Below are 62419 nucleotides of genomic sequence, written 5' to 3'. Positions count from 1 at the left end.
TCATACTAATGATCGATGCACCTTCACTTTTTCGGACAAGAATTTTCCCGTTGCTCACTCAGACAAATTTGAACCCTCGATCTTTCGCAAGCTCCGTGCACTCTGAAAGCAGCATTTTTTGAGCTCTTGTCAGGTTCTCAGTTATGTAGATTTTTTCTATTTGCAGTGCGCGCTTTTTCGCCAGCCACATGTCCCGCTTGGCTTGGTCCACAAATCGAACAATGATAGGCGAAATCTTATCTTTTTGTGCCTTGAGTCGATGCAGCCCTTCTATCCTCTGTCGCTCCAGTGTCTGTATCTTCAACTCTGCACTGAGGTCAGTCAGAACTTGGTAAAGGTCCTGATTAGGGGCTTCAGCTATCCCGTGTATTTCTACATTTCTGCGCCTTGTGTACTGCTCAGCGCTTTCAACACAATCTTTCAGCCTGGCAAGCTCAGAGTCCTTTTCAGTCAGTTCTTCAGTTGTTTTTAGTTTAGCTATCTCGTTTTCATGACTGGTAATCTTTGACAAGAGTTCGTCGTACTTGGAAGCAAGCATTTCCATTGCTTTTTCTACTGCGTGTGTGGTAGCGCTCTGTTTGTCAACCTTGTTTTCAAGCGTTTCCAGGCGGCACAAAATTTTTGCAAGCTGGCTGAAGCCCTCAATCAGAGTGTTCATAGCGGTTGTCTTGGCAGACGTGGGCCTACTATGCTTTGTCTCATCATTTTCGCTACTTGATGTATCATCGGTACTTTCTGTTCCCCTGCAGTCGACACACTTCCAGACCGATAATTCGCTTGAACCTAAGTTCTTAAGAGCTGATTTAGTTGTTCCTGAGCATTCACTGTGGAAAGACTTCACAGTTAGTGCATGTCAAACACCTAGTTTTTTTCCAAAACCCTTCGAACAAGAGAAACACTGCTGAGGAGCCATTGCTGACTACAAAGAAGGTGCAGCCAGTGGAGCGTAGAACAGAAAAACGTATCGCTTACCTAAAAGTAACAGGACAAGAATTAGCACAGCATTCGATGCTCCACCGGACTGCGGAGTGTCGCCTTTCGCAGCTTCCTGTTGTAGTGCTTAAATCCCGTGGTTCATGACGTCAGTTGCACTGTAGACGGTGGCGGCGAAGTTATCAGTTGTCGCTTTGGTGCTTCTAGCTTCCCCGCTCCGGCCGTGCATCAGGATCATCGGACCAGTAAGGGACACGTCGGCGCCTAAAAGTAACAGGACAAGAATTAGCACAGCATTTGATGCTCCACCGGACTGTGGAGTGTCGCCTTTCGCAGCTTCCTGTTGCAGTGCTTAAATCCCGTGGTTCATGACGTCAGTTGCACTGTAGGCGGTGACGGCGAAGTTATCAGTTGTCGCTTTGGTGCTTCTATCTTGCTTCCCCGCTCCGGCCGTGCATCAGGATCATCGGACCAGTAAGGGACACGTCGGCGCCTAAAAGTAACAGGACAAGAATTAGCACAGCATTCGATGCTCCACCGGACTGTGGAATGTCGCCTTTCGCAGCTTTTGTAGTGCTTAAATCCCGTGGTTCATGACGTGAGTTGCACTGTAGGCGGTGACGGCGAAGTTATCAGTTGTCGCTTTGGTGCTTCTATCTTGCTTCCCCGCTCCGGCCGTGCATCAGGATCATCGGACCAGTAAGGGACACGTCGGCGCCTAAAAGTAACAGGACAAGAATTAGCACAGCATTCGATGCTCCACCGGACTGCGGAGTGTCGCCTTTCGCAGCTTCCTGTTGTAGTGCTTAAATCCCATGGTTCATGACGTCAGTTGCACTGTAGACGGTGGCGGCGAAGTTATCAGTTGTCGCTTTGGTGCTTCTATCTTGCTTCCCCGCTCCGGCCGTGCATCAGGATCATCGGACCAGTAAGGGACACGTCGGCGCCTAAAAGTAACAGGACAAGAATTAGCACAGCATTCGATGCTCTACCGGACTGTGGAGTGTCGCCTTTCGCAGATTTTGTGGTGCTTAAATCCCGTGGTTCGTGACGTCAGTTGCACTGTAGGCGGTGACGTCGAAGTTATCAGTTGTTGCTTTGGTGCTTATATCTCGCTTCCCCGCTCCGGCCGTGCATCAGGATCATCAGACCAGTAAGGGACACGTCGGCGCTTAAAAGTAACAAGACAAGAATTAGCACAGCATTCGATGCTCCACCGGACTACGGAGTTTCGCTTTTCGCAGCTTCCTTTTGTAGTGCTTAAATCCCGTGGTTCATGACGTGAGTTGCACTGTAGGCGGTGACGGCGAAGTTATCAGTCGGTCGCTTTGGTGCTTATATCTTGCTTCCCCGCTCCGGCCGTGCATCAGGATCATCGGACCAGTAAGGGACACGTCGGCGACTAAAAGTAACAGGACAAGAATTAGCACAGCATTCGATGCTCCACCGGTCTGCGGAGTGTCGTCTTTCGCAGCTTCCTGTTGTAGTGCTTAAAACCCGGCCGTTGTTCATGACGTCAGTTGCACTGTAGGCGGTGACGGCGAAGTTATCAGTCGGTCGCTTTGGTGCTTCTATCTTTCTTCCCCGCTCCGGCCGTGCATCAGGATCATCGGACCAGTAAGGGACACGTCGGCGCCTAAAAGTAACAGGACAAGAATTAGCACAGCATTCGATGCTCCACCGGACTGCGGAGTGTCGCCTTTCGCAGCTTCCTGTTGTAGTGCTTAAATCCCATGGTTCATGACGTCAGTTGCACTGTAGACGGTGGCGGCGAAGTTATCAGTTGTCGCTTTGGTGCTTCTATCTTGCTTCCCCGCTCCGGCCGTGCATCAGGATCATCGGACCAGTAAGGGACACGTCGGCGCCTAAAAGTAACAGGACAAGAATTAGCACAGCATTCGATGCTCTACCGGACTGTGGAGTGTCGCCTTTCGCAGCTTTTGTGGTGCTTAAATCCCGTGGTTCGTGGCGTCAGTTGCACTGTAGGCGGTGACGTCGAAGTTATCAGTTGTTGCTTTGGTGCTTATATCTCGCTTCCCCGCTCCGGCCGTGCATCAGGATCATCAGACCAGTAAGGGACACGTCGGCGCTTAAAAGTAACAAGACAAGAAATAGCACAGCATTCGATGCTCCACCGGACTACGGAGTTTCGCTTTTCGCAGCTTCCTTTTGTAGTGCTTAAATCCCGTGGTTCCTGACGTGAGGTGCACTGTAGGCGGTGACGGCGAAGTTATCAGTCGGTCGCTTTGGTGCTTATATCTTGCTTCCCCGCTCCGGCCGTGCATCAGGATCATCGGACCAGTAAGGGACACGTCGGCGCCTAAAAGTAACAGGACAATAATTAGCACAGCATACGATGTTCCACCGGACTTCCAAAGGAAAGCTATACAGGTTTCACAGAAACTTCGTAGTTTGCAACTGCAAAGAAAAATTCGTCCTGGTCCAGGATTCAAACACAGGACTGTATGGTTGCGCTTGGGTGGATGCCAATGAGTCATCATCATCAGGCTGACTACACTCACCGCAGGGTAAAGGCCTCTCCCATGTCTCTCCAATTAACTCTGTCCTTTGCCAGCTGCGCCCACCTACCCTATGCCTGCGAACTTCTTAATTTCATCCGCCCACGTAACCTTCTGTCGCCCCCTAGCTGCTACGCTTGCCTTCTCTTGGAATCCACTATGTTACCCTTAAGGACCAGTGGTTATCTTGCCTTTGCAGTACATTCCCTGCCCAGGCCCATTTCTTCCTCTTGATTTCGACTAGGATGTCATTAACCCACGTTTGTTCCCTCACCCACTCTGCCCGCTTCCGGTCTCTTAATGTTACACCTATAATTTTTCTTTCCGTGGCTTGCGGCAATGTCCTCAACTTAAGCTGAACCCTTTTCGTCAGCCTCCACGTTTCTGCCCCGTAGGTGAGTACTGGTAAGATACAGCTGTTGTATACTTTTCTCTTGAGGGATATTGGTAAACTGCCATTCATGATCTGAGAGAACCTGCCATATGCGCTCCACTCCATTCTTATTTTCCTCTCATGATCCGGATCAGCTGTCACTACCTGCCCTAAGTAGATCTTTTTTACGCATCCAGCACCTCGCTTCCAATTATGAACTGCTGTTCCCTTGCAAGACTGTTGAACATTACTTTGGTTTTCTGCATGTTAATTTTAGGACCCACCGTACTGCTCTGCCCGCCTGAATCATTGATCACGGTTTGCAATTCATCCCCTGAGTGACTCAGCAAGGCAATGTCATCGAATGGCAGAATCAGAATCATGTTTATACAAGACGGAAATACAGCCTGGATAAATGTATACAGGAGGAGGATCTGTAGTCAGCGACTGTACTGGGACCTCCTATATTGTTAATCAAAATGCTAATATAAATGCAAACATAGCAGTAGTAATAAGTTAATGGAACAATCGTGCCGTTACATATTTCCGCGGCGACACGTATTATATACAGGGGTGAGTAGGCGTTTACAACAACCAAGCAGAATAAAGAAAATAGAAGTTATGCAGTGGTTATAGTTATACAGTTATTCAGTACTACTTATACATTACAAAATTACTAAAACGAAAAACTGAACAGTAAATTGGCGATAGGGAAAATAGTGCACATATTAAAAGCATGCGGTGTATATCTGATGTAATACCTTATAATTCTAAAATGCGGTAGCTTGTATAACAGTTATTGTGAAGTATTAACGCTTTTAGTTCATTTTTGAATTTACATACCTGTTTAGTGTTTTTTAATTGCACCGGTAAGGTATTCCATGAGGAGAATGATGAAAAATAAACTATTTGCTTTCCATACTTGGTGCATACTTGAGGCAGAATTAGGTTCCTGTGAATCGCAAATCTCGTGGTGTTGGTGAGCTCTGGCCTTGGGATGTATTTAAATGAAATATGTTCATTGATTACTTTGTATATGAAGATACCAAGGTTAAGTTGGGTTGAGTTACAGAGAGAATTTGCAGTGAATTGAGTAAAGATTGAGCATTAGAATCGAAGGGGCTGTATGTTAGTATTTGGACTGCTTGATTTTGAACTACTTGTAACAATGTCAAATCATCATTGTAGGTGTTATGCCAGCATGTTATACAGTAAGAGAGGTGGGAGTATATGAATGAGTTATACAGGGTTAAACGTACAGACTGATTAAAGTAAGCTCGAGTTCTGATGATAATTCTTAAGCCATATGCTATCTTCAATTTAATGCCAGAAATATTGGAATGAAATTTTAGATGGCGATCTAATTCTAATCCTAAAACAATGATGATTCGCTCACTGGAATGACGTGTGGGCCTAGGCAAATGGGAACATAGGTAGTTTGTCGTTAAGGGGATGTCAACAATACAAACTTAGTTTTATCAGCGTTTATATTTAACGTATGTTTAGAACACCAAGAGTATATATTAGCTAAATCTTCGTTAAGTTTGGACGTAAGCGCGGTTATGCTACTATCGGAGCTATAGTGGTATCGTCGGCGTATAGTATACACTGGGAAGAAATGGATTGGGGTAAACTGTTAGTATATATTAGAAATAAAATCGGGCCGAGGATTGATCCTTGTGGTACGCCCATGTTAGAAACCTGAACTTCAGAATGAACACCAGATACACAGACAATCTGACGTCTACTACGTAAATAATTTTAATTAGTAACAAAGGAGGACCAGTTATACCGATTTCTTCTCACATTGAGAATTGGAGTGCCATCTACAATAGCATTGTACGAACAACCACGTGCCGCGTGCCAATGATGGCGTCATGATCCGATATGGTGGACAGAGGTGGAACTATGTATGTCGGGGGACGAAATGGCGGCATAGTTTCGGTTTCTCGAATCCAAGACGGCGGTTATTAAAATTGGTTGTGCAATCCCATCCCTTTCCTCCCTACCATAGTAGGGGGCAAAGGAATGGGATAGTGGCGCTGTGACGCCCGCGCCCTCCTTGAGGCGATGGGGAGGGTGCACCGTGGGAAAGCAAACCAAAAGGGGATGCCGCGCGGCAAAGTCAAGGTGTCGCAGAGTTTCGCGCACAAGCTCCCGCAGCGCCTCGTCCCCTGGGGCTGCCACGGACGCGCAGTAGTGAGTAACCGCTACATTTGCCTGACGGCCGTATTAGCCACTCCGTTCCTGCAATGTTCGAACGTTCCATGCTCGTGGCTTCCTTGGCGAAGGCAGCGACGGTTTTCGGAGGGTCGCGAAAGAGGCCAGCAGACAGCTGCTGCTTCACACCACGCATAAGGCGCCGTACTTTCGTTGCCTCGGGCATGGCTAGGGTCGGCCCAATTTAAGAGACGCGTCATGTCCTCTATAAGCATGGCCACGCTCTCGTATGACTGCTAGGACCTGGAGCGAAGGGCAATTTCAACGTTTTCCTTTCGCTTGCCCGAGCTGAATGTGGCGAGCAACTTGCAGCGAAGAGCTGCCCAGTTGGAGAAGGACGCCTCGTGGTTCTCAAACCACATTTTCGCCGAGTCTTCCAATGCGAAATACACATTCAGCTTCCGCTCGTCGTTCCATTGGTTTAATGCGGCCAGACGGTCAAAACTGGCCAACCAATCTTCTACATCCTCGAAACTGTCGCCGTGGAAGGATGGTGGCGACCGAGGTGCGAGAAGGACGAACGGCGGGGCAGTGTACTGGTCTGCCTGGCTGCCAGTGGTGGACGTCATAGCTCGCACATGCCTTGTCAATGGCTCAAACTCTGGTTGCAGGCCTCGCAGGCGACGGCTCGCTTTGTGGACGGGTGTGGCATCCGCACGTCGGGGAGAAGCGTCAAGCATATCGCCGGGGTCAGCGTACATGGGATGGTACCCAGCACGGCTCCACCAAATGTCACCGACAAACACAGCAGGAAGCGGGAAGCACAGCCGCTTACTGGGGCGAGGAGCGCCGAACAGTCGCACTCATTAGAGACAAAGACGACGCTCGGCCACGCACTAAGATATAAGGTTCGGCCACTAGGTGGCGCCGGCAGAGTGTCAGGCTGCAGCCATGATGTTTAATGATGAGGGCGTCCAGCATAGAATACAGGAGTTCATGCTAGAAGTAGTGGATGAGTACAAGCATCTTGGGGTGTGGATAAATAACTGTGCTGAGTATCTGACAGGGCGTGAAAAATATGTAATGAATAAAGCAAGTAGGAATGCAGCTGCCATGAAAAATAGGGCACTGTGGAATTACAATAGGTATGAAGTGGTAAGAAGGGGTGATGGTTCCTAGCCTGACTTTCGGCAATGCGGTCCTGTGCATGAGACCAGATGTTCAAGCAAGGTTAGAAATCGCACAACGCGGCGTAGGGAGGCTACCTTTGGGAGCACATGGCAATACACCAAATCAGGGGGTACAGTGTGATATGGGATGGGCATCGTTCGAGAGCAGAGAAGCTAGCAGTGAGCATTTGAGGAGCGATTTAGAAAAATGTCGTAAAAGCGGTGGGCTAGGAAAGTTTTCAGATACCTGTACATAAGGAATGTTAACACGAAATGGAGCAAGCGAGCTAGAAAACTTACAAGCAAACATCTTGACAGCAGTGGGAGGGCAAATCAGCAATTATCTGTTAAGAAAAAGGTTAAAGAAACAGAGCTCTGTGGAAAACAAGGATGCTGACGAAATCGGCACTGGGAACATGCAGGATCTTTAGACAGGAAATTGCAAAAGAAAATATCTATGATAATTGTAGGGGAAGCTGTGTTGTTTGAGGCCAGGACAGGAGTTTTGCGGACTAAGACATATAGAGTTAGGTACCACGAGATAGACACGTTGTGCGTTGCGTGCGGAGAGGAGGAGGAAACGGCTGAACACTTGATACTTTTCTATAAAGGGATTCACCCTACTGTGGAAAGCAGCGGGGATGATTTATCAAAAGTATAGGGTTTTAAGGACAGTTAAGGGAAAGTAGATTTCAAGCGGGTAGAAGTAACCAAGCGAAGGTTATATGATTGGTGGCTAAAAGCAAACAGGAGTAAAATTTCACAAGTCATGGCTGGGTGGCTCGAGCCACCACCTGATTTAAAGGGATCAGCCTTATCCAACCATCCAGTGGCAATATTCGCTGCAGCTAACGGGCTCACTCTGGTCGACAGCATCGGTGAGCGCAGCAAGAGCAGCTACCTCTTTGCTCGACATGATGAAAGTGATCGGCACAGGACACAGACGAGCGAGCCGGCTCCTCGAAACTTACGTTTTTGGGTGGCTGCTGATCCACGTGATCATGACGCGATTCTTATCAGGTGCCAGTTTGCTGGCTGGCAGCGGGTCCGCCAAGAGATTGGTGAATCGAAGAGGTTCACTATTACGGCGCTCAGAACATGCGCGAAGTTACAAGCCACACATGCTACCTACTTATTATCATCCAAGGAAGGTAAGCAAGTGCGCAGGCTTACGTCATCCAGCCGAGGAGCAGATGGCCAGCGCCGAAGATAGCAACGTACGCCGCCGCTCGGTTAGGGTTCGGCCGTTCGACTGCAAGCACGTTCCGGCCGCCGGCGTGGTTGCAAAGGCGGTGCAACCTCTCAGAAGTTTAGAGCCCAGAGGGTATCCTTCTAAGCCCTGTAGCTTCTGAAGCACTCTTTCACGGATTCCTGCCCATCGGAGGGGGCAGCTAGGACCAGACATCTTCATACCTTCAAGCGATTTGGAACGCTCGGGATGTGCTACGAGGCACACGATGTGGCTCGGAAGCACACCACCCCCGGGGCTCTAATTTTTTTTAACAAAAGATGAACACAGCGCTCATGTGTCACTTGTCGCTTGTGCGTCATCACCGTCCTCGTCCGGTTGTGGCTTAAACATTCTTGTCATGTCATACCAACCCGCCGCGGTGGCTCAGTGGTTAGGGCGCTCGGCTACTGATCCGGAGTTACCGGGTTCGAACCCGACCGCGGCGGCTGCGTTTTTGTGGAGGCAAAACGCTAAGGCGCCCGTGTGCTGTGCGATGTCAGTGCACGTTAAAGATCCTCAGTTGGTCGAAATTATTTCGGAGCCCTCCACTACGGCACCTCTCTCTTCCTTTCTTCTTTCACTCTCTCCTTTATCGCTTTCCTTGCGGCGCGGTTCAGGTGTCCGCCGATATATGAGACAGATACTGCGCCATTTCCTTTCCCCGAAAACCAATTATTATTTTTATTATGTCATACCAACACGCCCAAACTGCAACGTTATCAGTACGTTCACATGCGCTCAACGAAGATTGCTGTGCAAGCAACATCATTCAATCTGAGGGCACTCAGATTGAACGCGGTTGGTCTTCGCTCCACCAAACCGCGCGATGGCACACGACCCTCAAAGCCACTCAAATGACGGGACCACCGGTGTCGCAGCCGCCAGTAGTTGGCAGTGTTGCTGCCAGATTACGCGTGGTGACCGGGACCGCACTGACTGACGACTGCGAGAGCGCCGTGACCGCGTCAAATAGATGAGTTTTTTCCTTTAATATTTTGAGAGATTAGATTTAGGCTAGAGTTTAGATGTAGGCTAGTTGGGTGAAGTGCTTGAGAAAGAGCAGGTCAGTGACCTAACGACCGTGTCTATTCTGGCCGGCAGCTATATATTTGCAGCGCTCATTTCTGAGTTAACTAGTTTAGATAGGCATATACTTAATCCTTTTCTAGGTGATCCGCTTTTGCGGTAGACAGAATTTTATTTCAGCACGTGCTTCTGTTTTTTTTTAGCCTGTACATATTCTAGCATTTTGTGGTTGTAATAATCGAGTGCTGCTAAGATGGTCAAGCAACTGAAGGTTAAATGCAAGCTAACCCAAAGGAATGATGTCATAAGAGGAAGCAAAGTCCAGAAGTTAGGAGGGAGGCAGTGGTGACTCATACATGAGGAGGTGCAAAGGATCTATAAGGGAGCGCGTAAACGGTGATAAGCGGGTAGCATTCGAGGTATTCTCAGAAGATAATCGACGCAGTATTGCGAGAGACAAAAAGCGAACTTCCTTAGAGCGTTGCAGAGTGCAATTTGGTAGTGGTGTGGCGAAGCTAAATAACGTCCTCAATGGTGACGCCCCACAAGCAGTGGAACGATTAGCGGAGGGAGTTGACGGTATAAGGGCGATATATCGCCCTTATGGACCTCCTTCACCCCGCGACGTCACGAAGATGCGGTGGCGCTGATGTCAGCAGCGACTTTCGCATGGTAGGCAAAACAGCTACCGCCAGCCGATGCCTACCGCAGCTGCTGCAGCTACCGGCGGCTGCATCATGCCTGAGCACTGCAGAAGCAGCATGTATTGATCAGCTGCGTCACTGTGCGATCCACGTAGTAGCATAAAAGGAAATTTAAATTAGCCCCGATAGGCTCCTCGCGATAAATACCGCCTTAGTAAACTGGCTAACGGGGAATGGGCCGCGGTACTAAAGCGCGAAGTCTGGGATTCGATCGGCACTGCCACTCAATGTACTTAACAGCATGTAAGCTACTGCGTTCATTCACCTGAACATCAGCATAGCACGCTTATAACTGCGCAAGAAAAAAAGCACGTATGTAGCTGCGCACGCATTTATCACCTGAGCCGGTGTGCACGGGGCCCCCGCCGGCAGGTTCACTCGCCCCCAAGGAATGCGTTCTTTTGTTAATAGCACAGCATGTTTTAATGGCACGTTTTATGGCATTTGATATTTACTTGAAAGTGTTTCTTAACATGACCGACGTAATTATTTGATTCGAGTAGAAAGAAATCTGGCAAGTTCATGCGCGGCCACGTTGGCATGCTTAGAATAGCGTACCTTAAGTGTGCTAAAAGCCACATGCTTTTTCATTGCATCATGCATGTGCCATGTTTCATGATGCAGTCCATGACCGCGAAGGTTGTTTGGAAAGAAGCAGCCGCAGGCGTGATACTAACAGACGTGTCGAGATTGAGAGGGGGCGCGGCAATGAAAAGTGTTTTCGTTATTTATGCACACGATATGAAACTAAATTTGGTGCAAATATGAAATTGCTACGCTAGTTTCAGTAATGTCTTTTATTTTTAGCTATACCTGGTGCAGTTCATGGGCAATTATAATTAACACCCTCGTCAAGTCACCTCAAGGTCTTAAATAATTGAGTAGAAAGTGCGCAATTTTTTTATGCCAGCATGTTCACAAAGCCCTGTTCTGCATATGACGCTATTACTTCTTTTTTTAGATGGTCATGTACTTATGCATGCATAGTTACGTGAAAACGTTTCTTACAAGAATAACGAACATAATACTGCACGTGTAGGGAAAAAAATCGAGAGATGAATTACACTCCCCAACGTCTCAGGAATCGTTTGCGACAAATAGAATCATTCTATTTTCATGCGTTACGAAATTACGAAGGTGTGAGTGATGTCAATCGCAGAAAATGTGAAAGGTCAGAAAACGAACCTTAACGTTTACTTCCTCGTTTTTGGCCTCTTCGCTTGCGCTTTGGTCAAAGAAATGCGGCCCTGAACTCAAAGAAAGCCTCAAAGAAATTACCTCACAATTTTCGACGACCGCGCATCTCGAAAACGTACTTTATAAATTTCTACTGAATATTAAGCTATAATTTTTCGTCACGAAACAGAACACCCCAGGGCTAAGAAAGAAAATATTTCCTGAAATCAAATTTTCACCAAATCGACCAGTTTAACAAGGGGAGAAGTCGGCCTGCCTGGTGCGTGATCCTGCGGATAAAAACAGCGCTTAAGCGGGACAGCTAGAGGAGAATGGGGACACGACGCTGTCCCCACTTTTCGCACAGCACGACACCTACGTATGTCAGCAGACGGTGAGCGCACGTCTGCTCCGCCGAAAGAACGCCAGCACATCCTCTCACTACTGTCCCGAAGTAAAATTATTCTGGCTAGAGCAGAGTGTCAAAAATTTCCTATTTTATTCAATGCCTAGCGTAGAAATCAACGCCAGAACGCTTTCTGTTTACTACTAACCATATATACAATACACAGTGGCGATCAATTTCTCTGAATACGCCGCACGTGGCCAACGCGAGCTGGTGTACTTCAAGAAATTACTAAGCTGTAAACATCAACCATTGCTGTGATTCGCAGAAACTGAAAACGCGCCTACAAGCCTTGAAAACCCGCGCTCAACGCCTTTCCGCAACGACAATCCCTGGCCTTTTGCCTACCACGAGCCCGCTAGCGACCGCAGCGCCACCTCGTTTGTTTACAAACATGCAGGAGGTCTATACCGCAAGTCCAGGGGCCCTATTCTCGACATTTCGCCATTTTGTTCAAATTGTGACGTTGGCGTGACGTAACCATCAAGGCGGTGCCAGGTTACGTACCCACAGAATCTGATTACGTGAAGAGAGAGAAAAAAAGTAAAAACTGATCTAGAAATAAATACCGTCGTCTGCTACTATTGGCGCCAAGTACGGAACAGAACGCCGCTTCGGGAGCTTGCGCTGAGCCTCTGCGTTGCAATCTTCGGTGCATACGCGTCGAGGGGCAGTGCGAAGGAGTGAAATATGTTGCGGCCTCTTGAGTATCATGTCGGATGTCCGGCAGCAGCTAAGGGCAGACTTAGGCTACTCAGTGCGAAAGACTCGCACGTCGGTTGTCAAAGCATTCATCGAGTTCGATGCGGCGGTGCGAGCGAGGGCGCAGCCTAGACGACTTTTCAGTCGAGGTGAACTGATGGCGTACCCGCGAGTCACGAGCGGCGCCACACGCGTGCGTACTGTTGCCCAGAGAAGCTGGCGAACATCAGGAACGGGGCCAGGGTATTTGTAATGGCGTACGTGCCGAATGGGAGCGGAAAGTGAAAGCTTTGGCCGGCATGATGCCTTTGTGGCATTGCTCCTTATAACGATCGACGACAGCTTCGCACATTTGCTTACCAGCTACAGTTGAATGCAGGAACTGAGACTAAGGCAGTTTTCTGAGGGAAAAGTCATCTCGTCCAGGCCAGGAAAGGAAGCAACGAGAGCTATATTTTTAGAGTGGTGCCGCCAGTGCTGAAAAGGCGCCCGAAACGGCGCCTAAATACGCGCAGGCCAGCAGTCCCTGTCTGAGGACAACGCTCGCATACTTAGCGTTGTAAACTCTGCGGAAACCCACTGTTTCCTAGGCGCCGCGTCAGCTACCGTCAGGTCAGCAAAGGTGCTAAAGCTTTTAATCGCTACGTAACGGCTTTAACAGAGAGCGGGGTGCAGCGGAGTTGTATCTGTGTGCGCTTGGAAGGCCTCCAAGATGTGTTTAGTGCTGAAATGCATGCTTGGCAAGGCAAGCCGATGTGCACATTTTAGGCAACGCGTTGCACCAGACTCTGTTGTTAGTCATGTTTGCATGCACCCGCGCACGAAACGAAACTGCAAAGCGCGGAATATCGGAGTAAATCTCGTCAAGGAGAACACACCGAGTGCGCATCCCTTATTATCAACTTAAATGTGCAAAGCCGGGGAAAAAAGATTCTTTTCTGGCATTAATAACAAACCACATAAAACAAAGCGAAAACTTCCCCCCCCCCCACACACACACACACAACATAATTTGAATAGAGCGTACCCTCACAAAATTCAGTGATGTACTCATATTTTGCTTCGCAAGCCTGAACGCATGCACTTTTGTGATGTAAGTGGCACATATATTACTTCATAAAAATTACAAATGTCAGCAATTTTGCTTGTTTTTCCCTTCCTAGAAAGGCATAAATTTTTTCTACTTGTTCAAGTGAATGCGTAACACTCACGACCACCACACAGAAGCAGCTACACTATATGTGCGATGCAAGTAAGCACAACATTCTGTGAGGTGGGGCAAAATTATTTTCTTGAGCACTTACAGGCCGCCTCACCTCCCTTGCTGTCCACACAAGCAACACGAGTCAGGCAGCGTCTTGAAGTTTCTTCGTTGTAGAATAACAGTTAGGCACCTACCATAAAATAAAGCAGCTCCTTTAGATGCCTGATCAAGTACAGTACAGCAAGCTTCCAAGTAAGAGAGAAAGATATATGCCAGAAAAGGTGGAGAGGTCGGATAAGGAAAAGTTCCTTCACCTGTTATTCCACAAAGGGGCAGGGGAGGAACATAGAGGTAGAGAGTAAATATCGGTGACGACACCATATTACAGTAAGACACATGCAATGTGCAAGATATTTGCTTTATTTGCTTTGTTTTATGGGGTTTATGATCCCAAAGCGAGTCAAGCTATGAGAGATGCTGTAGTAGAGAGCTCTCGATAATTTCGACCCCCTCGGGTTCTTTGCCGTGAACTGTCATTGCACAGTACACGGGCCTCTACTGCTGCGGCCGGGATTGAACCTGCGTCTTTCGGGTCAGCAGCCAACCACCATAACCACTGAGCCACCGCGGCAGCTTTATTTGTATGATTCAAGAAACTTAAATTAATGTTCATGTATGCACACTCATTGCCTAGTACATGTCACACAAAGCCCGAACATGTGTTTTGGGGCCAAGCATTCCGGTTGGTCTTGCACGCAGTATTTAAAGAGACAACTAAGTGGCACCATGAGCCGAAGAGCTGAAGGAGAACAAAAACATGACAGTAAACTTAGGAGCACTAGAGACAAGGAGGAAATTAATTTATTTCCATACTCTGAAGGCCCGGAAGTATACAAAGAAGAGTGGGGGAACACATAAAATTGGTAACTGCTTTTTTGAATTTAATACAGCCAAATATTGCAGCAATAGAGGTAGGAACATGGCAGGAAAAACAAAAGCGTAAGATTAGACAGAAAATAGGCAAGACATTCAATGTTGATGTCGCCCTCAGGACAACATATGGGAGGCACCAATACAGACAGCGGTAGTGTTCTGGTTAGGGTACTATTAAGATAAAAGTCTCCAGGATGCACAAAAAGCAATCTAGCCAGCGACGGTAGCCACTGGCTTCCGGTAGGTTTTTTAATGTGTGCACCACATAGGATGTATTCGTGATAATTAATAAACCAGAGGAGATTGTTCAACACGAAATAAATTATCCTCACAGCACCATACAATACACAGCTAAAAGGAGAAGTCAGCAGTAGGAATTGCAACGATACGGTGCATGTAGACCCCTACGTGAAGACTTCACGCCACAGGGTTCACTTTTTAGCTGTGTAGTGGAGTATTCAAGGCACCCATCATGCTATAAACTTCTGCGAGGTGAGGAAAACCCTTATTTTAGCCTTTCAAGGCCCTTTAAGCTTCAAGAATACTGAGTTTTGCACTTCGGGGATCAAAAGCAGACCATGTGGCCTGAAGACTTGACTACAACCCTGCAATTCATTACAATTGAAGACAGCTGGCGCACCATTAAAAACCAAAACAGAAATGCCAAATACAAAGCAGAACAAGCATTCCAATTTTTGATCTAGGCATTGTTTACAAACATACATACTGGAGCAGTTGCTATGCTGTTGTATTCTGCCAGAAAAATATGTGCTGCAACCATAAAAAGCACCCTATTTAGAGGACGATGGATGCTAAATGGGATTGAAATGAATAAATCAGTGACAAGTAAAGCAAACCACGAGAAAAATTATTTTGCAATGTACGCAGTTGTGTACAAAGTGCCCTAAAGGGTTGAATGCAATTTTCTCATGCATTTAGTCATTTGCATCTTTTTTTTGCCGAACATCAGCACAGCCACGCATGCATAGATAATTTTACACAGAGGTGGGATTAGACATTGGTGGCACTGACACAGTTAATCGCAAGGGAAGGCCTGAGTACTGGGTAAAGTAGACAATAAACTGGTGATCAGGATAGATGTAAGTGAAACTGGTGTATTTTGTTGACTAAACAAATCAACTGTAATACAAAGGCAGAGAAAACTGCAATATGTTAGTGGAAATTGAGTGCACTGGAAGATATATTGCACAAAATTTGAGCCTCCTGAAATATTAGCTTGTTTTAAAAAAATAATTGCTTTGCTTCCAATTTTTTTTTGAAGCTCAAGCAAAATTTCGGAGCAAGTCAGCTGTAGAACAAACTTCCTTTCTGCAAAGTATCACAACAAACACATTTGTTTTTGATACAAAAGAAAATTTCATGACTGCTGCAGGACATGTGATGGCAATGACAGTAATGAGCCGATTGCTGCTGCCACACAGCAAAAGTGGTAAAATCCCGCACACATCAGGGTCACAGAGGCAGATTTCTCTGGTAACAAGACAAGTTGCAATGTGTGAAAGAAGTGTGATGCGGTATATGTGCACATTGATAATGCCCATTTCACGAAGTGCCAAATCCAGTAGATTCCTGTGTTGAATCAAAAAATAGCAATGCGTCCATTGATGCCCCAGTTTTACCAAAGAAACATAGGTTGAACAGATTGTCTGGAATTTTTGTCAGATTCGCCTAACAGCATTAGCAGCAGCCAAGAAGCATAGTGCCAGCAACAAGGTTGGTAAAAGCAGGGCCTTACACAGCAAAACTGGTCGAACTAGCAGACAGCTTCCTTGTCTTTCATTCATACAAGCTTGGCAGATGGCAAACATGAAAGAGTTGCCTCACTTTTTGCTCAGAGGAAAACTAGTGGATTGCTGTATCACTACACATAGCATTTAAAAGCAACAGTAGAAAACAGGCACAGAGGCAAAGAAATGTCAGGAGACAAAGCTTGCTTTGCTCTGTGAGCACACACAGATGACACATTAGGGACCTCCTATCGGACGAACAGTTGCCTACAAAATCAGACTGCGCCCTGAGCAAGATGTGATAAATGACTGCATACACATCTCTATGTTTCGTGCATGTCAAGAAATTTCAGTGAAGCAGTAATCACGTCATGGAGCACAAACTTTTAACAGAAATCAAAGAGAAGTACTGGTTCAAAGCTCTGCTGGCAGGAGAAAAACATTTTGGTGACTTCCTCTGTTTCACTGCACTAAAGCACCAACATGCACATTCTGCATAAAGAGAGCACACAGCATTGCAGTACATTAAGAATTAGCAACTGTTCAGTAGCGTTAAAGCATGTGTATAAGCACACATCCGGCCAATTTGCAGATGGTAGGATTAAAGTTTCTTCTACGCTTCCTGTCACGTGAAGAACTGCAGCATTAGAGAAAAGCCTAGTCTACACATCAAACACACCTGTTATTACACACTCTAGTGAGAAACTGAAAGGAAAATTTGGTCCTGTTTAAAGAGCAGCACAAAAATCACAGACTTGAACAGCTTTCTTGCTGTGTGCAATGAAACTTGAAGCACAAAAAATGTTTACATAGACTGATCATAGCATGACTACAGGTGAAAACTATGCCAGTGAGTCCTGCAGCTAAGTGCGGATGCATGCAATGTGTCGCACAGTGCAAGTTGTGATTGCCTTTGAAAAGAATCCTGTTCCATATGTACAGCACTTGACACCTGTGAAGACATCCAATACAACCCTTCCAAAGAATGATTCTTTGCTTGAGAAGCACTCTAGCTGAGAGGTGAACGATGTTGAACCTTGCAGCAGCATTCCTCAGCACATGACTTCCTAGGATAGCAGTGATGCATCGAAGAGGCACAATATACACATGTCACCTGGAAGGCAATCAACACTGTCTTTAGTGCGTGAGCTTGAGTGCAATGCAAGTTTCATACACACAAGAGAAAAGACTTTCAAATACGAGACATCACAGGGCTGTAATTATCAAACTAAAGTTTCATGTATGACTGTAACTACTACTCACATAAACTGCTTTTGTAACAGTTATATTTTATTGGTCATCTCTATCAAAATGATGGAGGAAGTAAAACAAAACTGTGAAAACAGCTTGACTACAGCCAGACTGATGGGTATAAATAATTATTACATATTTATTTTTATTGTGTTGCAGTGAAGGCAACTGCTACACGGCACATTGTAGGGGAAGTCCAAGGTTAACTTTACCTCAAAATATTGAACTGCATTAAAATCTCACTACACGAATGCTTTTGCAACTGCATTTATCAAAATGCAGATGCCAAGCCATTGCATTTGTGTGCAATGAAAGAAAACCATAGACATGCAGACGCCCTACGAGTCACCCACATCCGCATATTGTAGTAATCTGAAAGCTCGTTGTGCGTTTTACTTTACAGAGAAGACTATTTTGAAATGCTGTTTTTATTTGCGCAAGGCTTCCTCGCTTAATAGGCTACAAATAAATGTGCCACGAGATTCACAGCTCTTTGCATGTGACCAAAAAAGGGTAGGAACATAAGGGACTTGTTATTACACACCCGAAGAAAGCCACCAGCCATCAATATGAACTTTGCATGCAGCCATCTGAAGAAAGTCAAAAGCAATTTTTCGTTGCTGTTTCCCTTACCTCATCGATACTCGAGACGATGTACCTGGCACATGTACGCTGCCTTGCTGACACCGCTGTCTTCAGAAACTGCCCTTATACACACAGACACTGATGCACACAAATTGAGCACACAGGTGATGCACTGATGAGGGCAATTTCCTGATGAGCGCAGTCCCGCCGACAACCCGAGCACATTCTGGAAGCATGTTGCTCAGCCGGCAGACAACCATTTGTGCCACCCTCTCATCACTCACGCAGTTGAATATCAGGTCAGCGACAGCGTGTAAATAGAGGCAAACACTAAACTAATTGGTGTCCAGACGTTCACAGCTACCGATCGCGCCTTGAAACACAGGATCAGAGTAACGGCCGGAGCATCTACAATACCATGTTTAAGGGAGACCAGTGTGCTCACGAGCTGCCCCTTGCCGCAAATCTTCTTGCACAGCCACCACACCATATATCGCTGGCCAGGCAGTCACACTCCCGAACCGGGCAGTCCTTCGAAAACACTGAGGCGCACTCACGAATGCTTCGCTTCTCGCAGCCTGTGACAACAAACGGCAGCTACGGACGCCGCCATATCCGTGCTGTAGCAACCGCGACCGCGCGGACCGATAATTTCTTATCATGAGAGAAGCGTTTGAAACGGGAGCGCAGCTAGAGTCCTCACGCGGGTGTAAAATTACGCTCTGATAATTAAGGCTCTAAAAGGCTGCTTAATTAAGAGGTACCATTATAACGCCGTTTCAATGCTTCTACATTCAAAACAACCATGTTTCGGAACAGTTTATTACTTCAAATAAGCGCCTACCAAACTACGGTGAGCTAACAGCCGTATAAATCAGTTTGGTCATAATTCGACTATGTCCACCATAATTCGACCATCTTGCGGCCGTCTCAAATTATGGCGGCCAAATGGGGCATTTTTCAGCAATGGCAGCATTTCCTTTGCGTCACTAAACGTCATTTTGACCTCACTGAATTATGCTTGCGTATCACGTGAATCACGTGACATTCCTCCAGCCAATCACATTCTAGGAAGCAACCCTCACAGTACGAACTTTTTTTTCTCAAAATTGCTAAAACGAGCCAAGTGTTTTCTTCCATGCCAGCTGTAGCTTCGTTTTTCCTCCACAGACATTTAAATTTGCCAACCCGGCACAAAATATAACTGTGCTAAAAATCAGTCTTCAAGTACACGTCATTTTGACGTCACGGCAGAAAGCTATTTCGAAGCCTGATAGTTTCGCGCCACAAATTTAAAACTCGTGACTTGCACGTGATCGCTCAATAAGCCAATCAGAGAGACAATATGGCGGCGAACGGCGGCCATGCGTGTCGAGAATAGGGCCCCAGGTCGGGGTGTGCACAGTGCCGGAGGTACAAGGGCGAAACCGAGAGGTTGCCAAGGACGCTGTAGCGGGAACCATTTTTGGTGATATTTGTACGTCGACTGTACCTCGCTCGTTCGCTTCATAAATATGGTTCAGGTATCTCCGAAAAGCTAGTTTTCTCTGCTTTCAAAAGATGCATTTGTTTTAACGGTAGCTGCAAATTTGTTTCAACTGTAAAAGAAAACGCAAAGATGAAAACTGGCAGTTGAGCTCAACTTGTCTCAGGAAATGCAAAATTGTGAAAAACCTCTTGCACCTAGAGAATATCTTTCGAGATACTTTGAGATGTAATGCTAGTGCGCATATTTAAGCATTTAGAAGTACGTGTATAGATTAGTTTATTAGCCACGCTTGTTTGAAAAGCATAGAAAACAGAACTATATAATCTGCAATAACTTTTGGGATATGAATTGCACTGCAGCGACTACTTGTACAGTTTGAGATCGTCTAATCGCTCATCTACTCTGAAAATTTCATTTATCTGCCTTGTTTAGTTTAAAAGTTATTCCTGATCAAAGTTAGCGTTTTTTCGAAATATTTAAAAACGGAATGCAATACTGTTCAGTTAACCAGCACTTCACAATTCTGAGATTTTGCGTGAAGAAACTTAGTACTGCGCTCTACGCGGCTAAGCATCGCCTTTACTCTACGGCTTTTGGGGAACGTGTACTGTCTAGTTGAAAAAATGTTGATTTTAGCTACCTTTTTCGTTGTGCTTATGAAGGGCACAAGCTCTCGGAACGTTCCGCAGCTTCTATTTTTCAGGTAAATATACTCTTAAAATATCGGGCTCTTATTCTTTTATTCAACTTGTAAAAATTATCTACTACAAAGTCCACAAATTACAAACAATAATAGCAATAACGCAGCGACATGCGATAAATGTAAGTAGCGCCATCTACATTAGCGCACATGTACTAAATGGTCACAGTTCAGAAAAATGACAAGTGTGGCGCTGCCAAGCACCTAAAATCAGGAGGTGTTCACGAGAGGGAATCATTTCTCTACGATATTTGCACGTTCCCTTCCATTTTGCCCTCTGTAGCTTCCGAGCAGATTTACACCATATTGCTTTGCTGGATTGCTTTTTGCGAAAGCAACACTACGCGAGTCGCCTAGCCATTTCGCAGAGCTGAGGAAAGGAGGTACTGCGCATGCGCGAGGAGCAGTGACGTCACACGGCGCCCGCCGTCGTCGCTGCGGCGGTGACTCAGAGGTGCCGCCGCCGCGCTCGCCAGTTGCGCATGCGCAGTAGCGGCGCATAGCTAGCGTGCCGGGTCCACCGCCGCTGCCGCGCGCTCTCCATCGCCTCTCCCGCCTCTCCCTGACGCTACGAAAAGCATTCTAGGCGTCGTCTTATTTTTCGAGGACAGCTTTGGCATTGCTGAAGAAGGAAGGAGACAGGCTTTTGCCTCGTGCCGCCGGTTGTTCGTTGTTCCGGCTAGCGCTGTGGAGGGGAAGTTGGAGAGCGCTCGATTCGCCTGCACTCGCTGTACCATTTCGGTGCCCCTGAGTGTGTAGCGCTAGTTCCGGCAGTTTGAGCCACGGTGTAAGAGTAGGCTATGTCTTTCACCGTGGTTTGAGCGCAGTTTGGCACTGTCTGCTTCCAAAACGGATGGTCGAGTGCAGGCCTGGTCGTCTGCTAGCCTTGGTGACGCCAGTGAATTGCAGCCAGCTGTTTCTGTTTACACCCCACATCAGCGGCTGCCAACATCTCGTATCTCGTGAAGAAATCTTCAAAGAGCACATCACAATAAAATGTTGCTATGAACCAGCCTCGATGCGTGCATGTGCACCTCGTGACAGCTGGCGCGAAACGACGCGACTGAACTGTGTCGACGTGCATCATGCTGCATGCACGTCTTTGTTTTTTACAGTGATGTCAGTTACGTGTAGCCGTTTTTTTGGAGAACTCGAGCAGTGTTCTAGCTTGTCGACGAGTGGAATTACTTGAGTCTCCGCCGTTTATCACTATGCGCAAACCATCATCTGCCTTCATGGCGGCTGCAGCTGCACTATTTCGGCACTAACCACCGAGAAGGGTTGCAGTTTTCCTGAACTACACTCGCACTACTTTCAAACGAATGCCGTGGTTCAGAGCGCACCGTGTTTCACCGGTGAAATGAAGCCATGTGAGCTGGAGTGCCGCGGGAACCAGTTCATGCGGTACAGGCGAATCGAACGGATCTATAAGTCGGGTACAACCAGTGTTGTAGGCGTTATCGAAAAAAAGTAACTAAATACGTTACTCGTTACGCTAAAAAAAAGAACGCGTTACCGCCTACGTTACCTACCATTGCCGAAAAAAAGGATCGCACGTTACTTTGCCGCCACTCCATGGCCAAAATTACACTGCGGCTTCGCTGTAAGAACTGAAAATAACAATTTTATAAAGCTCATTTTTCACATAATTCCGACCTCACAAAGAAAACCTAGCTGAACTCAACAAATTTACAGTAATTCTGGTGTGCTCCTGCTTACGAAATTACGCGGAAATTGTGTAGCAATAAAGGAATGCTTAGTTCCGGAAAAAAAATGTATTTGCGCACATGAACATTTTTTGTCACTTGAACCTGCATAATTATCACAAAAATGTTAGTGTTTATGTCAAGGTGCTCAAGGTCAGCCTCGCTCGCTTAGGAACTCAATAAACAGAAACGTAGCCGCAGTTGCAGATAGAAATAAGCAAAATTTATTTTGAAAACAATGTTGATAAACAATGACAACTTGCTAATAGTTACAACTTGCTGTTACTGCAGCTGCACTGCAAAGCTGTCATCGGACAGCTTGCCTCGCTTCCTAGTGGGGTTGTTAGTGGGGGAGTGGGTTGTTCCTTGTTCAAAATAGGGGAGAAAGGGGGGGGGGGGGTTGTATGAATATGAAGGGAGAAAGTTGGAGTGACAGTGTTGTTGAGCAGAAAGTTTTTAGAAAGTTTAGTATGAGGTAGCTCACTACTGCCGGCACAGGGACAAAGGCCCATTTCCTTCTTTTTTCCGATACTTCAGTGCTAAAGCCGGTTGACTGCAGTCTCCTTTTCTGTTCTGTACCATTGTACTCTTTCGACGGCTCTCTTGGGGCCATCTTGAAGTAAACTGGCGACATTCCTGAGTTTACTCAGAAGGGGGAACTGCTTCCACAACGAATGCGAGAGTGTTGCCTAGGAACAAGACCTTTTGGTTGGAAAACAAGCTTACAGAGAAACTGACTTACAGATTTCTGCAAATGGTCTATTGGTGGCTCGGCATGCGTGCACTCTTTAGAGAGTTCCGTGCGTGAGTGGTGTGGGGACAAGTGTGTGAATGCCTGTTCGTGCATTTTTTTTTTACTTGAGTGCGTCGTCAAGGGCAGGTGTTTTCTGGCATGCATGCGAGCCCCAACAAGGGTCGTCGAGAGCACCTGTAGATGTTGTTTATTTGCAACAACATTTTCGGCGTTTCTTTTTCTGAAAAATAGGCGGAGCGGGGCAATTGAAATAAGAAATAACTAGTAACGTGACACCTCAAATTACCGAAAAATGTTAACGTAAGTACGTTACCCGTTGCAGTTCCGAAATGGTAACGAGTACGTTACAAAGTTACCGAAAAAAAGTAACGCGTTGCCGGTAACGTCGTTACTTGTAACGCGTTGCCGACAACACTGTTGAGTTGTACCCAGTGTTGTCAGTAACGCGTTACAAGTAACGGCGTTACCTGTAACGCGTTACTTTTTTTCGGTAACTTTGTAACGTACTGGTTACCATTTCGGAACTGTAACGGGTAACGTACTTACCTGGGGCGCAGCCAGGGGGGGGGGGGTGGTGCTTATGAGGCTTCAGTCCTCCCCCCCCCCCTCCGAAATTTTTTCGAACTGCCAGCACCGCTCACCAAAACAACCACCGGAAGCCATTCTGGATTTTGTCACATACAATGTCTTTTTCAGACTAGAAAAGACATTTTGGCGCGAACATTGCTAACACAGGTCGTATTTCGTGGCAACGCCGATGCACCTGGAGTCACGTAATGCAAGCATCAGTTAGCATAATGATCAAAATTACCCTCTGAATGCGAAAATTTTGAGGACATCAATAACCGACCTTGATTGACCTAGCTTATTGAAAGCCCTGCCCACGCGGCGTTTCCCAACATACACACTTGGATATTGGTTATTTCAACCTGCGGCATCATTCGTGGCTTTCGCTTGTCCTTCTCTTTGTTGTTTATCTAACTGCTTTTATTTTTTTCTTTGAACCACAGGAATGCCCTTCTGTAATTATGGGTGCAGAATAATTGTCGCCGTGCAGGCAGTTGAAAAATACATACTTTCCTATTGATTTCTGCATTGTTCCTCTATTATTCTAACCATATGGTGCCGTCACGACCGCAGCATGGCCCAAGTACATATCGCGACTTCCGCCATGATAGTTTTGGTCTTTGCTAAATCGTCTGTCTTTCCATGTGCAAAGTTTAATATTTGTGATTTCGCAAGATGTTTATTTGCCTTGTTTGACGCCTCATGAAGAGTGAATGGAGACATACGTGTATTTACATATCTTGTTGCGAGGTTTTGTGTATAGATACAGTGACTTTGTTTCCATTGACACTTTTTTGTCCTTTATCAAGTTTTATCTTCACATTTCTAATACTCCATTTTATCTCCGCACTTCTAATGCATATTTTGCAGAACTCCTCGTTTATACATGCGCTCGCTGTTGCGACTAAAATTTCGGTGCAATTACTCGCAATATATGACCGGTGACAGCTGCTCTGCGCAGTACATTGGAACGAAGGACAGCGTCGTTGAGATTGTTTCCTGACCGTTGCATATGTACAAAAATGTAAAGGTTCTTGAACGACAAACAGTCGTTAAATAATTGATAATTCCATGGCCCTTACGTTGTTCATATCAGCGGCGTGCACTGCTTTTCTGGTTTCGGACGGATATAGTTTTAGAATTCGTGTGATACTTTCTTGAAGTATTGGCATCAGTTATGTCTGCCACGGTTTTTACGACATACGAATACATTCTTTTATCTAAAAAATACGTATTTCACTTGTCTAGATAGTGCGTAGCGTTATTAGTACACAATGGCATTGCCAATATGGCAATGCAGTTATTATTCTTGCGTTTGATCCCTGCACAAATTCTATGAGGAGGCCGCGCTGCAATATGAGCCCCCCCCACACACACACACACAAAATTTTTCGGTAACGTGAGGTGTAACGTTACTAGTTACTTTTTATTTCAACTGCCCCCTCCGCCTCTTTTTCAGAAAAAAAAGACGCCGAAAATGATGTTTCAAAGAACAACATCTACAGGTGCTCTCGACGACCCTTGTTGCGGCTCGCATGCATGCCAGAAAACACCTGCCCTTGACGACGCACTCAACTAAAAAAAAAAGCACGAACACGCATTCACACACTTGTCTTCACCCCCCAAACCCCTCACGCACGCAACTCTCTAAAGAGTGGACGCATACCGAGCCACCAATGAACCATTTGCAGAAATCTGTAAGGCAGTTTCTCCCTAAGCTTGTTTTCCAACCAAAAGGTCTTGTTCCTAGGCAACACTCTCGCATTCTTTGTGGAAGCAGTTCCCCCTTCTGAGTAAACTCAGGAATGTCGCCAGTTTACTTCAAGATGGCGCCAAGAGAGCCGTCGAAAGAGTACAATGGTACAGCGCAGAAAAGGTGATTGCAATAAACCGGCTGTAGCACTGAAGTAGAGGAAAAAGAAGGAAATGGGCCTTTGTTTCAACAATGTTTATCAACATTGTTTTCAAAATAAAGTTTGCTTATTTCTATCTGCAACTGCGGCTACGTTTCTGGTTATTGAGTTCCAAAGCGAGCGAGGGTGACCTTGATCACCTTGACATAAACACTCGCATTTTTGCGATAATTATGCAGGTTCAAGTGAAAAAAAAATGTTTATGTGCGCAAATATATTTTTCCGGAAATATGCCATTAGCATTCCTTTATTGCTACGCAATTTCCGCGTAATTTTGTAAGCAGAAGCACACCAGAGTTACTGTAAATTTGTTGAGTTCAACCATGTTTTCTTTGTGAAGTTGAAATTATGTGAAATATGAGCTTTATAAAATTGTTATCTTGAGTTCTTACAGCGAAAACGCACTGATTAAAATTTATGGCCTTGGAGTAGCGGCAAAGTAACGTGCGGTACTTCTTTTCGGCAATGGTAACGGTAACGCGTTATCTTTTTTTGTAGGTAACGTAGGGCGGTAACGTGTTCTTTTTTTATAGCGTAACGAGTAACGTATTTAGTTACTTTTTTTCGTAACGCCTACAACACTGCAACTCAAGAACGAAGCAACACATGCCCATCAAAGGAGACCGCCCAGCCAAGCGCGTAGACCGAACAGTTTTCTGTTCAGTCTCTACCGGTGCGCCGCAACAGCACCGGCAGAGACTGAAGTCGCCACGACAGACTGTTGCCGAACACGACCCCAACGAGAACATTCAGCGCTTTCGCGCGGACATGTGCGAAAGGTGAGTGCCCCCGCGTCCTCCGCACCTGCAGTGGCCAGTGAAGCTTAGACAATAGACAGGGGTGCCATACCTACTACTACCCTCTCCTTTCTCCCTCTCTTTTCACATTTTTATTTCCCTCCTACACCTGTCAGCTCGCCTCTCCTGCAGGCAGGGTAGACTGGTAGCGCCAGCTATAAAAGGCACAGAACAGATTGGAAATGCCTTGCTTCTTGACACCTGTTTCATCTCTATTGTATAGCGACCGAAGAGGTGCCTGTTTTTACATTTGGTTATTGCGATCGTCGGTGTTAGCGCCAAGCGAGCGTAATTTGCTTCTGGAGCACTAAACAATCGTGACGACTGAAAGCAACAGAGAGAAGGCATGGCGAAAAACCGTTACCGGCCTCCGCCGAGGAGAAAAGGACCGAAGGCTCGTCGAGGAAGGGCTCAACTTGCCGCGGCAGCACGTTGGAGGTAAGCCTTTCGTTTGTATTGGGCTCATTTCCGATTACTATTGCCCTCTAGCTCCTATTGCATGTTCTGCTTGTTATATATTTAACGGTTAGCGGTGACGTCGCACTGCGCAGTGCTCATTCGCTCATCCCCATTCCCGCTTTTTTTTACATGAGCAAGAAAGTTTGTTCAGCAACGTGTGATGTATTTGTTGTCGGCAGGTTGTCCTTGTCCGCCGGTGCCAACACTTATACGAGTGTCAAGAGTTGCCCGCACAGACCAGATGTAATCAAATTTATAGTTCTCGAGCCGCTAGCGGTCCGTGCACACGAACGTTCAAATCACACTAGAGGTCTAACACCTTCAGTATGTGCCGTATTGGTTCAGTACTCGCTTGTACCGTAGATTCAATTCTCGTTATTCGTTTGTGTCCAGTTCTTTGTTACTTGCAACAAGTTTTTATTCATTGAACTTTTTGGAGATCGTACTAGCCCTGCGTTGGCTTGTGTCACGACGTCCTTACTTCCCCTCGTGTGCAACAGAATTTTTCAGATAGTTTCTCTGGAGGTTATAGTTTTGTCTTTGTAGAACGCTAGGCAAAGCCTTGCCAAAGAAAGCTTATAACACTTCAAGCTGCAACCCTTTGACTTCGTAAATATACCTACAAGAACCTATTGTTGTGTTTCAAGGTGCTGTAATGTCCAGGCTGTAGTTCCTCAATCTATCGATTCATCGATAGAAACAAATCTCAATCCTAAACGCTGCCAAGATGCTTTCTGCTGGCCTGCGATAGTTGAAAAGCAGGCGCCGGCACTGTATGCCGAAATCTGTGAGTCGGCTGCTATACAAAGATTGCTTTGCAACCGAAAAGTGTCTTTCCCAGGCGACACTCTTGCATTCTTTTTACAAACGTAAAGACTCAAGTCCCCCTTTCGTAAACTGTGGTTTGCCGCATGTTTACCAAAATGACTCCGCGCTTGGTTCCTCATGGACGACTGGTGTTGGACGATTCGTTGCGCTCCGTACCTGGAGAGGGAAGGAGCTGCTCTAGACAGGGAGGGAGCGCAACAAATCGGTCAAAACCAGCCGCGAACAAGGAGCGAGGCACAGGACAACCATCCGTTCACTCTCTCCTACTGCAAAGGGGTAGCATAAACCACTGTACCAAAAGTACCTGAAAGAGAGAAAGAGAGAAATTACCGCACGCGTCGTGCTCCCCCCAATTTCTTATTCCTTTCCCCAAGAACATCCATCTCTCTCTCTCACTGTACCCTTGCACCTCTGCCTGCCCTTACGACACTATCATTGTCCACTGTCGACATTCCAGCGCCCCTGTGTGGGTCGTTCCTCGTCTTTTCGTCCTGTCTCTTGAGCTTTTATGTCTGAGGGGATTCCTCAGTTGACGCAGAAGGGGAACCTCGACCCTTTTCGTTTCCACAAAGAATGTGAGAGCGTCCTCTGGGAACGAGACCTTTTAGTTAGAAAACAAGCATTACGGAGAAGCGTACTTAGATTTCCGCAAACGGTCCGTTATGGTTGCGCTTGAACCATGAGTCTCTTGCCCAAACATACTCGCGTAACAGTGTGTAATTGGCTTTTTCCAGAAACAAACCCTACGCTCAAAGGTAGAAAGTGCCGAACTGTTACATGTTGAAGCACCCCACCCCCCTCCTCGCTATCCTAACTTATGAATGACGTATTTCACATTCATAATAACAGCATACTGCAGAAAGGGCGCAGAAGGGAAAAACGACGGCGAGTGCTAGTTCTGACCTTTTTCGTTTCTGCGTCGGCTCTACACTGCGCTGTTATTATGGTAATGGTAATTACGGTATTATGGTATGGTAATTGTAAACGTATACACATCCTTAGCCCGTGTTTCTCAACGTTCATATAAGATAACCATTGTGACATTCCGTGTATGCTACGAGGATCCACGTTCGACGGCGCGGCGTAGACGGAGACCCGTGACAGCGGCATCATCAATTACCCAGCCATGCTCTTTGAGTGACGACCAGAAAAACCGGACCCGCCGCCGCCCCGGGGAAACAGGCTTTATCCTCCCCAATTTCCGGGCCACTGGGACAACATTCTTTCCCTCCCCCCCCCCCCCCCCCCTTTGTCGTGGGCTATCGCCGGGAAGGCACCCACAGCTTCCCAGAAGGGCCGTGACGGACACCTGTCATGGCGGACAGGCAGTACTCGCCAAGAATGTGGAAAGACAGGCGCTAGTGAATTAGCTCCGAAGAGAGAGCCTGTGTATACTCTCACTTGAGAGAGAGTGGTGGCGTTTTTGTTGTTTATTTAGTTTGTATTGTTAACAGACTCTGGGTTCGAGGCTAAGCCCAACCCAAGGGGGTTGTCCCCATCTCGCATGTTATTTTGGATTGGAGAATTGATGCTTTGGGCGGGCCACTGGAAATGACCGCCCTTAGTCCTTTGTTAATCAAGTGCTTAAAAGCACATGTAAACGGATGCAGTCGAGTCTGAGCTGGGGGCTCCATGCTTAGCATGTAATGTGATGCTACTTAGGCACTAACCTGCCCGGTCGATGAGTAAAGAAGTTCAAAGTTTGTTCGGTTGTAAAATTATGCTCTGCTGTCATATCTACAAGCTCGCCTCCTGTTCATCTTCCAAGCCGAACGACACTAGAGGAAGGGTTTGTGAACCATCCTCGAAGAAACGGACGACTATTGAAATTCTACTGCATAGACGCTCAGGACGACATCGTTCGCCAAGAGGGCCTTCAGCGCCGAAGCCCGACGGCGTGCAGCTTCTGCCAGCAACCGCTCGAGCCCAACTCCGGAGCCACTCCATCGCCCCCATGAAGTCGTCGGCACGTAAGCTCGGACGCCCCAGCCTCTGATGTATAACCTTAACCATGTGTAATTATTGAATATACCTGTTTGTTTAAACTGAGCCATACGGTGTCTCTTTGCCTCTCCGTCCCGTGTGGACCTGCGCATTATGGGGGTCATCACACCATCTATTTGCTTTTACTACAGTTCCCTTTTTTTCCGGCGCCGTATTGAAGTGTCGTGCTTACTAGCGCAGTCAGCCCTTTTCATCTACAATGCACACGAGGTTTACCTAAATTGCGATGCTGGCAAAATTATTTGGCATCTTTGTTTCGCCTTGCCTCATTTTAATATTGTGTTCGTTTCACTCCTCACATTGTGCTTTACAGAAAACAGGCAGCGCTACCGACGAACAGCAGCCCGGCATCAAGCAGAACACAATGCACATCACCACAATCTGCGTCATGTGCTTCTAGCTGCGAAGTCACAATGACTGACTACTGGGATGGCCTAGGAATTGAGAATCCCTTGCCAGAGCTCGTCTTTCAGAGGGACAGCAGCTTCCCGACAGCGCAGGATGCGGGCATATGTGGAAGAAGAGTTGTGTCTGTGGACCACTTCGTAAAGGCTGTACAAGAGCTTGGCGAACACCGCTGCCCTTGTCCTAATGGAGGGCGCTTTGAGTATAAAGAGGAAAGAAGGATCGGCCTCTGGTCGGAGTTCAAATTCCAGTGCAATGGTTGCCATGAACTCAGAAGAGTCGCTACCGACCCTGTTGCAGAGCCAACGCCTCTCACAGATAAGGCAGCTCTTGGCATAAACGATGCTACTGTGTGGGCATTCACAAGCATCGGGTCTGGCCATTCGCATCTGGAGGAGGCAATGGCGGTCATGGAGATCCCTGTCATGGGCAAGGGAACATTTCTGCGTCGAGAGGAGGCACTAGGAAAGGTATGCGCACTGGCATATTGCCAAGTTTCGTTTCCGTGCGACTTTGTATGTGTAGTGCGGAATATCCCATTTTGTGCAGCTGTTGCTCTCTTTGTCCTGTCTTTTGTGGTTCCTGCCTGATTTAGAACTATAATTGTTTCAGGCTGATGATTCCCATTACATTTGTTTGCGCTGAATTAAGACAGACGGCCAATCCACAATATGCGGTAAACATGCGAAGACCTCAACACTCATAAGTTTTATCAAATTGAAGCACCAGAAAACATACACAAAAAGGGAAAATTACCGCCACACAGATAATTCAGCCTTTTCCTTTGTTCCAATGCACAAATCCTCTCAAAATGTACCAGCACAAAGAATGAACTGCACCGTTCCTACATCCATATTTTCAATTTTTGTCCCCGTACATAAAAAAATGCACAAGACATTGTTAGCTACCATAATAACTGTATTCATCTTACACGTTTGTTCTTGTTAGCAGGTGCCCTTCACGTGTCGTCTACGTGCGTTTTCGGTTGTTTTTTGGCGAGGAGTCATTTCGACTTTAAATTACCAAAGTAATACATTTTTTTAAAGCCTCCAAAAAGTCTCCCCACGCTTTATATTCGTCGTCCTATATTATGTGTGCAACTAGGGTATGTTGTCATGAAAGAGGGGAAAGAGAAGTTTGTAAAACCAGTTACTATTATGTCATGGCTTGACATGTCATTCTAAGCAACTCATTCGATCTTCCATGCGCCTAAGGGTGTTACATTTATTTGTAGTACGTCGTGCATACGAGAGGCAGAAGCTGAAATTCGAAGGATATGCAGTCTCGTCCTGATTTCTAGTTGGGCGTGAACCTTTCCATGTGCTAGGCAAAATCCAAAGGAGGCTGACACTTGCGAGAAACAGCACAATAGGGGAACGAACTTTTAACCTGTTGTGAAGAGACATGCTTCAACGTATGTTCGATTTTCTTTCAGCAATGGAAAGCTGTGCTCCTGGGGCAAATGACTGAAGCTGGCAAGGAGGAAAAGAGACTAGCAGAAGCAGCTGGTGATTTCTGCGAGGATGGCTGCACCCCAAAGATAACAGTGGTAGTTGATGGTGGCTGGTCCCAGAGGAGCCATGGCCACAGATATTGTGCCAATTCTGGCGTGGCCGTCATCATAGGTAAGCGCACAAAAAAGCTCCTCTACTTGGGTGTGAGAAACAAGCTGTGCAGCACTTGTCAGTTTTATGCCAGGAAAAACGTTGAAGCAAAGAAGCACACTTGCTACAAAAACTGGGACCAAAGCTCAGGGGCCATGGAGGCAGATGTCCTTGTTGAGGGTTTCCAGCGAAGCATGGAGATGCACGGTGTTCAATACCGCACCTTTATAGGAGATGGAGACTCGTCTGTTTACTATCAGATTCAGTCAAAGGTTAGCTACGGTCGTTTCGTCCGAAAGCATGATTGTGCTAGCCATGTTGTCAAGTGCTACACTTCCCGCCTCTACGCCATTGCTAAGGAAAGCAAAGGTGGCCGGCCCATGTTATCGGGCCCGAGAATAAAGCGCATAAAGAACGGTGCGCGCAAGGCTGTCAGTCACTATGCCGAAATGTTACGAGAGGATCCTGCTGATGAAAGACAGCTTGTTCGTGATTTGGCCACTGACTTGAGAAATGGCCCAAAACATGTGTTTGGGTGTCATGATGGCTGTAAAAGTTATTTCTGTGACCGCACCAAGGGTGAAGACTTATACGGGACGCTTCCTACCATGCTGAAAACAAAGCTAATGACTGCAGCCAACAGTATTGCGGAAAAAGCTGACCGTCTCATCAATGATGACACAAGCAACCTTGCGGAAGCCCTCATGTCTCTTGTTGCTAAGCTTTGTGGCGGCAAGCAGATAAACCGGTGCCAGAAGGGTTCTTATGAGCATCGCTGCCAAGCTGCTGGGCTAAGCTTCCAGCTAGGGCCCCAGTGGCACGCAAAAACTAGCAAAGCAATGATTTGCGAGAGCCCCGGTGCTGTCTACAAGAAGTATGCTAACAAGAAAATGGCTGCAAAAGACCGGCGATTGCCTAGAAAAAGACTTTTTGACAGCCAGCATGACCGGAAGATCCGTGCCGCTTGCACCTCATCACCTCACTATGGAGCCAATTGCATGAAGCCAGACATGCCACCTGATGAGTTAGCTGAGAAAGCAGAAAGGCAGCTACAGGAGCTCCAAGTTGATAAATAACTATGCGAACAGATTGAGGCACAAACACGGGGACAGGCAGACAATTCGAATTGGTTCGAGCAAAGGAGGCTCCGCCTCTCTGCTTCAAATTTCCACGCTGTCTGCATAAGAAGGGACTGCACACCCTGTGACGCACTGGTAAAGGCCCTGCTTCATCCAAAGAGCTTCACAAATTTTGCCACGGAGCACGGCAAGCAGCATGAGAGCGTTGCACTCCAGTTATATGGAGCACAGATGAACAGAGTTGTTCAACCATGCGGGCTGTTTGTTGACCTTGAGCATGGATTCCTGGCAGCGTCACCTGACGGGGTAGTTGACGAGGACCGAATTGTAGAGGTGAAATGCCCGTTAACTGCAAAGGAAGATGAGCCCCTGGAAGCTGCGCGAAAGTTTTCAGAGAAGAAGCAAAAAGAAGGTGATCCAGTGCTTAGACGATCGCACAGATATTTTTACCAAGTGCAGGGCCAGCTTCATGTCACCAGAAGGAGTATCTGTGCCTTCGTAGTGTATACAACAAAGGGAATACGCGTGCAAGAGGTACGCCGAGATGACAATTTCTGGTCAACGAAAATGAAGCCATTCCTGGTACGTTTTTATAGAGACTGCTGTGACATTCCTTGTGTGCTACGAGGTACATTCCTTGTGTGTGCTACGAGGTACATTCCTTGTGTGTGCTACGAGGTACATTCCTTGTGTGTGCTACGAGGTTCCACGTTCGACGGCGCGGCGTAGACGGAGACCCAGATGACAGGCATCATCAATTACCCAGCCATGCTCGTTGAGAGTGACAACCAGAACGAAGGGGTTTAGGCCCAACCGGACCCGCCGCCGCGGGGAAACGGGCTTATCCTCCCCAATTGGCGTGGCGGTTCCAGGGGCGGCCCTTCCGAGCACATTCCAGGACAAGGGAACTGTCAGCGGGCCAGAGCGCGCCTTACCTTGAGGAGCGAGTGTCAGTTGATGGATGGAGAATGGAGGCCGGCGACCCGCGGGAACTGTGAGCAAGCCAGAGCGCGCCTTACCACAGCCGACGCTATGCGCTACCTCGAAGACAACCTTCTTTCCCGCGGACTCAACACGTGAGGGGGGCGAGACCACGATGCGGTGGTATGTTTGTGCGCCCAAGTGAAAGCCCTAGCCCCCCCTCCTTCCCCTCCGGCGTGGGCGTCCTCACCCTAGGGAGTGTGGAGAAGAGGATATAAAAATCGAGAAGCAGTACGGAAGAGGCACGCTCAGGACGACATCGTTCGCCAAGAGGGCCTTCAGCGCCGAAGCCCGACGGCGTGCAGCTTCTGCCAGCAACCGCTCGAGCCCAACTCCGGAGCCACTCCATCGCCCCCATGAAGTCGTCGGCACGTAAGCTCGGACGCCCCAGCCTCTGAATCTTAATCATGTATAATTATTGAATATATCTGTTTGTTTAAACTGAGCCATACGGTGTCTCTTTGCCTCTCCGTCCCGTGTGGACCTGCGCATTATGGGGGTCATCACACTGGTGTCAGAAGTGGGGTCTCAAAAGCAAATGTCCTCTGAATGCTGTGACATTCATGACTTCAAAATTGTAATCAAAAGGGAATCACGGGACTGATTGTGGGACTTTTACCCCCATTTGAGAGGCTTGAGGCACTGGAGGGCTTGAGAAAAAAAAATGTCTGTATCTGAGGGAGCTCCCACTCCACAGCCGTCGCTCGGAACAAGCATGCTGGCATTAGGAAGCGTCATTCCGACGTTTACGGGAGATAAAACAGGGGTTCCAATCTGCGATTTCTTTTCCATGCTAGAAGAGATTGGGAAAATGGGGGGATGGTCAGATGCTCAAATGCTGGGAATGGCGAGGTGTAAGATGGCAGGAGCTGCTCATGATTTTGCATGGCGAGACGAAAAGGTAAAATCCACAAAATCATTTGCGGAATTTAAGAAGCTTGCGTTTGAGCATTTCGACACTGAACCACGTCACGTGCGGGTACAGAGGTTCCGTGACGCCGAACAGATGGTAGGGGAGGACGTGCGAACGTTTGCGTCACGGCTTCAGCGCTTAGCGCGCGATACGTTAAGCAGGGAGGAGGAAGGAGACCAGCTAAAAAAGAAATACGCGGAGGATATACTTAAAGAGGAAATGACCGCTTTGTTCGTGGCTGGTCTGCAAGACCCCGTGCGCCGGTTCGTGCTCTCGCGCAAGCCGAGCAATTTCGACCAAGCCGTGGAGGCCGCATTGGATGAGGAACAAAATGAGGCGTTAACGACAGCCGCAGCGAGAGTACGTGTCATAGAGAGAGTGGTGCTCAACCCTGAGGTTGCTCTCTTGACAGAGCGGTTAGATCGCTTAGAACAGCTGCTATCTCAGCAGGTAGAATGCCAGGTTGAAGCGCGCGCTCAACAGCGCCCATTCGCTGGAAACCGGAGACCGCCACAAAGCTACAGGCGCGGTATGCGAGATTTTGAATAAATCGTACGCTTCGCTTGCCAGGGTCGCGGACACATCGCCAGGTTCTGCCAAAACGTGCGCCGTGGGGAGCCACAAAGAGAAGCAGGCGAGACACGCCCTAAGCAAGCCTACAGTGGGGCTCCAGATACCGAGACAAAAAACTAGTTAGTCCTCCCCAGCCTGAGGAGCGTGGGGAGGGAGCAGTGGATGATGAGGTGGTGGTAGTTTGTGTGGCCGACGAGGCATGCCCTGTTGTGCGTTGCAAGTTAAATGGTTGTTGTATGGAATTGTTGATAGATACGGGGTCAAAGGTGACATTGCTTAAGGAGAGCAGTTTTAACACGCTTCGAAGGAAGGGGGACCGCGAGGTGTTGGAAGCGTCTGGTGGTATGGCAACCAAATTTGTAGGCATAACGGGGGATCCTCTTGGCATAAGTGGACTCTACCGGTTACACTTCTCTCTCGGCGGAATTGCATTGGAGCACCCCTGCTACGTATGCCCGGACACGGTGTCTCTGCCAAACGGAGTGTCAGGTATATTAGGGCAGGATTTTTTGAGAAAAGGGAAGGTAGTAGTCTCATTCTTTGAGGAAGAGGTTAATGCGGGCGGCTCAAAAGTTCCGTTTTTGAACAGGAGAGGGGCTGAGATTCGCATTACCGATATTGACACCCGTCAAACAGTGGGATCATTGGAGAAGGTATATTCGCGGGTTGCCGTCAGGCTGGTCGAGGAGGCGGTCGTCCTTCCTTGGTCGGAGCACATTTTGTACGCGTTTGTGCCTTCAGATGTAGAGAGCGGCGCCGTGGGAGTGCTTGAGCCGGTCGACTCTCTCAGCAATGGCCTGAAGGCAGCCGCGTGCCTCGTGACAGTTAATGACGCCCACAGAGTGCCCCTACGGGTGGTTAACTGTAGCCAGCAGCCACTGAGCCTTCCCAAGAACAAAACATTGGCTTTCTTCACCTCTGCGATAGAGAAACGTGAGCCCACCGATACGGTACTCGCAACTGTAGAGCATGCTAGTCCTTCGGCTGCTCCAAAGGTGTCGTTCGATCTTTCTCACGTAAAATCCAGGGAGAGGGAGGCTCTGGCTGGTTTGCTGAACGACTACTCGGAGGTATTCGCCGCGTCCAACCTGGATTTGGGCTGCTGTGGCGTTATAAAGCAGAGGATAGAAACCGGCACTTCATCGCCCGTTTACCAGCGTGCGTACAGGATTCCTTACTCCCAACGTGAGGAGATAGAGCGGCAGGTGCAGGACCTGATTGATCGCGGCATTGTCGAACACTCAAAGTCACCCTGGGGAGCACCAGCACTATTGGTGGAAAAGCCAGATGGCTCGTATCGATTGGTAGTGGACTACCGCAAACTAAATGCCGTAACTCGCATCGATCCATACCCCATCCCCAATATACAGGAGACGCTTTCTCAGCTGGGCTCTGCCAGGTACTTCACGGTAGTGGACATGGCGGCGGGATTCTGGCAGATAGCAATGGATCCGGCAGATGCCGAGAAAACGGCATTCAACACGCCTTCAGGGCACTATGAATGGAAAAGAATGCCGATGGGTCTGGCCAACAGCCCTGCTGTCTGGCAGAGAACCGCTGATGTTATCCTGGCAGGTCTTCTGGGGAGGCTGTGCTTCGTGTATATGGATGACATTATCATATACAGTGACAGTTTTGATAACCATTTGCGCGATATTGAGCAGGTTTTGGTGCGACTAAGAGCAGCGGGTCTCAAGCTGAAGCCCTCTAAGTGCCAATTCCTCAAAAACGAGGTGAAATACCTCGGGCACGTTGTTTCAGCTGACGGCGTGCGACCGGACCCTGAGAAACTAAGGTGTGTCTCGGATTTTCCATCCCCCGACTAGCGTCCGCCAGGTCCGGCAGTTTTTCGGCCTGATCGGTTACTACCGAAGGCACATAGAGGAGTTCGCCAAGCTCGCTAAGCCGCTCACCGCCTTAACAGCCAAAAATGTCGCCTTTCGCTGGGACGAAAACGCGGAGAATGCTTTTGGGGCCCTGAAAAGGAAGCTAATGAGTGCACCGCTGTTGCGCCACCCGGATTTTAATTTGCCCTTCGTTATGGCCACAGATGCGTCAAAGTTCGCAGTTGGTGCCGTGCTATCTCAGGTTATCGAGGGCAAAGAACATCCCGTTGCTTTTGCTAGCCGACAGCTGAGCCCCACAGAGCAAAAGTACGGAGCTACGGAAAGGGAGTGCCTCGCCGTTGTCTGGGCAGTAAAGCACTTCAGATGCTACCTTTACGGCCGCAAATTCAAGCTAGTCACAGACTGCCATCCTCTGAAATGGGTGATGAGTGTCAGGGACCCTAGCTCGCGACTCGCTAGATGGAATCTACACCTGCAGGAATACTGCTTTGAAGTTGAGCACAAGTCAGGAAAGACACATCTGAATGCTGATGCACTCAGCCGCACAGCTGCCGTGGCAGCTATAGATGAGTTTGTCCCCGTAGTCGACCCCGCCGAATTACGCACAGAGCAGTGCAAAGATCCTGACCTGAAGCGAATAATCGAAAGCTTAGAGGGCGCACCGTCTCACCCCAAACAGCTAGGTTATTTCATTGACAAAGACGGCACCCTGTGTCGGCGCACGAGGCCAACCAGGAAAGGGAGACCAGAGAAAACCGCTTGGGAGAGAGTCGTCATACCTCGGTCGTGGACAGAAAGGGTTCTTCGCGCGTTTCACGATGCGCCATGCGCCGGTCATTTTGGCGTAGCGAAGACACGCAGGCGTGTGGAGCGTTTGTACTTTTGGAGTGGCATGCGACAGGATGTTAGAGACTACTGTGCGAAGTGTCATTCCTGTCTCGAAAGAAAAACACCCAAGGGACGAAGACCAGCTCCAATTCAGCCGTTCTCTGAGGTTTCGGCTCCCTTCGAGCGGACAGGTATGGACATAATGGGCCCATTGCCCACGACCACTTCCGGAAACAGGTACATTTTAGTATTTGTCGATCACCTTTCAAAATACGCGGAAGCGGTAGCACTCCCAGATCAGAAGGCAGACACGGTTGCAAGAGCATTTGTCGAACAGATCGTGCTCCGACATGGACCCCCGAGGCAACTCTTGACAGATCGGGGAACGAACTTCGTGTCGCAGCTAATGAGGAGAGTTTGCGAGCTGCTTAAGATCGCTAAGAAGCAGACAACACCGTACCATCCGGCTTGCAACGGCGCGGTGGAGCGACTGAACCAAACCGTGGCCGGGTTCCTGTCGCATTTTGTTTCGCGCGACCAGCGGGACTGGGACTTGTGGCTCCCGTATGCAATGTTTGCCTACAATTCCGCAGCACACGAGAGCACGGGCGAATCGCCATTCTTTCTTCTCTACGGCCGAGACCCGGACCAGCCTAGTGAAGTGCCAGAGGGCCCCCGTCGTGTCCCATACGCTTCACTGGACGACTATAAGGTTGAGCTAGAATCGCGCTTGCAAGTGGCGAGGGACATCGCAAAGGAGGCCTTAAAGAAAGCGGCGAAGCGCAGGAAGGAGGTGCACGATCGCAGTGCTAGAGACGCGCCGTTTAATGTGGGGGACAGCGTGTACATTGAAAACTGCCAAAGGCAGATTGGGCTAGCTCGTAAGTTCCAGACGAAGTGGAGAGGACCGTGCGAGGTTGTCGAGAAGCTTTCTCCGGTAAACTTCAGAGTCCGAGACGTAAACCGGCGCTTGATAAGGATACACGCAAATCGCCTCAAGTCGGCACCGGTTCAGTATTCACGAAATGAGGAAAGGGAAAGCGCGGATTTTGATGGGGACAGAAGTGAAGCTGAGCGCGCAGATAGTTCGCAAGAAACGCCCTCTCCTGCATTTGTTCGGCAGGCGCCAGAGGTGGCGGCCGGAATGCCACCGGATTTACTTCATGCATTGCTAGAAGAAGAAGCGCGCGAGGTTGCCGTGCAGATAACGCCAGGAGAGGCTCCTGCCACGAGCCCTCGCGAGTCCCAAAGCAGACAGAGGGTCACAGACTTACTTAGTATGACTCATGAAGGCCGATATCCGCTGCGAAATCGGAAAGCTAAGTCGGACTAATGGCGTAAACAGAGCGGAGTTTTGAACTGGTTAGAATTGTGTAATGCCACAGCTCATAGCATTGCTATGTGTTTATGTGTTAAGTTATCGGAGTTGGTAGTTAAACCTTTCTGTCATTAAGTAACAACCTCACAGGAGAGCATGCGGGGCGCATGCAGAACCTGCCCTACTTCCTTTCGTTATCTATATTTTTGTCTGTGCCGTGATCGTGCTAGAAGTGGGAGCTCCTTTGTAACTGTGGTAAATTTATTTCGTCCAGTTTGGACTAGAAAGGAGAGGCTTGGGTGCTGAGTTTCATGTTTATCTGTAAAAGAAGATCAGTGCTGCCCCTGGAGACGCCAGTTATGACAGCGGAGGCATATGGTGTTGTGCAGTGGTGTTGAGTGCAGCGAAAAGTGTTTTGTCGGACGCACTGTGCGAGGCGATTCGGAAAGACAAGGGGAGCTGCAGGGACTCAAATGTTCGGAGAACATTCTTCTGGAGGGTGAGCGAGTGTGACATTCCTTGTGTGCTACGAGGTACATTCCTTGTGTGTGCTACGAGGTACATTCCTTGTGTGTGCTACGAGGTTCCACGTTCGACGGCGCGGCGTAGACGGAGACCCAGATGACAGGCGTCATCAATTACCCAGCCATGCTCGTTGAGAGTGACAACCAGAGCGAAGGGGTTTAGGCCCAACCGGACCCGCCGCCGCGGGGAAACGGGCTTATCCTCCCCAATTGGCGTGGCGGTTCCAGGGGCGGCCCTTCCGAGCACATTCCAGGACAAGGGAACTGTCAGCGGGCCAGAGCGCGCCTTACCTTGAGGAGCGAGTGTCAGTTGATGGATGGAGAATGGAGGCCGGTGACCCGCGGGAACTGTCAGCAAGTCAGAGCGCGCCTTACCACAGCCGACGCTATGCGCTACCTCGAAGACAACCTTTCCCGCGGACTCAACACGTGAGGGGGGCGAGACCACGATGCGGTGGTATGTTTGTGCGCCCAAGTGAAAGCCCTAGCCCCCCCTCCTTCCCCTCCGGCGTGGGCGTCCTCACCCTAGGGAGTGTGGAGAAGAGGATATAAAAATCGAGAAGCAGTACGGAAGAGGCACGCTCAGGACGACATCGTTCGCCAAGAGGGCCTTCAGCGCCGAAGCCCGACGGCGTGCAGCTTCTGCCAGCAACCGCTCGAGCCCAACTCCGGAGCCACTCCATCACCCCCATGAAGTCGTCGGCACGTAAGCTCGGACGCCCCAGCCTCTGAATCTTAATCATGTATAATTATTGAATATATCTGTTTGTTTAAACTGAGCCATACGGTGTCTCTTTGCCTCTCCGTCCCGTGTGGACCTGCGCATTATGGGGGTCATCACACTGCCTTCTTCCAGAAATTGTAGACTCCCGCGTTATTCGCTCCATGGAAGTGCGCCGCCCAGACTGGAACAGGATTGCTGTAGAGGCCAGGAAAAAAGCAAAAAAGAAAGCACTGCCTGAGGTAACCAGCAGTCAGCCCAGCAGTTAAAATGACTGCCTTGCCTCTTGACATGCCCTGCCCTCTGTGACGGACGCGGTGCGGCGGAAACTCTACAGCCCCTGCTCTTTCGCTCTACCGCGTTCGCCGATGATCGTTGTGACATGCTCGCAGCCTACAGGGCTCTGGGCATTCTCCCAGACGCTCTCACGGTGCTGTTGTGGTCGCAGGGCAGTGCGCGCGTCCGCGAGCGAACAGTGGTGAGCCTCTGTGCATTCCTCAGACGGGGAACGCCCCGCGTGTGCTACCTTGGACGATGAACAGCCGGACGCCCCCACTCCAGCTGTATTGGCTTTATGTCGTGCGCGTGTGTTTGCACTGTGCTCTACAAGACCTTCACGTGCGTGTTACCTGTATATATGTTATTATGTTAATATGTAAATAAATTTATTGCCAGTGTACCTCTCCCCCTGACTTTTCTACTATCCCCTCACCTCTTTCATTTCACTTCTAGACACTGCCTGCTATCCTTTATTTCCGCTGCCCCAGCTCAGGTGCTTCCAGCAGCAATGGCAGTTGCCGGGGCTAGCAATAATCTTTTTCCTTCTATTTATCATGCAATAAAACCACTTACCTTACCTCTGTGACATCTATTAGCCTATTCATGAATTACCATGGGGAGCCGAATAACCACTACGATGAAAGTGCATGCCGTCTACAGTAAACTAACTGGTTCGACCAGTAAAAACTGTGCATGTAATTGCTTTCGCCTTCTTTTTACTTGACAAATTCATTGAAAAATTGGCGCATTCCAGATCCGACAGAATGCGATCTGGTCGGTGCGTCTAATCATTTAGTATTTGCTGAAAAAAAAATGCTTCGCACGCAATGGACGGTGTTGTATGGAATAAAAATCGTAAGCGAATTATTTTGCTGCGAATGTGTGAATGCATGGCAACTGGCCCACCTCAAAATGATTTGCTACTAACCCATGAAACCAAAGGGCGGGCTCAACACGAAAGTACAGTCATGAAATTTATGAGCGTGAACACAGCAGCGCGTGGCAGATAGCCTCGAACCCTACTCTTGTCGATACGCGGCGGTCGCCTTCATAAACAAAGTGGAAAGGGATGTGTGTCCTTCTGCTTGCTGGAAGCAGGCAAGGCGGCATAGCCCTTTCCACCACGTTGATAAAAGCAGCCGCCGCGTGTCGCCACAAGTAGGTCTTGAGGATACTTGCCATGCGCTCCAGTATTCACGCTCATAAATTTCATGACTGTACACACGTTTCTTGCGTGTTCCCTGTGCAATAAATATGACAATACACTCCGGTTACATTGAAATAATGGACAGTAGTCCGTCCAATATATTGGTTCGAAAACTACAAAGGCATGCACTCTGCTTTTAGCGCGTGCATTATTACGGGAAGCTGAAGCAAGACAAGGAAGCAGCTGCCAACGTTCTTCCATAGCGTGCCGCTCTTGACATCGCATTTCAGTGTCAAATAAAATATCGCGGGAAAAAAAATATCAAAAAATGACTACAAGGATGTTATAGTTGCCTGACAACGGACGGTGTGAAAATAACAGCTGTCGCTTCAATTTCCAGGTACGCGTGCGTGAACGCGCACACACGCACGCACGCTTTTTCTATCTTTGACCTACCCCAAATCGGGGCAAATCGACGCAAGGCGAGTAAGATATACATTTCAGCACGCGATGGAAAATTCTAAAGGCAGTAAGCAACCTAATAAGGCAAACTGGATGCAAGAAGAAAGACGTACAGTCCCCGTCAAAAGTATACAGCCCAAGGGGTTTACTTCTAAGCTGTTTAGCGGGGCTCCCTAGCACATCTAGCACTCCAAAGATTGGGAGGGTTGAGGAAGCGATGCTATTCCTCTCTCGAGAGGTCACGGTCGCTGAGCATGCATAACGAGGCACGCAGCAGGCCTCACAAGCAAACCCCTTGGGCCGTATACTTTTGACGGGGGGGTGTACGTCTAACATAAATAAGAGCACACAGTTCAGGGTCCAAACGGGAGAGGGGAGGGGGACGCCCTAAGTGCCTACAGAACTATCCCTTTATAGCTGGCCCCTTTTTTGACGTTTCTCCCCCCCCCCTTCCTCGTTCAGTGTTTAGACTTAGTCCGCTTCGTGAATGATATGCATCTATACTGCATTTTTGTAAACCTTGGCAAAATTCTGTTCAAATTGACCGTCCCGAATTGGTTGCAAGATGCCGCCGCATGTAGGACGAATATTTTTTTCTGAGGCGAACTCATTCCGACACGCTGCGGTGATAACCCTCTCGGTAGCAATTTCACGTCTCTTGTGCAATATCGATTCATCTCAGCGGTAAACAGAAATTGACAGTTGCCCACTTCTCCAAACCTTGTTCTTCACCAACCCTAGATTCTATGGTTGGACAAGCATCCGTCGAGCGTTGTCTGAAGTTGTCTAGCTGTCTTTGTTACAGTTGTATTATCATAGATGTAACATTATTTGATAAAAAATATATTTTTTTTCAGCACTCGAATTGGCAGGTTACACTCTAGACCAGGAGTGTTCCGACTACTACTAATATTACTATGCATCAACAGGGACGAAGTGATTGTACGCGCAAAAGACGAGGGCAGAAAGAAGAACACAAGAAAGGCACCGACTTCAACTATAAGGTTCATTGCAAAAAAAAAAAAAACGCCAGAAGTATATACCTGGGACATAAAAAAGCATGTATAATTTGCATGATATCACACCTTTCTATTTTTGTCGTCCGCTTTCCCTTTTCGCTTACTGCGTGCGGGGCAGCATTATTTTTCTTTCTTTCTTTTTCTTTGCCAACACTAATATATGTATCGACATTGAAAATAGAAAAGTCTGTAGTCGGGTACAGCGCAAGAACGAAGCGGCACATACCCTCAAATGAGCCAAGGCTAAACAAGAGAGGGAGGGAAGCGGTCCTTTGTTCCCGTGCCGCGCATCCTTATCCCGAACAAAGCTAATCCCCCCTCCGATGCCGTTTGGGCAAAGATGGTACCCTCTTTGTCCCGGCTCTCCAACTTTTTCCCTTCACCCTTCCACAACCATAATCCGAACAAAGGAAGCTCCACTCGCGACGACAAGGCCCTTCTTCCCTCTATGCTTAGCCTTGGCTACATAGCCGCAGAAGGCTACCGTGTGTGGTTGTGGAAAAACCAGCAAGGAGCAGGCAGAGAAAGAAGCATGCCGAACCACCTCAGCCAACACCTCCCCCCACGCACGACGGGGACAAGCAGCCGGGTTTGCCATGGTTCATCTGTAACCCTCTGAAGGCAGACGCAGCAAGAAAAGAAAAGCGTTCACGCAGCGCGCGGGTCAAGAAAGGACCGGAAACACATCTCAACCAGAACCAGTCTCGGGTCGCTCAGGGGCAAGACGGGTAGACACTTTCCAAATCATGGATCAGTGTCGTAGCCTGGTGGCAGAATTTGAACTACTCGCAAGATGGCGGCAGTGGAAGCCAGGAGAAATGCTTTGAAGTGGCAGGCATAAACAGGGAAGTGCATAGGCTTAACACGAGAAGGCATCCATTTTAATGGAACGCTAGGAGCAGAGATCAGCTGGCGCCTGGCAGGCCGGGCAGTACCCTTTTTTAGGTGTCCACGGCGTCTCAGGCCGTAGGGGTAGGTATACATGCGAAGTAGAAAGTGTAACAATGGCAACTGAACCCAACAAAATGACCGCTAGGGGATCCAGGAAGAAAACTACTAAAAAGAAATTTCACACCAGGGTCAGGTACATAAACATATGCAAGGCGGCAGAAAGAGAGCGAAATGGTTAGAAATAGAACAACAGTTAAAGGACGAAGAAGTAGGTGTGTACGCGCTATGCGAGACACATCTCTGGGATCTAGAATATCCACCGTCTATTGACATCTACGTCTGGGAAGGGGGCAACAGAACAACAATGGAGAGTAATGGAGGAGAGGTAGGTATGGTGATGTATACATCAATGAACAAAGTGGCAAAGGATAAAGTCAACTTGCAAAGAATATGTCTGGTTATCAGGTACAATTGCCGGTAAAAGGACATGGCTAGGAGTAGTTTATTTATGGACAGGGGACTAATGCGGGCAAGAAACTAGGATCCACTTAAGTGCCTCAATTACGATATAAAGCAGTTTGGAGACGGTGCCGATATTCTGCTGGGTGATATGAATGGCCACATCGAGGATCTGGATGGACACGCAGATTGTAACGGTAATTTAATGCTAGACTTCTGTGAGCGACACAACCTCGTTATTGTAAATAGAGAAACTGAATGTGAAGGACAAATCACATGGGAATCCCGTAACAGGCTGACGACCGTTGACTACTGCTTAATTTCGCAGGGGATGTATAGCAAGCTCGCGTTATTGGAAATAGGCGAAGAGGTTGGAAGTACGGCCTCGGAAGTGATCGTAAGCGTATTGATCTACTGTTAGGAGCCCTCATCAAAGAGAAATGCAGGGAAGTGAGCTGTTGGTAGATTAGCACTAGATGCCCACTGGAAAACCACAAACGAGGCAGTATAGGGGGGGGGGGGGGGTATGGGCCTGGCATTGTTCGAAGCACGGGAAGCTCAGAGTAAAATACTATACGAAGGACGCCTGAGGAAATTCGACGATAAAAGGTCTGCAGCTAAGGTATTCAAATACCTATACAGAAAGAGCGTTGACTCACAATGGCGGCAAAGAACTAGGAAGCTAACCAGTAAGTATGCCAGACACGAGGACGGAGAAAGACAGAGCATTAATCGACAGGTTAAAAACGCGGAAGGTGAAAATTGGATAGATTCAATAGAAAAGAAGCATAGTGTAGAACTATATCGATGCTGGAAAAGGCAGATCAGGAAGGAAGCGTTTTGCGATAATTCAAGAGGCACTGTCCTGTTGTTTGAAGCTAGATCAGGGAGCCTTAGAACGCGCAGCTACAAAAAGAAATTTAACGAGGAAGTTGACACATGCGCTGTGTGTGGTAAATCAGTAAAAACAATAGAACACCTCATTCTATATTGTGATGGTATCCATCCCGATATCGTTGCAGGCGCAATCACTCTTCCAGAAGTTCTAGATTTTACAGATAACTATGGTCATGTAAATAAATCTGCGGTGGAAATTATCAGAAAGCGATTGGAAGTTCAAAAGCAGACAGGTGGCATAAGGTTAGAAGTGTAGGAAGACGTATTTAAAGAAAATTGAGAATTTTCATAGCTTACAGTGCCGTGAAGCAAAAATAAAGGAAAAAAATCTGAGCATGGTGGCAACAGTCATCAACCCGTTTCAAAGGAGACGCTCGTATACCGTCCATCCATCCATCTAAAACACCGCGTCGCCGTAACCACGAAGTGCGCCGGCAGCGGTGCTCGCTCTGCCGCTACCTAGCCGCTGGTGAGATCACGCGCATGCTCACCGCACTGGTGGCGGATGCTGTGCCAGGGTGCACCCGCGCACACACTAAAATGACGTAGGATGATGAGCACTCGTCCCGTGGCGCCTTATGCGCCGAGACAATTGGTTGTCAAGCTCGATGCCCCCCAAAAGGAGCAGCTATGCATTAAAGGAACTAGGATGTGTACGATAGTGTATGGTTGGCATTCTATCATTTTAACACATAAATCTGCGCAGAGGAACACGACGCAGAATAGAAGCAGACGGAATGAGCGCAGACTAACAGCTGTTTATCGAAAATGCGCGTCGTCAAATCCTGAGGACAGTACACTCACAATCAGACTAACCTGATCGAACCAAGAACGTTATTTCTTATACAAGTGAACCGAAGCCTTGTTGCACACTTTTCGGGGCCGTATGATACCTCTCTATCTGCATGCCTTTACAGGAGCATAGAAAACCCTGAGTTCACATTGCGGGCAGCATTTGCCAAAGCACTGTTCAATCCTGTGTTAGAAAATGCACGCCGCTTTTCAAGCGCGCAAATATAATCGGCGGTGCTAAATACAAAAATACACGTGAAATTTTAGAAGCACTGCAGGTAGAGCGATATGTCCCCGACAAGTCTGCCAGCGAGGCATCGGTTGACTTTTATTAAGAAATAACTCAACATTCTTGGCTTGATAAGTAAATGTGATTGTGAGTGTACGTCCAGAGTACTTGGCGCGCATGCGCATTTCAGATGAAAGAAAGGCGTCGTTTCAATAAACTAGTTGTTTGACTGCGCTCGTCCCGTCTACTTCTTTCCTGTCTTCTCCCCTGCGCAGCTTTCTTTTAAAATTGTGCAGGGTGCTTGTTGATATAAACCGGCGGATGAGTTGACTGTACTTGTTTCGAAATAAGTTGTGCGCTTGTGTGCGTCGTCCCCTCCGGCTGTCGTGTTCTTTCGCGCTATTTTTTACATCATGAACCTGTGCCAGGTTAGTATAGCCTGTTATTTTCACATTAAGCGGAAACACTCAAAATAATGTAGTTGAGAAAGCAAACTTCACTACCCAGGGTATGATGAGGGGCTAGTAGGGCGCATTGTCTGTGTGTATGAGAGGTACACTGGGAAAGGCTGCGCGTAATACAACACAAAAACAAAATGGGCCTAGAACAAAGCCATGAAGGTTTCTGATAATAATTATTTCAAAAATGTATTTTACATGGAAATGCCTTTTGCATTCACGCTGTTTTAGCCAGGATATATATTCACAAGAGATTTCGCTATACCTTTCGACCCCTCCTAACGTCTCAATCGCTCCTCGAAGAGCTCTGTGCCCGTGAGGAGCTGCCGGAAACTTGGCCTCTTGAAGACCGCCTCCTGCCACAGTGTGAAGAACCACAAAGCCATTCGATCGATGGTCCGCGTCGACGCTTCTGTCAAGTGAACAAACGTGGCGTTTTCGGTGGAGCACAGCAAGGCTTCGCTGTAGTTTCGCACCACGATGTTTCTTATTAGCACCGAGGTGTCCGTCTTCAGGAATTTAAACCGATTTGAGTAAGCATCCGCTGCAGGTCCCAGTGGTCGAAGCGGGCGGTCCAAGTCTCTCAGCGTTTCTTGAGACGACAAGAGCACTCTCTCTGAACAGTGCCGCTCGTAGAGACGTGCAAAGAATGTTTCCTTTGTAGCCATAATTTCAGATTGCGTACTTCGGTAGTCCGCCGAGGAATGACGTATGTCGCAGCGAATCCCGTTGGAACTCGTGCGATCGATGCTGAGCAAGAGATCGTACAACGACGCCGCTTGAACTGCCATGTCGTCCGCGATCTTGATCACGTAACGAGCCCCGGGGCATTGGTCCAAAGCCCATCTTACCGCCGTGCGGTGTGACTCGTCTTTCGGGGTCGCCAACGTAAGCACGTCTCCAGTCGCTCGCGCTTCGAGGTCGGTCCAGTTGGAGACTAGCGCGTCTGTCGGCTGCTCCAGCACGAAGACGCCGGACCAGTTGAAGAACGCCTTCGCTTTCGGCCCCAACAGAGTGGCCCGGATGGAAGCGCGGCCCTTCCAGTCGGATGCCTCGGTGAAAATAATGAAGACTGCACTAAGCGGGCTCCCACATTCGCGACGAATGGCCCAGTCACTTGTAGGGGCTTCCTGCTTCAAAGACTGCGCCGCCACGTGGCCAGAGACTGCGAACCCTTCGCTCGCTAGCGCAGCTCTGAGGAGGACGCCGCCCTGATCCTCGGCGTCTTCCAGGTACAAGGTGAAAATAACGCTGGCCAACATGGTGGTCCATACAAGGGCGTAGAAGCACCTCTTCAATGGCGACATTGCTTCTTCTTCTTTTGCTTTGCACCAACACTTCAAATGAGTGAAGACAACGCCATCGACTTTTTTTTAAAAGTAAAAATCGACTGTAGAGAGCTTTTTGCTTGCATTGATGTTTGCCGTCCGCAACAAAATTGATTGCTTTATGTGTTGTTTATTTCAAGTTACACACCACAAGCGAGAAGCGGCCACGGCGTTGTTGTGTTGCCTCTGAAAGAATGGCATTACCCATGGTGGAGATTGGCCAGGGTTTGGGGCACGCAACTGCAACCTGCTAGCCCTGGTCGCACACTATACGCATCACACGCTGGGGGCGCTAGCTGCCGGTCAAAAGCTATCCATTACTATACCGTAACCACGACCGGTCTCGAGGGGAGCGAGACCGGCCGTGCCATAACACCCCCTCCCCCTTCCCTCCATTTTTAAGGGAGAAAAACAGTTTACAACAAAAGTTAGTCTTGCCGTGGTTCAGACAATCGCGAAATCTTGATGGCTTACTACTCGGCGTGCCGAACGAGTATGGTAAGCACCCGAGGAAACTGCTGACGTGAGTGGTGATGATGTTTCCGTTGGACCGTTGTTGAAGCCAGCTGAGCACAGGGAGGTTGAACAAGTGATACTGGCTGAGACCATTGATGTTAGGAGGGTGGTGTTATGGCACAGCCCTCTCGTAAAGCCAGGTGCTAGAACGTCTCACGTGATAACGATTATGACAAAAGACGGCACCTTGTGTAATAACTAGATATGATGGGTGCTGTCGTCCTACATTCTGTGTACTTCCATATATCGGCTGACCTTGGTGTGGAAACCACATGTGCACCTTCTGTTTTTCATTCAACGGTGACAAAGGCATCGCTTTTTTGTCACCGTACCGATGCTGACGTTCTTGTTGGACACAAAGGTGAATCCGTGCGTCAGCACAGTTATATTAAGGAGAAAGCCTTTAATGGCTCATACTTCCGGCCATGACCTTGTCCGCTCTCAGGTCATATCCGGTCTCAAGTTATGTCACACCGATGACTCGATAAAAAGAAAATCCCTGTGCACGGCGGGATTCGAACCACCATACTTCCGTTCCGCAGCCGAGCGTGCTAACGACGCTGCTTCTTGCGCACGCATATGTAGTTCTTGTCTAGCGTAAGGACGCTGGAGAGTGTTTGCGGAAAGGCGTCGAATCAGATGGATGCCTTCCAAACGCCTTCCAGTGTCTCCAGCATTTGAGATTCACAAATAATTGTGTACTTAATCAACACCTTAACCACAGATCAGTGACACAAGCAGCAACACCGCGCTAAAGGTTTCGCCTCACCGCGCTTTAGGTCAACAAAGTGACCCCCTGAATTTTGTGGTTTGAGCTGGTTGGGCGCATTGGTGCTTTTGTACGAAGTTTATACGATGTGAATGTGCTAAAGAAGTTATTAATGCGAAACCATTATGCATGGCTCATCAGCAACGAAGCACGGCGCTTGGCTACTGAGCCGGAGTAACCGGGTTCGAACCCGAAAGCGGCGGCCGCGTTTCGATGGAGGCGAAACGCAAAAGGCGCCCGCGTGCTGTGCGATGTCAGTGCACGTTAAAGATCCCCAGGTGGTCGAATTCATTCCGGAGCCCTCCACTGCGGCACCTCTTCGCTCACTCCCTGTTTCATCACTTCCGTTACCGCGCGGTTCGGGTGTACACCGAGATATCATCATCAGCAGCCTGACTACGCACACTGCAGGGCAAAGCCTCTCCCATGTCTTTCCAATTAACCTTGTCCTTTGCCAGCTGCGGCCACCGTATCCCTGCAAACTTCTTAACGTCATCCGCCCACCTAACTTTCTGCCGCCTGCTGCGACGCTTGCCTTCTCTTGGCAATCTTGCCTTCGCATTACATGCCCTGCCCAAGCCCATTTCTTCCTCTTGATTTGCACTAGGATGGAATTAACCCGCGTTTGTTTCCTCACCCACTCTACCCGCTTCCGGTAATTTTTCTTTCCATGGCTTGCTGCCTTCTCCTTAACCCAAGCAGAACCCTTTCCGTTAGCCTCCACGTTTCTGCTCCGTAGGTGAGATACGTATGTGAGACAGTTACTGCGTTATTTCCTTTCCTGAAAAACCAATTTGGATTTTTTTGGGAACTATAAAAATTGGAAACTGTAAACTGGCTTGAAAATTGAATATTGGAAACCATAAAAACAAAAACAGTGATTCGCATTATACCCCTGTCACACGGACACCGCAAAGGCCTTTGAGAATCCGGTAGACAGCCCCGGTGCTCAACCCCAGGAGAAAAATGTACCAGCCCTGAAGATGAAGTGAGGCGGACAGCTGGAGAGAAGAAAAATGACGTTCGGGGCTCTCAGATTGAATACTGTCGTTCAGCTGAGCTCCGTTCAACTCCATTAGTTTGACGCTCTGCCAATAAACTGCTGGCACGTACAATATAAGTCAAAAGTAATGATGATCGAATTATCTGCTTTTGGTATGGGTACAGTTTTTCTGCCTTTCCAACCACTGCAAAGGTCTGCTTTGGGAAAGGAGATCTAACGACGTACCTAACGAGGAAGCCGTCGGGTATGCCATTAGCACCTGGAGATTTTTTTATTGTCAATATTCAGCAGAAGCGAGAAAAGGCCCTCTTCAGAAGCAGCAACATTATTCATGGGCGCGCAGTGCGCCACTTGGTCGAAGCATGGGTTTTTACCCTCATAGTTAGCGAATACAGAGCAGAAAAATTGAATAAAGGCTTACGCAACCAGCGGTGATAACGTTATTGTTTCGCCATTTATGAGTTTTGAGAGTTACTTTCTTCTTAGGATACAAGTGGCGAAAGAACTTACCTGGCGCGGTGAGCAGGAAGCAGAACCTGCGATGGCAGGTGTTGCTATCGGTGGGACTCCTGCGACCCGGGTTGCTCCGCCTGGGAAAGTTCTCGTGATGAACCACTAATTTAACTGCCACTGTGGTCAGTTTCCTCACAATCGGGTGGGCAGGTTGTGATGACGCCACAAGGCCACACGAGCTAGATTGCGCACCTAGGTTGCTTCGGGGATTTTTCACTCACAACGCCGACGACGACCGGATTTATGCACAACGGGTGCCTTAATGATGTCGCGTTGAAATCGACATAACTGCTCGACGATGGCGCAAAATCTGTGCAACAACGAACCGATAGACTGAGCTCGGAATCGGGACGAACACGCTGAAGGAAGGAATGGCGACTGCATGAGAAGAAAGTTTCAAAAGGCACACTTGATATATAATGTAGGCGGAGTCTGGCGAGAATACAGCGATATGTGGCGGTACTAACATTTCCTTTGTTATGGTACTTGAAATTTTATTCCACTTGGTTCGTTTTCACCCCTTCATCATCGGTGCGTGCACAGCGCCGGCATTTTCACTCCAAACGCTACTCTGAGAGCTTTGAAAAGAATCTTACTAGAATTAAGTTCTGATTCAACGTTTGTTTTCTTTGAGGCATCTTAACTAGCAGAAAAAGACAAGACACACGCTGGCGTGTGGCCATCTCCTTTTGCACTAGTTAAGATACCTGATGTCGGTAACGCACTAGCCCAATTGAGAGCCTTGTAAGACTTTATTTCTCGCGCCGCATTCTGCTCGCTGCTCTCGTTGGGTACATCCCCCTCACTGGTCAGGACATGCTGATGCCATGTACTGCACGTTCCGAGCATCCCAAGAGCCCTTTGCGTGCGCAGCGCAGTCTCTTGCACACCCCGTGTCCTGCTCAGGACAGGGCGACCTTCTCCTTGCACCAGCCGCGAATCAATTTGCTGATGGACTCGGCCTGAGAGTGGCTGGCTGACTTGAGCATGTCCAGGACCTCCCGAAGGCACTCCCTGCAGACACCCAGCGGAAGCACATTCACTCTGCTGGACAGGTTTAGGTTCCTGTGCGCACTGACGCCCACTTCCATGTGCCTTACTGCTGGCTGGCGGGTGATTAGCGGAAGTGCTGCTTTCGAGATGCTTTCCCCGTAGTAAGGATGCTTCGTGGGGAGGGAGGGAAGTTTCTGCGCTAGTAAATACAGATAAGGTTATCGGGTCTCCCTGTGCAAGAGTGCAGTGTTATGTCCCCAAGTCATTCCGAAGTACAAAGTACTATGGTTAGTGCAGTGTTGATCGTCAACTTCAATAATAAAATATACCTGCAGCAACACAACTGCACTCAGCTCTCACCCGTGGCGCAGAAAATACAGCTACCCTTCCCGCCCCACACATAAATATTGGTGTCCGCCCCCAGGCCCACCGCCGATGATTGCGCAGCTAGTTGATCACGTGGTTCCGGGGTAGTAGCGCCATTGATTTTCCTGTCGTGAAAGGGCTACTAACACCACTCTTAGGCGACCTTTGTGGGCCGTTTGAATGCGTTAGCAGACAAACGTTCGTTATATCCAGGACAGGATACTAAGTTCGTTTAGGCAGTGTACTAAGTTAGTTCGTAGCCCGATGGGCAGGTGACCGCCTGCCACTGGCTACTAACAGACGGCAGTACCCATTTCCTCTTGCACCAACGCATTGATTAGAATACGCGGAGCGAGCGCAGTCACGGGGCCAACGCTGCGTCGTCCACTCACGGCGGCTCCCTGCCGGCCAGCACCCTCTGGAAGGTGCCTACGCAGGCGCCGCGCTTTCCCTCCCAGTACTCCGGGTTGGCATCCATCTTCTCCAGCAGGTCGAAGGCGCGCGCCGCGTACAGGAACTGGCCCATCTGTACGCCGCAGGAGAAGGAAGGGGCCCGTCACTGACAGCGCATGGCCACGACGGGGCAACACTTACGATTTGTGTACTACACTTGCAAAAAAAAAATGCTTCAGCAATACCATCGGAAGTGGGCAAATGTGGCCAAGTTGTGACAGTGTTTGGCGAAGTTTTGTTTATCTACACCTTTTTACTGTACTTGGGCGCCTTCGTTGTCGTTTGATTCACTGAATACTCGGTCGTTACCAGCAGTTCGGGACTGAGGCCTAGTCCATTTGCTTTCTCACCACTGGACGGTGGCCTTGAGCATTCATAATCAGCGCGATGAAAGAAGAGGAACAAAAAAAAAGGAAAACGTGCGGCGTTAGCCAGAGAACAATCTAAGGGCCCCTTAATGAGCGCGGTGTTTAGTTAGATCACTTGACAACATCGCGACGAATAAGGTTAATTTGGACGAATTGGGTTATTGGCCCACAACTTGATATCGGATGAATGCGTTTTTGACCGTTTATAAGGCGCAAGCTGTGTACGTCTTACATGCATATAAATCGCAAAATTGCGCTCAGAATGACACTATAAAATGAATGGAATATCAGTTTCATTTCAAGACTTTTCGGCTACTTCTCTTGTAGAAAAAGGGGTTCAGATTAGTACCAACGATTTCGTAAAAAGGCCTTAAAGGTAGCAAATATGCATATCTGAGTATTTTCAATGTGTAAAACAAGGTTGAATTATAATTGGAAAATGCTTAAGGAAGTATTGAGGCAGTTCAATGATGAAAAAGACATAAAACCTGAACAACTTTTCAAAACTATTTTTCCCGCCAAACTGGGCAGCGACTAACTGTACACCTGCGCTTGTAAAAACGCACAGAACACCAAGGATGCCTATCAGAAAAAAAAGATAGTTTGACTGTTCCCCAGCGTTCACCACCAAAAATATAGGTGCTCCGTTGTCCGTTTGCCGCCATTTGAAGCAAGTGGGGCAACATCTGTGCCGCAGTCTTACGAAGGGTTAAAACTTTATTTGGGGTAAATTTTGGTTCTTGTTTCGAGAAACACTGTTTTGTGCTATAGAACGGTTCAGGAAAGATCACATATACCAGGTGTTTCAGGGAAGGTGATCACTAATTTTTTTTAAATCGGTTTTTGATTTAAAAAGAAGCTTTTTTAACAAATAGCAATAGCTGTGCTGGCGGGCATGAAAAAAAAGGCGAACCATGGCAGCTTGTAAAGTGATTAACTAAATTCTAATTGTCAGCTTCTTAAGCATTACCGATAGGCACCTAATTGCAATTAGTCGCCGGTCTTCAGTAATAGCCATATCAGTTTTTAGAGTTTCGAAAACGCGATTGCCCTCGCAGCTGTGGCTCGAGAAAATTTGGCTGCATTGTGCCAAAATACATGCACTTTCGAGAAGCATGCAGACAAAGCAATCCCTGCAGTGCACGTAACTAGTGGAAATAGCCAAATGCTGTCAAGCCACAGCGCGAGGGCAATCGTGTTTTCGAAATTCTAAAAACTGATATGGCTATTGCTAAAGACCGGCTACTAATTCCAGTCAGGTGCATATCTGCAATAGTTGAAAAGTTAACCATTAGAATTTAGTTAATCACGTTACTAGATATCATGATTCAGAATAAGAATCAGTCTTTATTTGTTAAAATATTTCATATGTACATATACCACGCAGAAGGATGTCCCGAAGTCAAAGACTGTAATGGGACCTCGTAATCAAATATATCGTGTAAATAATTTAACAGCTGCGACAGATCAGATGAATATGCGAAATTGAATACATACATATGGGGTACAACTTAAAGCAGACACATGAGAGAGAAATAAACACTATTAAAAAGCTATTATAAAAGGCCACCGAAACATCCTTAATTATATATCATCCGCCAACACTGGTATTACTATTCCTCAAAAAGCTTCTGTTTACCACAAAAACCATAATTTTAAAAATTAGTGATCACCTTCCGTGAAACACGTGGCATAGCGTCTTAGGGATATAACTTAGTGGAGAACACATTAATAATTTGCGATTCGCTGATGTCATTGCCTTACCAAGTATCTTTGAAAACGAAATGTAAACATGATCAACAGCCTATACTCAGGCAAAGTAGAACGGTGGGTCTAAAGGTGCAGAATACTGAAGTAATGCTTAACAGTCTTGGATGACATCAACAGTTTACGATAGGCAGGAAGAAGTGCATATTGTCACGAAGTGGTGACTGCAATCCGGGAGCAGAACAGCAGCGAAAATGGCGTGTAAACTAAACTTTATTTGGGGTGACTTGCGCCCACAATGGACTGAATCACTCGGCGGCGGCGAAGCGACAAGCGTGCTCAGCGGTCGTTGAACAGAATGGCCGCCGCTGTCGACCGTGCTTAATTTAAAGCTGCTAGCGAACTTTGGAGATAAAGCGCGCAAAGTTACTGGAACATTCCGGAAAAACGTGGAATCAGCTTCGCCTGGATGCAATCAGTCGAGATAAATCTGGTCACGTCTCGCAAACAAAGCGATAAAGCGGCGCGCCGGCAGCTTTGAAGAATGAACAAACACTGCAAAGGTTACCCGCTGCCAGTGAGGCTACACACTCGGCCAACGAAGTCTACTCTGTGAACGCACTCCAACCAGCAGAGTACGCTGTTCTGCGAGTAACAGTCCACTGATGTTGTGTGCCTTTGCCAATGCCGAGTGACACTTTCCGTAAGTGCACTTGGCTTGCACGCTTGACAGGGCTTTAAGAATCGGCAGGGTGCACTTGGCAGGCAATATAAGGTCATGGGTAGCAGTTTACCAGTATCTCTAAAAAGGAAAGCATGCAACACCTGCCTAAAATAATATTAATGATTTTATTTGCGTCGCTTATACAGGACGCTGGAAGCCTGCGCAACATGCTGCCACATAGCTGGCCAAAGCCGCAGGCCCCGCACTGGCAAGATCGCGTTGCAGTCGCAACAAACCATTTGATTTCTAGATACAAAAATAGCACACTTTCAAATATTGTTGCCCATACATGGAAACTTAAGGGAACAAGCACGATTTTGCAAAGTGGAAAAAAATGCAGTCATTCAAATTTGAGGACACAAACTTACAAAGTTAAAAGTTTAAGTTCTCTCCCCGATGGAGCAGAAACATGGAGGCTAGGGAAAAGATTAAATTGAGGACAGCGCAACAAGGTACGGAATGGAAAATGCTAGGTGCAGCGTTAAGGGCTAGGAAGAGAGCAGAGTGAACCGAGAAAAAAGGCGAGGTAATGGTATCCTAGCTGAAATCAATAAAGAGAAGAAGAATGGGCATAGCAAAACGTGCAATGCAAAGGGAAGATAACCGATGACCCCTTATAGGGTACAGTGGAGTACACACCAAGAGGGTGAAAACATCGCAAGGGTGGCGGAGAGGCACGTGGGCGGCGGATGAGGTTAAGAGGTTTGAGGGTATACGCTAGTGACAGCTGCGACATCATCATCATCACCAGCCTGACTACGCCCACTGCAGGGCAAAGGCCCCTCCCACGTCTCTCCAATTAACCCTGTCCTTTGCCATCTGCGCCCATGGGCACCCTATGCCCGCAAACTTCGTAATCTCATCCGCCCACCTAACCTTCTGCCGCCCCCTGCTACGCTTGCCTTCTCTTGGAATCCACTCCATTACTCATAAGGACCATCGGCTGCATTGCCTTCACATTGCATGCCCTGCCCAAGCCCACTTTTTTGTCTCGTTTTCCAATAGGATATCATTAAAACCCGCCTTTGTTACCTGACCCACTCTGCCTCTCTCTGTGTGAATGACTGGATGTGAGTGCGAATGGCCGTTAGTGTGAATGTGATTGAGCCGCCTCTCAGGTTGCCGAGGTATGTCTGATCATGGCTGAATGTCGGTCCTCAGGCTTCTACCACCTTCAGTTTGCGCCTATTGTTGAGCCAAATTACGATAAATGCCACCCTCTCGTTGATACTCTCGTTGCCTCCATAAAAACGCAGCCGCCGTGGCTGCATAAAAACGCTAATGCGCCCGTGTGCTGTGCGATGTCAGTGCACGTGAAAGATCCCCACGTGGTCGAAATTATTTAGGACGCTGGGGAGTGTTTGCGGAAATGCGTCGAATCAGACGGATGCCACCCAACCGCCCTCCAGTGTCGCCAGAATTTAAGAGTCACAAACAGTCGTGTACTTAATCAACATTTTAACCACACATCCTTGACACAAGCAGCAACACCGCGTTGGGCTTTCGCCTCACCACACTGTAGGCCAACAAAGTGCCCCCCGAATTTCTTAGCTCACTTCGTGCCAGGGAGAGTCAGTTTGCAATCACCGCAACATTTTGTGGCTTCTTCTTACGCGCACGGCGCAGTCGTTTGTGATTGATAATGTTTCGCAATACCCAGGAGCTGGTCTTATCTAAACGCTTTGCCCTTTGCGGTACAAAACGCGATAAGCAATCGTACGTGGCAGATTTGAAGCGATTTCAAAGGTGCTAGATATCATCCGTTGTAAGCATTAGGTCAAGAGCTATCTCTAAATAATCTTAAACGGACGTTTTTAAAATGGACTAAGCCCTAGGGATCCCAATTACTACCAGCAAGTTGCTCGAACAGCGCTGTTAGACCGGCCTCATTCTAGCGTTAAACGTTGCCAGGTTCAGATTCCAATTGCGGCCTGTCGGGAGTTAGCACCCTCCGCTGCGTCACAGGTCTGACCACCGCCTTGGTAAGTTGCTTCTCAGCCGCTGGGGACTGAAGGCCGAAGGTTAATTGGTCTATTGATATAGAGGGTTGTGGCCATGTAGGTTACTACACGAGGGTGGCCAAACTCTACTTTGGTGAGGGAGTACGTTGTCGGTTTTGCTCACCGAGATCAGGCTGCACACCAGGCCTGGTTATGGAATTTCATCGTCACATACTGTTTATTTTTAAACCCGGTGGAGAATAGTTCGACATCGGGATTCGAACCCTGGTTTTCTTGCACGCGAGGCGGATGTTCTAACGTTACGCCGTCGTTGCAGCTACCACAGAACAGGATTGATAGCAGCGATATGGGAGATTCCCTTGTCACGCGGTGGACATGGTTGGGCTGATGATATAAGCAGGCCTCAGCGCCCCTTCTGGCATGTGCTGATAAGTTCATAACTTTGCCGTCTTCAGCACTTGGACGGCGCTCGCCACGCGTTTTGCTACAGGGTAACAGCTGGGTAACTCTGTCCATGCACCGCTCTCGCCTTATTTTTGTCCTCCGCTTTATTCCTTGCTGTCTCACACTAGTGGCTCAGTGGTTAGCGCACTCGGCTGCTGAGCCCGATAAGCGCTGTCAATCCCGGCCGCGGTGGCCTTGATTCTAAGAGGCGAAACGCCAAAGACGCCCGTCTGCTGTGAGATTCCAGTGCAGGTTGAAGGTCTTACGCCAGATGGTCGAAGTTTTTCCGGAGCTCTCCACTTTGCGGCCTCGTTACCACTTCCGTCTTTTACTGTGCGCCTCCTTGAACGCAAAAGGCGCCCGTGTGCTGTGCGATGTCAGTGCGCATTAAAGGTCCCCAGGTGGTCGAAGTTATTCCGGAGTCCTCCATTGCGGCACCTTTGCTTTTCTCTCTTATTTTACCCCAAACTCCCTTCCTTCCCTCACGGCGGGGTTGAGGTGCCGACCGAGAAATCAGAATTTAATAGCGTCTTTCCACAAAAAATCCGAGGATTGCACATATGTCTGCTTAAGCGCGCAAATGCTAAAGTCTTTCCCAGTTCTGTTTCTCCCTCGATTTTCCATCTTTGTTATTATTTTTTCTTTCTATTCGCGCTTTTTATTTTCATTGATTTATGTTTTATTTATTTTTATTTTTTAATATCATTTCATATATGTTGATTATGAACCGTCGCTTAATCAACTTCTAATTTTTTATTTTATTTACCATACAACTGATGATTGACAGTTCGTGCGGACAACTTCCGTCCACAAACATCCGTACACAAGAGTGCAAACTGCTGGGCTAGTTGGTTCATATTGCATAGAAAAGGAACCAGCGAAAATAGACGCAAGACAAGAAGCGTTGTGGTGTGTGCCTCCTTTGTTCTTGTCTTGCGTCTATTTTCGCTGGTTCCTTTTCTATCCGTACACAACTTCCGGCCACACCATTCATGAGCCAAGAAAGGCTTACGCCTTAAAACCATTTTCGACTCAGAAATGGCTGCTTGAAGAGGCACTGCAGAGAAATTGAACTGTGCCTGTATCGATAGGTTATTGCAATCTAATCACAAAGAGACAAGTCTCACCGAAAACGCGCTTTTATAAGCTAGAAAAGACCCCAAAACAAAACAAAAAAACAGGTGTCATCAGCGGCCAATTTCTCAACTAAAATACATGTGTCGACACCGGTTTTTTAGCGCAGATTACGGAGGCTATGCTATCGTAAACTTGAAATCGGCGGCAACCAGTAAACGGTGTGGAAGTTCTCGGTGTCCCTGTAAGCTGGGAAACACGACTTCCTTCATTGAAGCACCATAGGCCGTGATGCCTATCATTACGGAACTCCAGTTTACAATTGGAAGGAGGTGCTGAAAGTGACAAGGGAATACGTCTACTTAGGGCAGGCAGTGACAGCTGATCCGGATCATGAGAGGGAAATGACTAGAAGGATAAGAATGGGGTGGAGCGCATATGGCAGGTTCTCTCGGATCATAAATGGTTGTTTATCAATATCCCCCAAGAGAAAAGTGTACAAGAGCCCTATATTACCTGTACTCAACCTACGGGGAAGAAGCGTGGAGGCTAACGAAAAGGGTTCAGCTTAAGTTAAGGACAACGCAGCGAGCCATGGAAAGAAAAATGATAGGAGTAACGTTAAGAGACGAAGCGGGCAGAGTGGGTGAGGGAAAAACGCGGGTTAATGACATCATAGTCTAAATCAAGAGAAAGAAATCGGCTTGGTCAGGGCTTGTAATGCGAAAGCAAGATGACAGCTGGTCCCAAAACGTTACGAAGTGGATTCCAAGAGAAGGCTAGCGTAGCACGGGGCGGCGGACGGTTAGGTGAGCGGATGAGATTTAGATGTTTGTCGGGATACGGTGGCCGCAGCTGGCAAAGGACAGGGTTAACTGGAGAGAGACGGGAGAAGCCTTCGCCCTGCAGTGGGCGCAGTGAGGCTGATAATGAGGAGGACTGATTTTCTTTGCCGACGATCCTGATATAACACTACGGCTCATAATATAGTCGCGTGCATATATAGTACAGGCTGCTCTTGAAGCATCCGGCAGCGTACCTTCTGCCACTGCAACCCATACCTTGTAGCAGTCGTTGGCCAGTAACTGGAGCAGGCTGAAGGACTCGCTGGACGTGTCCATGCCCTGGTAGAGCTCCCACGCCTGCTGGGGCTTGCCGTTCATGATGTCTGCGCCGCGTAGACGAAGCTCAGTGACCGCCGGTGAAAGGAAAACCTAACCCTGTCTCACGAAGGCACACAATTCTGCCTCAAAGTGGTAAAAAAGGGTAGCATCGAACGCACACTCTAAAGTGGAGGGAGTACGAAGCGGGAGTACGAAGTTTTCCTCTAGAGCATTTCATTTCGTAAAAGGGTGTCCGCTAGAGGACAGCTTATTCCCTTTTTAATTCCATATAGGCGTATTCGTGTTCGCAGTCTGTATTCTGGCCTACTGCCTTTCTGTTCGCGCCAGAAACACCGCGTGGCAGTTACAATAGTTACACTGGCGGTATTCGGGCAAAAGTAGTCCAGTGGGCACCAATGCTGAGTAGTTGTGTGAGGTTCGGCTTAAAACTGTAGTGCATGCAATAAATGCGACCGCATGCAGCATAGCGCGTCGCTTCTGCATCCTGTCTTGCTCCCGTATGTTCGCGATCTCAATATGATTCTCCACGTGAAAGTATACAATGGCACGTGCCTCGATGCATTAACTCAGACGAATTATGGACGTCGCCCAGCCGTCGGCTCAAGCCGATTATTAGACTAGGCAGTTGCCTAGTTTACCCAGTTAAACGCGATAGCGTTAGTGGGCACGCTCGGCGGCAGCCCCTTTGGTGTGAGAACGAAACACTCATTGGTCGATGAGATTGTGACAAGGCTCTGGGCCAAATAACGAAGCGCATGACGTGAAAGAACGGCCATGTGACTCGTGACGTCACACAGAATTGAAATTGATTAAAATATGACAGATGATGATTGTAAGGCCGCAACATAGCACAAACGTCGTTATGACATGGTAATAATAATAATGATTGGTTTTCTTGGGGGGAAAGGAAATGGCGTAGTATCTGTCTCATATATCGTTGGACACCTGAACCGCGCAGTAAGGGAAGGGATAAAGGAGGGAGTGAAAGAAGAGAGGAAGAGAGAGATGTGCCGTAGTGGAGGGCTCTGGAATGATTTCGACCACCTGGGAATCTTTAACGTGCACTGACATCGCACAGCACACGGGCGCCTTAGCGTTTTTCCTCCATAAAAACGCAGCCGCCGCGGTCGGGTTCGAACCCGGGAACTCAGGAATGTAAATATTTGCGCTGAAAAGAACATCGGGGCGAGATGGAGAATCCAACGTGGGAACCTTGGGTCGTCTGTTGGACACGGTACTTCTAGTCCATTGGAGCCTCATTAGATGGACTCGGTTAAAGGGAAGCTTTGACCATGTTGTGGTGATTTAAAAAATAGTAAAAATGAAATAAAAATATATCTAAAATAAATAACAGTGTCCATGTCTGCGAAGTGATATGTAAAGAGTGCCCCAGGCCACTGAAAGGACCCTTTAACACTACCACGTCATACCCTTAAGGAGGAGCTTACAACTTGCGTCGCAATCAGTACGAAGGTACATCACTCCGACTCACAGCATCGGGTCAGCCAGCTCTGGTAGATGTAGCTCGCCTTGATCTTGTCGCTCTGAATCATCAGAAACACCTGCAGACAAAACTGGGGGTTGGATGAAGGCGAGAGCCCTCATCCTCAGAAGAGACTACATGCGTTCATACCAGCATTGCTGGTACACCTTCGAACATGCAGGAAGACTTAAGTTTTGAAAGTAGCCGGGCTTGAATTCCTGGAAATCGGTTTTTGTGTAAAACAAATATAGACTCAAGAGATTTTAAGTTAATTTTGTACTTCATTGCACACGTTACACGTATAAAAACCAATACAGAATCAGGCTCTTAAGTTAGCCTGTTATGGAGACCTCCTGTTAAAAGGCAGATAAGGATAATATGATATTTATTCGGGCAGTAAAAATAACATAGGTTGGCATAAAAGAATACCCAATGTAATTAAGCAATCCTAGTTTTGGCTACTTTGGAGCGTATATCAGCGTGTTACAGCCACGGAAGCCAACAACAGTACCAAGAAAGAGAAGGTGAGGATTTAGGAGAAAACAGGAACATTTTGTTTAAAGAAGCAGCAACATCTCTGTTCAGCATTACCTAAAACGAAGGGTACCACGAAAAAACATTTTTGCCGTAAGTGCAAGTGGAAGCTCGCCAAGGGCATGCATATTGAATTACGTCACTAAACCACGGGCTGGAAAGCTTGAACACACCCAGATTGCATTAATTCGTGACCATCACAGGCCAAATCCAATCAAATAGGTTTATTCGGACATGAAACGCAGTACATGCCCACAGGATGAGGCAAAAGGAAGCTAATAGCATACTTCCTGACG

At 47.9% G+C, this 62419-nt stretch overlaps 1 protein-coding gene, 1 long non-coding RNA gene and 1 pseudogene across 2 annotated transcripts in view; 1 reads left to right on the top strand and 2 right to left on the bottom strand.

Annotated features, from left to right (window-relative positions):
- Window positions 1-14448: 14448 nt before the first annotated feature.
- Window positions 14449-18928, bottom strand: LOC144101934 (uncharacterized). Its single transcript, XR_013308108.1, has 2 exons — window positions 18169-18928; window positions 14449-17398 (listed from the first exon to the last, which is right to left on the bottom strand). It is a non-coding gene; the product is annotated as an uncharacterized LOC144101934 (long non-coding RNA).
- Window positions 18929-29657: 10729 nt separating this feature from the next.
- Window positions 29658-40399, top strand: LOC144102505 (uncharacterized; annotated as a pseudogene).
- Window positions 40400-51662: 11263 nt separating this feature from the next.
- Window positions 51663-62419, bottom strand: part of Ttc26 (tetratricopeptide repeat domain 26) — a 227643-nt gene continuing 216886 nt past the window's right edge. Inside the window, exons 13-16 of the mRNA XM_077633401.1 lie at window positions 61599-61668; window positions 60044-60150; window positions 52644-52777; window positions 51663-51906 (exon numbers count right to left, since the gene is read on the bottom strand). Coding sequence (XP_077489527.1) covers window positions 51795-51906; window positions 52644-52777; window positions 60044-60150; window positions 61599-61668 — 423 coding nt within the window. The 3' untranslated portion in view covers window positions 51663-51794. The remainder of the gene's footprint in view (window positions 51907-52643; window positions 52778-60043; window positions 60151-61598; window positions 61669-62419) is intronic.

This window comes from Amblyomma americanum, chromosome 8 (genome assembly GCF_052857255.1).
Source record: "Amblyomma americanum isolate KBUSLIRL-KWMA chromosome 8, ASM5285725v1, whole genome shotgun sequence".
Taxonomy (NCBI): domain Eukaryota; kingdom Metazoa; phylum Arthropoda; class Arachnida; order Ixodida; family Ixodidae; genus Amblyomma; species Amblyomma americanum.
Note: the sequence above shows the minus strand (reverse complement) of the source record. Positions and strands in the feature narration are given on the sequence as shown.